Genomic DNA, 72,089 nt, shown 5'->3' with positions numbered 1-72,089 from the left:
ACCTAAAGAACTGGCAATTTTTCTTTGGGCATAATTGTCACCAAAAGTTTGTTTTTGTTTTCTAAATCGTAGGGGGAAAATTCTTGCAATGAACCAACCGATCAGACATATGAGCAGGCAGGAACTTCTCAAGTACAGTCTTTGCTTTATGACATAAATGTGGTAGGAAAGACCCCTATTTTGATTTACATCGTTCCGTTAACAACAAAAAGTAACCACATGTGAAATTCAGCCTGGCCGTTTTTAGTTTCAGATCCTGAAATTACTGTGGCTGAACACAGAAAAGACCTAACATTGACTTTGCCGGACAGGGCTCTCTACATTTTACTCATCTTCTTAAACCCTTAAAAAATTAAAACTTTTATACTGGTTCTTTCATTTTATAACGGCAGCGTAATACACAATGGAGAAGCAGAAACAAAGCCTTTCGCACTTTCAACCAAGGTTACCGGCAGCTCCGAAAACCCTGCACTCGGGCACTTAGCCTTCAGGAAGCACGGTTTTTTGAGTGGGCTACTGTGGCTGCGCAACGACGTCATCACCGGCGCGACGCGCGGGGGGCGGGGCAAGCCCTAGAAGCGTCCTCGCCCGCCCTCTAAGGGCCGTTGGTTTCGAGGCCTCGCGCCGGCGCTCGGGTCTCCCACCCGGAGCCTAAGCGCGCGCGTCGACTTCCTGTCGCTGGGAAGGCCACGCAGGGGCGGCGACTCCAGGGCCGGCGAGTGCGCGCGAGTGGCTGTCCGTCCGCCCGTCAGCTGGTCTGGACGTCGCCTCTCGGCCGCCATGGCTGAGAAGCAGGTGGACTTAGCTGGAGAGCCGGAACCTGATAGTACGGTGGCCTCCAAAGCGGGACCTGAGGCGGCCTCGCCTGCGACCTCGAAGTCCGGCGACTACGACGACACCTGCGTGTTCTGCCGCGTGGCGGCTGGGCAGGAAACCGACACTGAACTCTTGCACTGCGAGGTGGGCGGCGACAGGCCGGGGTGGGTGGGACCCCGACCGCCCTGCCCTTCCCTACCCGCTGGACCTAGAGTGTGACCGACTTCTCTTCGGGACCCGGAGACCTGTAGTGGTCCCTTTGCACCCTCGCGTCCTTAATGCGTTTGCAACACAAGTGCACTCTGCCCCCCTTGCTTTTATTATCGGGAGTGTCATCGTCTCTAGATAGTAATTTTAAATTCTGCACACTTGTGATATCGGTAGAGAGGAAAGAACTGGCAGAAAATAGAACGTGGGCGTGGTGAAGAAGCGTGAGTTCGGTTGAAAATAGCCTGAGACGGGGTTTCGGGACTGGGTCTGAAGTCGAATTGTCACTTAACAGTGACTTGTAAGTGGCCACACCACTGAAGAAAATGTCTCCTCCCCGATCAACTATGAGTTCCGCCCCTCTTCATGGCAAGACCTTGCCTGGTTCAGTCCTGTGCAGATCACGTGCAGGTAATCGTGGCTGCTCTGAGTTCTAGAGTACAACAGCCGTGCCATGCCTGGGCATAATTATTCCATAACCCCCCCCCCCTTTTCCGCTGGCTCGAACTTTTTTTTGTACCCCATCATCCCGAATAAAAAATTAATCTTTTAAAAGAGATTAATCATCTTGCATTTAAATTCTCATCACACACGAATTTGTTGTAAACACCTGAACAGATTGAGCTTACATAAGGAGTGATCTACTTACATAAGTACAGAGAAAATGATTTGATGTGGAATAATCAGAGTTACCAGCATTATGAAAAATTTGTTTGAGAAACCTTTCCAACAAAAGTCAGAGAAAATTCCTCACTTCACAGATCTCTATATAGTTTTCTTACTGTGGTTTTTAGAATTTATTTGAGTAAAAGATACACCATATATTCTTATCAGAGAGCATAGCAGTTCCGAAGGCGTGTCTTACTCTTTGTGTATGAGGCACAGGTTTACATATAATCCATAAATACCATGGCCGGCGTTAGTATCTCATGCTTTTGATATGAATTATTTTAAAGAGTTCTGAGAAACAGCTGGGCAGTTGTGGCTAAAACATATCTACAGAATGAGTTTGAGGACAGCCAAGGCTACAAGAGGAGATAAAGAGGGAGTCTTAGAAATGGAAAAAACAAGATACCCTAGGTTAAATTTCACCATGTGTGAGCCCATACTAAGCAAATATTTCAATGCTAATTTAACTCTACTTTTGTTAACCCAAAATTGTCTTGACACCTTAGCATGGTACTAAGAAATAACTCTTTCAATATGCTTCCTTGTTTTAGATATCAAGGTATAGTTAGTGGGAAGAAATTGTTGTAGAGATTTTTTTTTTTTTGAGAATTATTTGTTAGAAAAAACATTGGAAGAATAGGAGAAGCAGGTTCTAGAATAGTCTATAAGAATTATAACCAGAACAGCATGGTAGAACCTTACACATTATAACTGTTTCTGCTCCTTACTGTAAAATAAATTAGACTCTTTCAGAGAAATAATTTCATAGCTATATAGAGATCATTTGCATTCCTTTTTATAACTGTTCAGTGGCTTATTGGACAATTTTAAACATTGTCTTTGAGCTATGGACATTTGACTTCTTTTCAGTTTTTTGCTCCTGGAAGTCATACTTTAAAGATTAGCTGTGTCTGGAGATGCAGCTCAGTGGCAGAACTGGCCAAGCGTGTGAGACCCTGGGTTTGATCCCCAGCACTACAAAAGAGAAAAATAATTTAAAACGTATATATGTGGATATGGACACACAATTTCATATTTTTGGCATCATAACTTTGGAATTGGATCTCTTTCTCTTTTTTTAAAGTAATAGTTGGGTCAGTAGTAGTGATGGAAGATAGTAAATAGCACAGAACCAGTATTTTAAAAGCTTAGTGGAAATGCAAGTAACAGCTAACTGAAATATCAAGTTTCTTTGTCTTTAAATTTATAGCATAGTTTATTGCATTGGTCTGTGGTATAGGTGTACATGTGCATATATAGAGGCCAGAGATGAGTATTGGGTGTCTTTTCCTATTGCTCTTCACCTTATTGCTTGAGACAGAGTCTCAACCTAAAACTTGTGGCTTTGGTAGACTCACTTGGTTCAGCAGACCCCACCAAGAACCTCCCATCTCCACCAACGAGCTCTTTTTACCAACCTGACTTTTTATGTGGTGCTGGGATCTGAATGTGAGTTCTCAGCTTGTGTGGCTTGCGCTTTACTCACTGAACCTTCTCCTTAGCCCAAACTGTGACGGTTTTATCTTAACCATTTCTAAAATACTCTGTTGTTATCAGTGCTTATCTGCTACTCAGACTGAAATAAAATGGATCAAAATGTAGTTGTTGTGCCTTTATCTTAGATGACTAAGGTTAACAATATGGGTGTGAGGTTCTCTTGACATTGAATTCTGGTTCCTAAGATGGGGAATTGAAGGATAATAGTGTATCCAGGGATTTTTGCTGAGAAAAACTGTTTATTGATTTAACCTTTATTTTAATTTTTAGTGAAGAAAGCATACACTAGGGATGGGAAAATGTATAGTGAAATTTAAAACCAAGATTTCTTTTTTTCTTTTTGATTTTTCAAGACAGGGTTTCTTTGTGTAGCTCTGGCTGTTCTATGACTCTCTCTGTATACCAGATTGGCTTGATCTAAAGAGAGTTATATCAAAGAGTTATATCAAAGTTATATCAAAGAGATACACCAGCTTCTGCCTCCCAAGTGCTGGGATTAAAGGTGTGTACCATCACTGCCTAAAACTGAGATTTCTGGTAAATTTTAATGAATTTTACTTATAATTAATTGTTCCTTGAAATCTACCTAATATAATAAATTCCCCTTGACAGAAGCTTAAGCTTCTTTTTGTGAATTTAAATAAGGCACAGTCACAAAAATGTCCATTAGACATAAATTGTAACTGAAATACCATTTTCCTTTTGTAGATTATAGTATATAAGTCACAGCAGAGCAGAATGTTTGTTTTATTTTAATTTACCAACAAATATGTCTCTTCTTTAGAATGAAGACCTAGTTTGCTTCAAAGATATCAATCCAGCGGCACTTCATCATTATCTGGTGGTGCCAAAGAAGCATATTAGAAATTGCAAGGAACTGAACAGAGATCAAGTCGAAATGGGTAAGATGGAAACAGTGTTCTATGTGGCTTTATTTCATAAATTGTCTTTAAATATGGCAGTGCTGATAAAAAGGCTTATTAAATTATCAGGAAGAAAGTGAGAACTTTTGAAACATTCCCTTTTTTGAGATTAGAGGCATGTATGTGCCACCATCCAGATTTTGCTTTATGCTTTCTTAAATAATAGTTTTTTTGACTTTGAAATTGGAAGATGCTATGAAAAATTCTAAACAAGTTCTGATGTATTGTCTATATAAGCTTACACTTCCTGACAGTTTCAAATGCAGATAACTTAGTGCCAGAGTTTAGCTGCCTTTTTTTTTTTTTTTTTTTTTTTTTTTTTTGGTTTTTCGAGACAGGGTTTCTCTGTGGTTTTGGAGCCTGTCCTGGAACTAGCTCTGTAGACCAGGCTGGTCTCGAACTCACAGAGATCCACCTGCCTCTGCCTCCCAAGTGCTGGGATTAAAGGCGTGAGCCACCACCGCCCGGCAGTGCCAGAGATTAGTTATGAGATTTCGGTTTTGAACTTTTAGTTTCTGAAAAGGAGATTCCAATTTTATTTCTTCCAGAATTATTCTGTATTTCCTGCTCATTGCCTTCTTTGACTTTTTCTGATATCTTTTTCTAAAACTTTTTTTAGTTTATTTCAATCTTTTTAGTGGTCTTTCTAACTAACCATGGTCTGGTATTAGTTTTGGCAGTACTGTATGATAGCCAACAGTATAGCTGAAATAGGCCAGACTTTCTAGAGAGGTGAATAAGAAAACGTGTGACAAAACATCTTGGTGTAGTAGTATTGTTCATGGGCATGTAGATGACTGAATTACCAGTTAGAAACTTGTCTCTGAATTCTATAAAATTCTTTAGTTATCTGAAGTTCTTTCCATGTGGTTTATAACCACAAGGTAGCATTTATACTTACGGAGGTAATATCTAACCTATATTTACCTGATTGATTGATTGTATATTTATTACTAAAATTTCCATTGCATTCTTTGGCTATTTCTTAGAGATCATATAACCTCTATGAAGTTTTGTTTATCATTAAGGTAGTAGTAGCCTTTTGGAGAAGAGAGGCTTCTACAATTATTAGTAATAATTAGTAATTTTTAGCTAGTTATTATAGCTAGTGCATATAAAATATAAGTATTCAAGGTAATGGGGTGTGGAATTTCATTATATTAATTCCTCTCTCTGCTTGTATTTGAATATGTTCATATAAAAATCTTAAAAGTTGTTGAACTTAATTTTTATTATGTAATTTTTAAAGTGAGAAATGTACATGGAAGGAGGCAATAACAATGTCAAGGCTAGCTATTGCTATTGACACTTTTCTGTAGTGGGGAACGGCAGGCCGCTTCCCGCCACCCGGCTAGCTTTACACCTGAAATAAATACACGGAAACTGTATTCTTTTGAACACTGACTGGCCCATTCGTTACAGCCTCTTATTGGCTAGCTCTTACATATTGATCTAACCCATTTCTAATATTCTGTGTAGCACCATGAGCTGGCTTACCAGGAAAGATCTTAACCTGCGTCTGTCTGGAGTGGGAGAATCATGGCGACCGCCTGACTCAGCTTCTTTCTCCCAGCATTCTGTTCTGTCTACTCCGCCCACCTAAGGGTTGACCTATCAAATGGGCCAAGGCAGTTTCTTTATTAATTAACCAATGAAAGCAACAGATTAGAAAGAAATCACTCCCACATCACTTTTCGATCTCTTTTTACTTGCAGAGTGCATGTTTTTTTTTATTATTGAAAAAATTTCCGCCTTCTCCCCGCCTCCCATTTCCCTCCTTCTCCCCCCACTCCTCTTCCGCTCCCCCCACTCCTCTCCCCTTCCCCCCACTCCTCTCCCCCTCCCTCTCCTGTCCAAAGAGCAGTCAGGGTTCCCTGCCCTGTGGAAGTCCAAGGTTCTCCCCCCTCCATCCATGTCTAGGAAGGTGAGCAGCCAAACAGGCTAGGCTTCCACAAAGCCAGATCATGCAGTATGATCAAAACCCAGTGCCATTGTCCTTGGCTTCTCCTCAGCCCTCATTGTCCACCATGTTCAGAGAGTCCAGTTTTATCCCATGCTTTTTCAGTTCCAGTCCAGCTGGCCTTGGTGAGCTCCCAATAGATCAGCCCCACTGTCTCAGTGGGTGGGTGCACCCCTCGTGGTCCTGACTTCCCTGCTCATGTTCTCTATCTCCTTCCGCTCCTCATTTGGACCTTAAGAGCTCAGTCCATTGCTCCAAACTGGATCTCTGTCTCTATCTTGATCCATCGCCAGATGAAGGTTCTAAGGTGAAATGCAAGATATTCATCAGTATAGGATAGGGTCATTTCAGGTTCCCTCTCCTCAGCTGCCCAAGGAACTAACTGGGGACATCTCCCTGGACACCTGGGAGCCCCTGTAGAGTCAAGTCTCTTGCCAACCCTAAGATGGCTCCTTTAATTATGATATATACTTCCCTGTTCCCATATCCACCCTTCCTTTATCCCAACCATCCCATTCCCCCAAGCTCCCCCCATCCTCCCCTTCTCACTTTTCTCTCCCTATTTCCCCTTACCCCCATCCCACCCCACCCCCAAGTTCCCAATTTTTGCCCAGCAATCTTGTCTACTTCCAATATCCAGGAGGATGACTATATGTTTTTCTTTAGGTTCACCTTCTTATTTAGCTTCTCAAGGATCACAAATTATAGGCTCAGTGTCCTTTATTTATGACTAGAAACCAATTATGAGTGAGTACATCCCATGTTCATCTTTTTGGGTCTGGCTTACCTTACTCAGGATAATGTTTTCTATTTCCATCCATTTGCATGCAAAATTCAAGATGTCATTGCTTTTTTTATCACTGAGTAGTACTCTAATATGTATATATTCCATACTTTCTTCATCCATTCTTCCATTGAAGGGCATCTAGGTTGTTTCCAGGTTCTGGCTATTACAAATAATGCTGCTATGAACATAGTTGAACAAATGCTTTTGTAATATGATAGGGCATCTCTGGGTATATTCCCAAGAGTGGTATTGCTGGGTCCTGGGGTAGGTTGTTCCCAAATTTCCTGAGAAACCGCCACACTGATTTCCAAAGTGGTTGCCAGAGTACATGGTTTTTAAGGGCACATGTTCACCAAAGTAGATAATATTCTGAGCATTAAAGCTTGTAGCAGTTAATGTGTTTGAAATCTTATAAAATATGTAATCTGAAGGCAATGGAATTAAATTAGATATTTATCACAGCAGTAAATATTTTAAAATTAAACAGACATCTAAATAATTATTAAATATGTCAAAGAATATTTTTAATTTATTCATTCTTATTTCATGTACATTGTTGTTTTGCCTGTGTGTTTGTCTGTGCGAGGGTGTCGGATCCCCTGGAACTGGAGTTAGAGGCAGTTATGCATTGCCATGTGGGTTGGGAATTGAGCCTAGTTCTTGAATGAAGCCAGTGCTCATAACCTTTGAGTCATCTCTTCTGCTCTCAGAGAAGAATTTCTAAATAAAACAACACTTTTCTAAATAATTCCAAAATAAAGAAGATATTGAGTTTATAAATAAATAAAAACACAACATATTAAAGTTGGTAGGATATAGCTAAAGTACCTAAAGGGAACTTTGTAGCTTTGAATGCTAATATTAGAAATTTTTTAAGGAGCTGGAGAGGTAGCTCTGTAGCTAAGAGTGCTTTTGCTCTTCCAGAAGGTTCATTTTTACCTAGCACTCATGTTGGATTGCTCATGATAGCCTGTGACTCCAGCTCCAGGGGATCTGACATTCTCTGCTGGCTTTGTGGGCACTTTCCCATATGCACACAGGCATGCACACATAAATACAAATAAATCTTTTTTTTTTAAAAAAAAAGAGAAGAAAGTGAGTTTCAAATTCAGTAAATTAAGTGTTCAACAGAGAAAATGGGGCTGGAGAAATGGCTCAGAGGTTAAAAACACTTTCTGCTCTTCTAGAGGACCTGGGTTTGGTTCCCAACACCTACATGCCAGCTCACAACTGTCTGTAACTTCAGTTCTAGGGAATCGCACACTTATTCTGACCCCTGTGGACTTTCACATGCCACACAGACATACACTTGGACACACACATACACAATTAATTTTTAAAATTAATTAATTTTTAAAAATATACCAGAAAAAGACAAGCAAAGACAAAGTAAATACCCCAAAGAAAGTTAACTTTTAGTGAGCTTACTGTGTCCCATAGTATAGTATAGTTTCTTTTCTGTCTTACAGTTGAGAGCATGGTAGCTGTTGGAAAAGCCATTCTTGAGAGGAATAATTTCACTGACTTTACAGATGTGAGGTATGTATGCTTTGCGTAGAAACCAACATTAATTACTGATTTTTATGAAATTTGTTTTTCATGAAAAGGGAAGTAGCAGTGACTGAGTTTGTGCTTTAGATACAATATTCCTGGAAGTGAGAATATAGTTCATTGCTAAGATAATTGTAATAAACCTGTTGTGTATGCCTCAACATCTTCTGAAAACCTTCACTTGTACATTAGACAGACAAGTCTATATAAACAATAAGTACGTAAAATAGTTAGAAGTCCTCCCTTCTTGTTCCGTATTTTAATTTCTATAAAATTGGGTAAAGCGAATTAATGTATGTAAACTTACATGGCTTAAAAATACATTGTTGGGCTGGGCAGTGGTGGTGAATGCCTTTAATCCCTACTCATGGGTCATCGGCAGGTGAATATCTGAGTTCAAGTCCAGCCTGGTTTACAGAGCAAGTTCCAGAACAGACAGGGCTACATAGAGAAACTGTCGTGAAAAGCAAAACACCACCAAAATTCAAACCCAAACAAACCAAAAACATTTTTGGGAATAAGGAAATAGTTCTGTAAGCAACAGTGCTTGCAATACAGCCATAACGACCCTAGTTTGAGTCCCTAGAATTTAGTTAAAAACCCAGGCAGGGCTGTAGCCCCAGCGTGATTGGAGGCAGAGACAGGAGGATTTCTGGAGTTTGCTGGCTGCCAGTCTAGCTCCAGGCTCAGAAAAAGGTCTTGTCTCAAGATAAATGATGAACCAGGACAACCAATATCATTTTCTGGAGATGTATGAGTGTGCATACCAGCCACACCTGTACCTGTACACACACACACACACACACACACACGCACGCACGCGCGCACACAAACACACACACCATTATTAGGCTTCTAGCATAAAATTAACTTGAGTTCATTGCTTGCTGAACTGAACTCTAGCATTTAACAAAGTTTGAGCCAAAACCCATAACATTTAATTGATTTTTAAGAGTTTAAGTGCTTTCCTATTTAAAATAATCTTATAAATGTTTTATAAAGTAAGAAATTATCAGCAAATAATATAAGTTGTTTTAGTATTTAACAAACTTATCTGATGACAAAAGCTTTTTGATTTTTTTTTTTTTTTTTTTTTTTTTTTTTTTTTTTTTTTTTTTTTTTTTGTAATAATGAGTGGATCTTACCAGAGAAATGTTGGTCACTGTCTGAGTATTTTATTAGAAGTGAAAGCCTGCCATCTACTGGCAGTGTCTTAAAGTGATGTCTAGTACATTTGCTTTGAGATTTATTACAGGCATACATCTTTGCAGAACTAAGCTTATTATGATAAGTACTGAAGTGACTAGTAATAATACAATTCACACTCTCTAGAGGTTTTATCAGGCTTTCTTTGATAAATGGTATGCATTGTATATGAACTGCAACACATTGCAAATACTCAAGAACATAAAACAATAAATGAAAGGTAATTTGTTCACCTTTGGATATTTTTAATTTTGTGTGATTTACAAGTAATTTAAAAATTGAGAAGTGACTTGTCAATATCTCTTCTGTTACAGAATGGGTTTCCATATGCCACCATTCTGTTCCATTTCTCATCTGCACCTCCATGTCATAGCACCAGTCAAACAGTTCAGCTTCTTATCAAAATTGATTTACAGACCAGATTCTTACTGGTTTGTCACAGTAAGTAATCCTGTTGCACCAGTAGCATACCAACATATTTAAAGTGTTTGTACCTTTTTGTTTTTATTTTCATTTTGTTTTATTTTTCTTGATAGCACTAGACACAGAGTTCTGTTTGTCTCTAACACTCATTTTAACAAACTTATTTATTTATTTTGCATTGATGTATACACTTATTTATTTTGCATTGATGAATGTTGAACCAGGGTCATCTTATGCTAGTATGCAACATTTTATTCTGTTGATATATCTCAAACCTCTCCCCCTCTCAATTTTGAGGAAGAGTCTTGTGTATCATCCAGATGGGCCTTGAAATTGGGATCCTTCTACCACTGTCTTCTAAGGATTTGGGATTGCAGGCTCATGCTATAATTCCCATTCCAAATGAAAATTTTGATTCGAGGGAATGTTCTGGGCAATCTAATTTTATAAGATGATAAGTAGGACATATATAGAAAAGCAGAGCTTTAAGAATTCAGATCTGGATATAAATTCAGACTTTTCTTACTTGAAAGATCATATACAGTATCTTTTAAAAGCTCATGTTCTTATTCTGCAGTACTGGAAACTGAATGCAGTTCAGTATTTTCATATTTCCCCTGCTGGTACATACATACCCAGTCCTCCTCCTATCGCGTCCCTACCATAGTGGCCTGCTTATTGTCAGCCAAGCACCAACACTGACACATCATTGTTATCCAGAGTCCTTAGCTTACTTTAGGTTCCACTCTGACTGCAGTACTTTCTGTAAGTGTTGACAGATGCATGACTTGTATCCATCATTGTAGGCTCACACAGAACAGCATCACTTTTCTAAAAATCCTCTATGCTTATGTTATCTAATAGAGGCAGTGGTAACTACAAAGCACCATATATTCATGTCTATTCTTTTTATTATTATTACAGGCTGATTATTGGCTTGAAAAGCTAAGAAAATAAAAATGTGAACCATGTACAAGCTCCTCAACCTGACTTGGGATGAGCTACTTACTGATTTGTTCTCTTCGAAGTCTAACTGCAGTCTGAAGGTTTGCTGGATATACATGACACTACCACTGAGTAGCCTTATATTTTTTTTCTGAATGTCTATTTTCTGAGATCTGTAATATAGTTATGTGAGTACTTTGTCACTGATTTCTTTTTTATGTTGCTTAAGTAAGGTTTTATGCTTAAGAGACTATAACTAAAAGTTCATTTAATACAAATTTTGCTAATCAGGATGACTCCTATATTCTTTAGAGCTCAGGTTTCATTTATTAGTACTCTTAATAATAATTTATGATGAATAAACTGGCATAGAAAATTGAAACCTTTTTACAATGAAGTAGAAAAAGAAATTAGCAATTTTATGATAGTTTTATTGTCTTACACATAAATTTTCAAAATAAAGAATACCATACTACCAATATTCTCTCATTTAGATGATAGAAACATTTATATATGTGTCACTGGTTTCAGAAACACACACACATACACACACACTCATATAATATATTAGTTTACCCTTTACCTGAAGCCCAGGATAGTACCAGACTCTGTAATGTATCCTGTGCTTTTTCTATATATGCATACCTTAGACAGACAGAGTAAAAGATTAATAATAATACTAATAAAATAGAACAGTTATAACAAGACACAATTGAAATGCTGCCGATGTCCATGGTTGTGCTTTGTTGCCATATTAAGTTGATTACAACTACTATGGATATTGTAACAGTTAATCTGATAACTGGGGTAGTAAGTGGGTAATGCATACAGATTGTGGATGATTCATATCACAGATGGGATAGAGTGGAATGCTGTGAAATTTCATTGTTCTGTGTAGAATTGCATGCAATTTAAGATGTATGGATTGTTTATTTCTGGCACTTTGTTATTTGATATTTTGGGTCTGCCATAGATACTGACACTACTAAAAGTCAGGTTGCAGAAGGTGAAACTTTAGGTAAGAGGGAACTACTTCAGTGTAATTTTAAATAAATATAGTAACCAACAACAGGTTATCTAACAAAATTTATGTGTAATTTTACCTGTGAGGAGATAAGGAAAAATGCAAATTAGTAATGTATGAAAACTATTGTGATATGGTATGCTTTTGTAGCAAAGGAAAATGAAAGTGCCTAGTGGTTAGACCCAGTGTTATGAAAAAAGACTTGATTTGAAAGTAGAAAGAGACATCGATAGGGAGTTTATCTTGATAACATAGTGCTAATATTATTGGTATATCATTTAGTGGAGACTGTTAATTGGAAGTTATCCTTGGCATTATCTACAGACACAGTGGTGAGTGAAGGGAGATGGGGTGTTGAAAGATGATTCTGCATTGTGCCATTGTCTAATATTGTTATGTATGCAGCAGGACAGGAACATGAGGACTAGTGCATTATAGAAATCAGCTAAGATTTCTGTTTATTGTTTTGGCATGATGATAAGTGACGTTAGGAACACACTAGTTATTACAATGCTTGGTTACAGTATCTATAGTCAAGTGTTGTCTAGTTTGATTAAAATTAATTAATTCAGCAAATATTTTTTAATAAGTGCCAAACACTATCTGGATTCAGAACTAAAGAAATGATAGAGGTCAGTTGCCAATGCTATGGGGTTAGACAAAAATAATTTATTAGATTTTAGTGTGTTAAATGTGCTAAAGAGGCCATGGAAGGAGACCACTACTGAGAATAGGTAGTAAGTGGGTAACACCTAAATTCAAGACTCAGGCTGACAAATGGTGGAAAGCTAAGAACTGAGTTCTGTTTCCACTGTTAATTTATATAAACATTTGAATTTCAGCTTCTTCACTTGAGGTGGAGAAAGGGATTTGCATGCAGAGGCTAATATCAAAATTAGATTTATAGGTTTTATAGCACTGCCTTGTATAATAACTCTCTGATCATTTGCACAGTCTTTTCTATACCAGTAAAAATATGACAAACTTAAGGAAAGGTGCAACCTTTGAATGTTTTACTCCGAACTTGCAGTGATGTAATTTACCCCATGATGAGAGTACCTGGAAGATGGTCAGGGTATTGTTTAAATGCCCTTAGGGGTCTTTAAAAATGTAATTACCTGGTTGATTGTGTTTGTATAGGTTTATATCTTCTCAAGGGGGCAGAGTGGGTAAAGGTGCTTACTGTCTGACAGTAAACCTTGAGGACCTGTGTTTGATCTCTGAGTTTATGTAAAGGTGGAAATGAAAAGAAAGGAGCCTACAAAGTTGTCCTCTGGTACACATGACCTCTGTAGATCTTCCCACCCATTATAAATGCACATATACACCAAGATAACATAATTAAAAAATCATTAAAAGAACAGTTTTAATGTAATTTTTCTTTATTTATAAAGATGAATAATCAAATTACATTTAAAATCCGCTTAGTCTTTTTATTAGTGTTTGGTTACTCGTTACCTATCCACAACATCAATTCAAAGCAAAGCTAATTAATAGTGTGTCTTAGTCACTGTTCTATTGCTATGAATAGACACCATTGCCAAGGCAACTTTTATAAGAGAAAGCATTTAATTGGGGGCTTGCATACAGTTTCATAGGTTTGGTATGTTGTTAACATGGCACCAGGCAGGCAGCTCTGGAGTAGTAGCTGGGAGCTGTGTTGTGATCTGTATGCAGAGAGAGAGAGAGAGAGAGAGAGACAGACAGACAGACAGACTGACCTTTTGAAACATACTTCCTCCAACAAGGCACACCACAATGTTAAGACCACACTTAACCTTTCCAGTCCTTCTCTAACAGTTCCACGCCCTAGTGACTAAGCATGCAAATATATGTGCCTATGGGGTCCATTCTCATTCAGAACACCACATAAAATGTTTAAAATCGTATTGAGAACATTATGCATGTGATGCTAATGTGTAATTATAAAATTATTATGATAAAGTAACTAGAAAATAAAAATAAAAATGAAGTAATCTGTCAAATTTTGATTCTCTGCACTCTTATTGTTACTAAAATCCATAATTAAACTCAAAAGTGTTTAATAAACTGGCTTAATGGTATACAAAATTTCACCATTGGAGATGGAGACATACTTACTTTTTCTCTCATATAAAGAATCAAAAATCAAGAACTTTTTTGTTATTGTTCTGTTGCTATAAAGAGACATGATGACCAAAGGAACTGGTATAAAGGAAAACATTTAACTGGGGACTTGCTTACAGTTTTAGAGGGTTGGTCCATGATCATGGCAGGAAGCAGACTGGTGTGGTGCTGGTGTAGTAGCTCAGAGCTTTATGTCCTGATCTTCAGGCAGGAGGCAGAGAGAGGGACACTGAGGCTAGCTTGAGCTTTCTTAACCTCAAAGCCCACCCCCAGAGACACACCTCCAAGGCCACACCTTCTTCAACCAGGCCACACCTAATTTTTCTTAAACAGTATTACTAACTGGAGACCAAGCATTCAAACATGAGCCTATGGGGGCCATTCTCATTCAAACTACCATAATTGTCTTGGTTTTATTGTATAATTTTAGTTTATTTTGCAGTCAGATACTTTTTAAATATTTCAGTAAGTACTAGATGCAAGTATGCCAAAGCAGTGAAATGAAGCAGATACTTGATTTTTCATGTTTGTACTAGAACTGTAAATGCAAAAAAATCCCCATTTCAGTTTAACCTAATGGAAATGGCTTAGTTCATCTCTGATTAAGAATCAGCTCCTTGTTGTTTGGTTAGCTAATTAAATCTTCACAAATAAAAATGGAGCTTTGTTCATTATTCATGCATTAGTCAAAGCAATCCGTAAACTAGATACCATTCAGTTAGTATTGTACTTGGGGTGTTTCCTCTCATCAATCCATTCTTCTGTTTTCCCTGTCTTTACCATTGACAACCACAGTCTTTTAGTGCTCAAATCAGAAGTGTTGCACTCACTGTAGACTCTTTTACACTTCATATGTAACTTACTACCAGATCTGCTGGCAATATATTCATAATTTGGCCACTTCTTACCGATGCTGTACTGTTGGGATCATGACCAGTTGTTTCTTAACAGCTTCCTTCTGGTCTCCCAGACCTTATTCTGTTGACTCTGCAGTCTATCCACAGACTATTATCAAAGTTCTCTTATGCCTTCTGGCTCCTAAAGTCTCTGCCCTCAGATTTGTACATGTTTTGGCACGATGTGTGGGTATGATGGGGTGTGCACTGAAAGTTGGCTCATTGCTCCCAGTTTCAGTGTCTGCTTTTGCAAACACTTGTCCTTTCTTCTCTTGAAGATTCCTAGACTCTCATCACTGGCCTCTATGCCTCCACTTTCTTTCTTTGAGAGTTTTCATCAGAATTTTTACTAAATCAAGTGATTAAATTTAAATTATTACATTGGGATTAGTTCACTGGTAGAATAATAGTTTAGTCTTATGTGAGGTCTTCTGTTACACACACACACACACACACACACACACCAAATTGAGTATGTACTTTTCTTGTTCTTCGCATCTTCACTCCATCCTTAAGACTATTCCGTAGACTTTTTAGCTTTATTTTCAGAACGTACATGCTATGTACCAGTCACTTTTACTATTATAACAAAACCACTTCTTTGAAAATATTTATATATTATATATACTGTGTTCTGCCCGCACACTTGCCTGCAGGCTAGAAGAAGGCACCAGATCTCATTACAGATGGTTGTGAGCCACCATGTGGTTGCTGGGAATTGAATTCAGGACCTTTGGAAGAACAGGCAGTATTCTTAACCTTCGAGTCATCTCTCCAGCCCACTCCCCACTCTATTTTTTTGAAGATTTGTTTATTATGTATACGATGTTCTGCCTGTACGTATGCCTGCACCAGATTTCACTACAAATTGCTGTGGGCCACCATGTGGTTGCTGGGAATTGAATTCAGGACCTCTGGAAGAGCAGCCAGTGCTCTTAACCATAGACCCACCTCTCCAGTCCTCTTTGAAAATCTTTTCTTAAGTTCTTTTATTTATTTATTTATTAAAAATTTCTACCTCCTCCCATCCTCCCATTTCCCTCCCACTCCCTCCACTTCCCTTCTCCCTCCCTCTCCAGTCCTAAGAGAATCTTTTATCCCTTAAATTCCAAGTTCACACTAGCCGTTGTGAGGTCTTCTGATACCTTTCATTCTCAGTTGCAACAATATACTTTTGGCAGCTCCCATACACAGTATTTTATTTTCCTGGCATAGACTTTCTATACAGTGTAGCCAAGATATGATGGGGGTACTTCTTGTCATTGGATTTTGATATCTTTTTGCAGTTGATATCTCTTTATATCTTTCTATATCTGTTACTATATACTATCTTTCTAAATCTATTACATTAGTGTTTCATGTATATGTCTGGCCACAAATTCACTGTATCTCTCTGTGTACCTTATGATGCTGATAATGTTACCATAACACACTCAAGTTTTACTGAGGAGCTTAATATCACTGTATTAGTTATCTGTCTGTTGCTATGATAAACACCATGGACAAAGCAACTTACAGAAGGAAGTGTTTTATTTGGGGCTTATGGTTCCAGAGGGCTAAGGGTCCATCATCATCACAGTGGAGAAGCATGGCAGCCGACAGACATGGTGGCTGGAGCAAGCTGAGAGCTTACACTGTAAACTTCAGTCAGAAAGTAGAGTGAGCAAACTTGAAATGGTGTACATTTTTTAAGTTCTTAAAACAAGTTCCTAATGACATACTTCCTTTCAGCAGGTCTACACCTCATAATCCTTCCCCAAACATTGCCACTACTTGAGAACCAAACATTCAAATATTCCAGTGAATCCATCAAAATCAGGTAACTTTCAATCAAAAAATTAATATGATAGCCTGCATGTAGGCTGATCTTAGCTTTGTTTACTTGGTGGCATCTATATCCATCATAAATTAAGTGGGAAACTCTGAGTTTATAAATCCAAACACGCTAGATAGTTAAAAGAATTTAATAGCTAAATTGACAAGGCCATGGGCAAGTGTCATATAGCTCCTTCCCCTTGCTGACTTTTCTTTTTCTCAACATTTTTTAGAACAAGTTCTTTTCATTAGACTTGTTTTTAATGTTTTTTGAAACTTTAGTTGTATCCAGCGTTCATAGCTCACATGAAGTCATGTCATTGGAGAAGGCGCAGCTTAGCTCAACAAGACAGACATACTTATTTGTAAATTTGTAGTCCTTAATTGATGGTTATTGTTATATTTGAATCACAGCAAAAGTAGAGTTTAAGAATGATTGAGAGAGAAAGCTGACTCCATCCATTTTTCTTCTTTCTTTAACAAACAGAACTTTCTTTAGCAGTAGGGAATTAGGAGGGTTTGCAGTTAGGGCTTCAGATTAGTTCTGGGGAGTCTGGAGACCAAGGGATGGAATTTATTGACATGTGCCTTCATGGCTGTGTAAAATTTGGGACATATGAAGAGAAATTTCCTTCTTAATGGTTTTCTGTGGTGCCCAATCCCATTTCAGAATATGGGTGTTCTGCCCGAGACACATGCACACATGGTTTGGCATTGCATATGACCACTGCTGTTGCTGTTGGGACTTGTTAACTTTTTATTTCTTTGTTTTGTGTTCTATTAGTCTCATAGCTGAACTGGCATGTTATAATAACAATAGAAACTACTCTGTCTAATTTCTGACCCTTGCTGTCTAGAAATGGCTTCTGAGTTCTAGTAGGGAGCTGTGTCAGGGTCTTCACTATTTGTAGAATATCAGACTTAAAGAAGGATTCAAATTTCTAAGAGGATGGCTGTGCCTCCTTCCCAAATTCTGCATCTTACTGGTTTAGAACACAAAGTTTTTATCTAATAAATTATTTGGGGCTTGATACTACCACCTTTTTCTAATTCTGGGCTCAGCCACTGTCTCAGTTAGGGCTTCTATTGCTGCAAAGAGACACCATAACCACGGCAACTCTTATAAAGGAAAAACATTTAATTGGGGCTGGCTTATAGTTTGAGAGGTTTAGTCCTTTATTATCATGGTGTGACATGGTGGCATGCAGGCAGATGTGGTGCTGCAGAAGGAGCTGAGAGTCCTGCATCTTGTATCATAAGCAACAGGGGGTGACACTGAGACATTGGGTGTAGCTTGAGCATATATGATATGCTCATATGATAGATGATAGCTCATCTCCACAGTGACACACTTACTTCATTCAACAAAGCCATACCTACTTCAACAAAGCCACAGATAATAGTGCCACTGCTTATGAACTTATGGGGGCAATTACAAACTACCACATTCAAACTACCACAGCCACATAGCAGATTACCTGTAACTGTACAACTCTCAAAAGTTCTGAGAGAAGCAGTTACCAGCCACCAACCAGCTCAGGTAAAGGAACCTAATGCCTCCTGCTCGTCTGTGACTGATGAACTTTAAGCATCTCATGGTAATACTGGGCCAGAATAGTCTGCTTCCCACACTGGAAATCATGGCAAGTCTGGGAAGTTGTCATATGATATTGGGGAAACCCAGGTAACTTCTTAAGGCTCTTGGTTTCATTAATAAAAGAACTGAAGGACAGACAAAAATGGAAGCTTGAGGAGAAAAAAAAGCTCAAACAGAAGCTTGACTATTGAAGTTTCAAAAGAAAACTCCAGGGCAGGCAAGCTGCAAGTCTTGAAGTCACTCCGGAGAGACAAGAGGTCTGTCACATGGAGGCAGTCACACTGCTGGGAGAGGAGCTTTAGGAAAAGAGCAGAACAGCTCAAAACATTTGTTAAGAGAATTTAAATGCATACTTAGGCTCTGGCCACCACTTAAAAGAAAAAGAAACATAAAAGAATAGTTATATTCTGAGTCAGGACCCAGAAAGCCAGGTAGACCCAGAAGAATGTCCTGGCAGCTGGTTTGTAGGGACTGCACCAGAGTGGAAATTCAGGAAATGTGAAGTACTTCGATCTCCTTGACTGCAGATAAGCCCTCATCCTTGTTCAGTAAAGACTTTTCAGGTGTAGCCTACTGGGGTAGGAGCACCACAGTGATGTAATGGTGCTCTATACTCCATAAACTCAATAAACTCATTGGTTTCCAAAGTGAATTTTGGTGATACTCTGCCTTGACTTGTTCTTGAGACTTGGGGGAGACAGGGTAGATGTTGCTCACATGTACCCTGTGAAGGAATTTCAGCAACAATAACAAACAAATGCAAATCTTTTTTTTTTAAGAAAAGCAGGAATTCTCATTTAAAAAAGAAAATTTGCTCAATGCTATTTATTGGCCCCATGCAATAGGCTATGTTTTGAAGTGTGAATATTATTGTATCTAATCCTTGTAACAGTCATTTGTAGGTGGCAATATTCCAGTTTTTATAAGAAAACAGAGACTCGGAGATGTCACAAATTTTGCTAAGAGCATAGGAATGGTACTGGACCTGAGGTTTGAGTTATGAGAATCACCACACTCTGTGTATTGAGCTCTACTACTACTGCATCGTCTGTAACACGTGGTGCTAGGGAGAAGCAGGATACTTTTACACATTGTCTATTGTCAAGGTAAAATGCAAAACCCCCAGCGTGAAGGTCTCAACAGGACAAAGGGTCAGTACTTTTAAAAGTTAACGACACTTGTAGGATGAGTCACTGTCTTACAAACTGTTGATATTAGACCCATCTGAATGATTAGGACAACCCTCGCCAATGTTTTTAATCCACCATTGACCGTGGAGTGACTGTGTGCCTGTATAAAACATAATTAGTCTTAGTCTGAGAAAGGTTTGTGTTGTCTTCCATACTGAGTAAAGCAAAGTCCTTGAGAGCTCTTGACAAGTTTTGCAAAATCACAAGAAGTCCACTCAGTGTTAAAGCCTGGTGCAGGTGAGGCCTAGAATCCTGAATAGCTAGAGGGGTCTACACAGAACAGTAAAATTTAGGTCCAATTTTGAGATGAATGGCTGAGGAGGGAATCGGAAGTACACTCCAAGTGGAGCATCACTGGGAACTGCGGGATTACAGCAGTCACGCCCTTAAAACGACGTACTAAGGGGGCAGCGCAAGGTAGCGCGGCCTGTGGAGAAGGCATGTTCTAGCTCCGCACCCCCCCCCCCCCCACACACACACACTCCTTCCCGATCCCAAGACGCTGTCAGGCCGGTGCACTCCTGGCCCAGCTTCCGTTTCCGGTCCTCGATTCGGCTTCTGCGGAAACTTCGCTCCTGGGTGGAAAAAGGGGCAGGCCCGCAGAAGGCGCGCAGGCGCACGGCAGCCGCTGCAATGGCGGTGCCGGGCTCCTTGAATAGGTATCTGCTGCTCATGGCACAGGAGCACCTGGAGTTCCGCCTGCCGGTGAGCCGTCCTGGGGTACCCGACGCAGAGACCCGCCCTCCCTCGCTCGCCGGATTGGGGGTCTCTGGGCGGCCGCGCGCGCCCGGCTTGGGGCGGGGGGTGAGGTCGCTGGTGGGTTGAGATAGCTCAGGGGACCTTTCTCCAGGACCAAACCAAGTCATTCATTCCTCTGCACGTGAGCCTGGCGCCGCAGGTAAGCAGGAGAACCTGATCAGGCCCCCAGGACTCCTCGTCCGACCGAGGACACAGACGTCCCGTGAGGGCGCTCATGGGCGTGTGAGAAGTATCAGAATCTGAAGTTCAGGCATGGTGGAAAGCTTGAGGTGGTACTTGATGAAGTTGGGAAACAGCTTTTTGTTTATTCAAGAAATGTTTTCCAAAGCGCGTGTAATCGCGTGCTCCGGGAGGCGAGGATGTGCTGACTGACAGCCCTGCCTTCAAAGAGCCTACTGTTCATTTAGGCTAAGGGCCAGCAGACACCTAAGCACAATTGTAACGTTGTTAAGTGCAGTGATGGGATGCCCAGTAAGGATAGATGGGAGCTCTTAAAAAGGCAGTCTTGTCCACTGAGGGATGGGGGCTTTCATGGTGGCCTCCGTGAAGAGGTGACATTGAACGACAGGATTATTTAGCTGGGCCGAGGAAGTAGGTACACTAGAAGTATAAACTTGTTCATTTGCTGGTCACCAGTTACGTGGCAGAGCGTGGTAAGGAGAGAAGTAGGTTGATGGACCAGAAAAAGCAGACTTGAGAACTCTATAACTTGGCAGAGGGATTAAAGAGGTTAAAAGAGGCAGAATTAGATTGTTTTTAATAGAAAGCAAAATGAAGGATGGACTTGGGAGGAATAAGACTTGAGTTGAGACTGCTTAAGAATCTGTTGAAATGTTAATTGTTTAAGAAATTAACCTAGTTGTGAGCAATAAGGACAGGATAGAATTGCAGTGTGGGAGATGGGAACAAATCTAGACTTATGATAAATATTTGTGATTGTTTTGCATAAGAAAATTACGAAAAGGTGGGATTTTTTTCAAGTGTAAGTTCTGAAAGTGGTGAGACAATAGAATTGAAGAGAGGGCTCACTGGTTAGAACACTCACTGCTCATCCTGAGAACCCAAATTTGATTACCAGTACCCCTATCAGGAAACTTGCTTACAGGTATCTGTAACCCTACCTACGGGGAGAACCCACACTTCTAGATCATCAAGCCTTTCTTAGTTTTCTAAGTGTACACAGGTTTGTTTGTTTTGTTTTGTTTTTTGAGTGATGGGCCAAGTACAAATGCTTGGAAGCATTGACATTAAAGGAAAGCTGGAAGAGGAGACCACTCACCATACCAAACATTAGAGCCTCAGACACAAGGAGAGAGTGAAGGTTTAGAGAGCAGAAATGAATCGTGTTGAATGCATGTACTTTGGGATTAAAAAGGTTACTCTCTGAAAAGATAAAAGTGAGGAAAGGGGAATAAGGCAGACTTCATGAATATCAGAATATGATAGGGGAAAGGACAAGATTGGTTACTGTTTGAGGGGACTAGGGAATAGACCTGCGGAGAGAACAGAGCTTCAGTCACCACCATCTTATTGCCATGATATCTACATTTCTGTGCTGAGCTCGGCTTAGGGACATCCTACCCCAGGTAGCTGTGATAACGTACGTGGGAAGGAATGGAGAGTCCAAGGATGTGGTAGTAATTTGAAGATCTGAAAATCAAATTATAGTCTTACTCCCATGTTTCATAATGTCTCCTCTTCAAATTTGTGTTATTCATGTAAAGAAGCCTTTGGGGTATCTTGACTGATTTACCTATCATCTGTACTAGTTTGTGATTCATTCATATGTTTGACTTGAACTTACGTCTCTCTCTCTCTCTCTCTCTCTCTCTCTCTCTCTCTCTCTCACACACACACACACACACACACACTCACTCACCTCTTCAGAATATTTTTATTCTTTAAAATATTCATACAATTTGTTTTGATTGGATTCACCTCCAATTCCTCCTAAAACTCATAACTTTCTAGTGCAAGAAACAATTTGATGCATATCCAAAGGAAAACTAGAGGTAGAATTTGTTGTCAAATCTCCCATTCCTTGTGGTTTGGAATGGACAATTTGATGATGTGGCTGTCTTTCTCCTGACGGCTTTGGGCTGGGTGTTAAGACCTTCTGGCAGGGAGGAGAGGAGAATGTTGGCAGCCAGCAGCAGGGTCACTTAACTTCATAGTTACATAGAGCCAACGTAGAGGAATAGAATTCATTTGCTATTGAAGGAAACAAATTTTCAGTGTTAAGAGGCAAACTCTTTGTATAGTCATTCTGTGCTTGTCAGTCCAAAGAGATTCCTTCAAAGAATCTCTGTGTTATTTGATCAGATTTCCCCTTTGCATGTGTGTTACATTTAAAATCTCTACTGTGGGCAGGTGTGGTGGCATACTCCCGCAATCCTAGCATTTGGGAAATGGAGGCAGGTGAATCAGGAGGTCACAGCAGCCGTTGAGACTCTGTCTCAAAAAATAAACACACAAAAATAAAAGACTCACTGTATTAGTCCTTTCTAGTTTATTCCTATTGGGAAAGGAAGTTAATCATGTACTTATCCATACCGAATTCACAATTATGGTCCCTACCTAATTATTTCTTTTCCAAAACATCTTGAAATCATGTTTAATAATTGATTTTATTTTGCTTAGTTGTTTGTCTTATTTACTAATCTATAGCATCTGTAAATGTTTTGTCCCTCTCCAAACCAGGACAGGATAGTTTCTTTTTGCAGTTCATATATAAAAATTTCTCAGAAATTGCTTAATCAGGGTTAGGACCATACAAATCTCCTCAGAGCTACACATTCCAATTGCCTGATGTTGAAGCTTCAATGCCTCAAGTAGAGATCAGCCTACTCTTTTATTTCTAATATTAGACCTGTTTTTCTTAGCAGGCTGAGTTTAAAGTCACTTTTCTTGGTGGTGTGATGTAGCTGCCGGAAGTAACCACATGAAAGAGCTTTGTATTGACTCCTGACTTGAGAGAGTATAGTTGAGGCATGGTGGAGTGGCTTAGTGTGTGGCAGGATCGCGGGGAAGCAACCTGCTCACTTGACAGACCAGAGAAAATGAGCAGGTTGGAATCATCCTCAAATCCTGCCTCTTAGTGATGGACTCAGTCATCCCTGGCTCCACAAGCCAAGGGCTGAGATTTAAAACATTGGCGGACATTTCTTAAATACACAATAACAATATGTATTTTCTCTGTATTTTCGATACAGGAAATAAAGTCTTTGCTATCACTTTTTGGAGGCCAGTTCATTAACAGTCAGGAAACTTATGGAAAGGTAAGATGAATTTTTTTTTTCTTTCAAAGGGAATAGGTATTTATTTTGGAGCCTATTTAAGTGATCATGGTCTGGGAACACAGATTCAGGCTACCCCAAGTTCCGTGTTCCAGTATGGGAGCTTCATAGTTTCACAGAACAAAGGAAGCCCAAAATCAGTCCTTAAATCGAAGTCTTCTGTGATGGCAATTCCTTTGTTCAGAGTGACTCCTTCACTATGAAAAGAAGGATGAGGCGAGAGTATGGATATGATGTGTGAGAGAGCAGCGCTGTGCTTGGCCAGGTTCTGAGAAGGGGCTGTAAGGGTGGAGCTTACCAGTTTGTTTTGGGGACAGAGGACTAAGAAACCCCTGCTGATACATCTGAAGCTTTCCCCCTTAAATAAAATAATTAAAGTTAATAGCAATATAGATACCATGACTTTACATCACTGTTAATTTGCAGGATGCCCCAGACCACAGCTATCCAGAAAATGCATGGTGGCATACCCCTCAATTCTGTCGCCTGGGAAGTTAAGACAGGAAAGTGACAACTTTGATCCTAGCATGGGCGACTTAGTGGGACTTTTTCTTTGAGGGGGGTTGACATAGTTTGGTTTCTGTTGTGGTGATAAACACTAGGACCAAAATCAAGTCGTGGAGGAAAAGATTGATTTGGCTTTACACCTTGATTCTAGTCCATCATGGAGGGATAAAAGGGCAGGGACCTGGAGACAGGAACTGGAGCAGAGACCATGGAGGAATGCTGCCTACTGACTTGCTCAGCTTGCTTTCTTACACACTTCAGGACCACTTGCCGGGATGGCACAGCTCCCAGTGGGGTGGGTCCTTCCATATCCATCATTTCGCAAGAAAATGTCCCCGAGATTTAACCCCCTGCCAGTCTGATGGAGGCATCTAGGTATGTCAGGTAACAAAAAGCAAACCATATGGAGAACAAGGAAAGGGGGAAGGTAGGTGAGATTTAGTAATTAGGGAATAAATCAAGGTAATATACTTAGAAGTTAAAATAATGATATTATAAGGAGTGATTAGTAATAACAAAACTTCCAGTAATATATGTCATATATGTATTAGTTTTCTAGTCAAACTTCATAAAGGCAAATGAAAAGTCATCTTAAACCAGATGTTGCACACAGGCTTATAATTTCAGCGCTCTGAGGTGGAGGAGGAGGCTCTTGACACACTGAGTATAAGGCCCGTCTGGAATACATAAATATATAGGAAGTAGGTTTTTATCTTTAAAAGTAAATTTAAAGTGTACTGACATTTTCATTTATACAGTCATTTATAAGAGTTTTCTTACAATGTAATTTATTAACAGGTTATCTACAAGTAACTTATCATTTTATTATCAGAATGATTCTTATTTTGGTCAGAGTCAGATCAGGCCTTTTTACGTGACATGTAGGAATTTCTTCCATTGTCTTTCTGAATCAAAGCGTATTAGACCTTGGAGCCTTTTAATAATTTGCATGCTTTTTTTTCCTTTCAGTCTCCATTTTGGATTCTTAACATTCCCTCTGAAGATATTGCCAGAAACTTAATGAAACGGACAGTGTGTGCCAAGTAAGAGAAACCCCTCGTGTTGTGCTGCATGTCACATATGGGCTCACAACCACTCTGTTCTGGCTCGTGCCGGGGAAGGTGGTAGAGGCTGGGAGGATGGTTCTGGAGGGGGGATCATCTTAGCCTGAGTTACATAGATTTACTGAGTCCCCTTCTGGAGCTGAGGTGATGGACGCTTGCATGTGCAGTGGGAGGACCCTGGAATGAGATATCCTTACATAGAATGAATATGGATATGAAGTAATGCTGCACTTAGTGTCACCAAGTCTTACAAAATCTAAAACTGCTTTTCTCATTTTCGATTTTCAGTTGATCAGATTAGTAAATTTAAATTTTTAAAATGTGGGAACTGTCATGAAATATATTTGTTAGAGAAATGAGTTCTTTTCTTTTCTTTTTTTTTTTTTTTATTTGGTTTTTTGAGACGAGGTTCTCTGTGTAGCTCTGGTTGTCCTGGAACTCACTTTGTAAACCAGGCTGGCCTCAAACTCACAGAGATCCACTTCCCTCTGCATGGGTGCTGGGATTAAAGGTGTGTACCACCACTGCCCAGTTGAGAAATGAATTCTAATAAGCATATTTTTAAATAAATTGTTCATTGCTCATTCTTGTTTCTAGATATTTATCTTTAACCTCCCTTATTTCCCTTTTCTTTAAATTCTTTTGATTGACACTTAGTTGCATTTTTCCCTGAATATAATGGCAGATTATTGAAATATTTTTCCTTAGATTTTGTTTTTAATAATGGAATAAAAAGAATATAGCAATGTTTTGTAATGTTATGGTATAACAGTCACCTCCATATTTATCTACCTTTTTCTTGTTGAGAATTTCAGCTTGTTAAAGATCTTATTAAATATAAATGACTAGAAATGGAAACAACAACAAAAATAAAAATGACTATTTGTATGCCACTTTGTTTTATGGTTGTTTGAAGTTTTTGAATTCCAGAAGTAAGGGATATTACATTTAAAATAGCTACTTGAGTACTCAAAACAAACATGTTGAAAGCTCATTTCTTTTGATGCATGTTTGATAAGTAGTAAAATGAATAACTGTATAATACTGTAAAATATGTAACATTTTACTTTTAGTTGTTCTTCATTTCTGTGGTTGAGCTACTCCTAAAGAAACTGCTAAGTAAGAGTAGCATTACTTGCTTGCTCTAAATTCAATAGAAGAGGAATTCACTTTCAAAGATCGTATATGCAACCTACAGATAATTAAACTAGACATACAAGGTCATATTAAAAACATTAAAAACAAAATTTTCTGAGGCTTAAAATTAGATTAAAATTGTTTTAGTAAGGATTTTTAGAAGATTTATTTATGTATTTTTATTTTATATACATATCTGTTTGCCTGAATGTATACATGTGTGCAGATGCCCTCAGAGGCCAGAAGATAGACTTGGATCCCTGGAACTGTAGTTATTGGTGGTTGTAAGCTGCTTGATGTGGGTGCTGGGAACCAAATTGGGTTTCCTGCAAGGGCAGCAAGCTCTCTTAGTCACTGAGCAATCTCTCCAGCCCCTTTAAAATGGAATATTTTGTATATTCCACAAAATGAAACATATAGCAAACCCTAAGTACTCACTTTATTAGAGCTCAATGTTTTGAGTTACATAGTAAATTTTAACAAATGATAACTAAATAGTAATGAGAGTTTTTTTTTTCTGCTTACCATTCCCCTTTTTAATGGGGAAAGTGTTTAGAAAATTTTGATTTTTCTGCAGCTTTTCTGCCATGCGATTTTGTTGCAATGTTTATATTATCCAGTATAGTATATAATAAAAAAGGCATAGGGCATAGCTCAGTGGTTGACAGCATGCTTAACACACATAAGACCCTGTGGTCAGTCCCTAGCCCCCCCTCAAATATATGCATATATATTTATGTATGTGGATAAAGGCTGAAAAATTGGAAAACCCCTAACTTAATGTTGGATTTTCCATCTTTCATGTCAGGTTCAGCTTCTTTGTATGGTTTGGGGTTATACTGTTGTTTGTTTCCAGCATACGCATTTCTCATGAATAGATGAGAAAGCATGGCCAATGATGGTTTTATTGTAGCAAGCATAAAGAACTAGCAAAATAACTATTATGTATTGCTGTGTGAACTAAGTTCTTTACTGAGGTTAGTACCAACCATTTATTTCCTAGGTCTATATTTGAACTATGGGGTCATGGAAAATCTCCTGAGGAGCTGTATACTTCTCTTAAAAATTACCCTGTGGAGAAGATGGTGCGTAGTGAAATGTGATTTTACGTAGGCATGTGTGCCTGTTCTGTAGAATGCATACGCTTACAAAATTTATCTGCTTCTATTTTAGGTTCCATTTCTACATTCAGAGTCTACATATAAAATAAAGATTCATACATTTAATAAAACATTGACTCAAGAAGAAAAAGTCAAACGAATAGATGTAAGTGAAATTAGCTGAACTGAATCCCATGGGCTAAATATACTCTAGCTGTTGATATATGTGAATATGTAATGTCTGTTAAGGCTTCTATGTTGTTTCTGTGTATTTTGTGTAGTTGTGACATCAGACGCATACAGCATGTATTACTAGATAAGCACTGTTTTCTATGATTCTTTTTATAAATTCTTGTAGTACATTAGAATTTGCAGACCGAGACTGCTTGTTCATTCCCAACTGCCCAAACCTGGAATAATCATACAGAAAATATATTAATTGCAATACTGTTTGGCCAATAGCTTAAGCATATTTCTAGCTAGCTCTTACACCTTAAATTAACCCATTTGTATTTTTTTTATTTTACCATGAAGCTTGTGGTTTACTGGCAGGCTGGAGGGATGTCTTTTTCCTCCAGAGGCTGCATGGTGTCTCCCTGACTCTGCTTACTCTCTCTCTCTCTCTCTCTCTCTCTCTCTCTCTCTCTGCATTTTCCAGCTGACTTTACTCTGAAAGCAGCTTTTTTTTTAACCAATGACAATAAAACATATTCACAGTATACAGAAGGGAATCCCGCATTACCTCCCCTTTTCTGTCTAATAAAGGAGGAAGGTTTTAACTTTAACATGGCAAGATTACATACAGTAAAATAGTTATCAATCAAAAATTACAGTTACAGTACTTATATCTACTTTATCTTTTATCATAACTAAGGAAAACTTTAACTATCTAGTCTTCAACTCCATCAAAGACCCCAGAAGGATATAATATTACCTGAATTAACAGGAAGTATATTATAAGCAACTTCCAAAACTCTAGAATTGACAGAGACATCTTGCTGCCTGGACAGTCACCCAGAATTCTTCTGTACCATTGGGACATCCATCTTCAGCCTACGGGCCCATAGTATCTGGCAGATTTTTCCATGAAGCAGGAAATTTCAAAGAGAGTTCCACGTATATTGGCAGTTTGTTAGTCGCTTTCTTCTGTGTCCTGCAGAATGTCTGGCAGACTCTTTCATGAAGCAGGAACTCCAAAGAATCGTCTCACCTTTAGTTTAGGCAAGTTTAGCAGTCATTTTTCTGTGGGTTCTGCATGTCCAGGTCACACAGCATAACATCAAAGCAGTACAGATAAAAGCAGTTTCTTGCTGAAATGGCTAACCAACTCCATAAGGAGCCTCTTCGATGCCCATCTTCCTCTTGAAGTAAATGGTGCTGCCAGGAGGAGATGTGTCTCGTCATGAAAAGTCCTAAGTTTTTAAAATGTTTTAAATATATTCTATAAGTCTTTGAAAGATTTGAAGAATAGCTATTCTGAAATATATCTCTGTATATCTAGAAAACCTAACTAGCATGATTACAAGCTTAATTTTATAGATGACTATCTATTAACTTGTATTTTTTAATTATGCATTGCATTTTAAATGAGCTGCACAAATACAATATTTTAAGAGCAGAAATATATATAAATATATAAAACAAAATTGACCTTAAGTTTGTATCAATTAGACCAAGATACATATCAGTGCAAAATATTCATCTCTATAACAAATCCCTCTTTAAATATAAGCAAACATTTATAAACAATATTTGGGAATTTGGGCATAGTTCTTTCCTAACTGCTTCCTGCTTTTTGTTGGGGAAGAATTTTTGGTGGTTCACAGATACCTTTCAGGGCTTCTTGTTCCATCAAATCACATTAGTCTAGAAGGAATCCACAGGTTCTCATCTTCTGTGGAAACAAAAGCAGCACCTCTTTTCCAAAGCAACATACCCTTAGACCCAAATCTTGAAGTCTGGATACCTTTAAAACATATATATTGGTTTAGCTTAGCAGCCCCCAGAATCAAATGTCTCTCTATACTTAGCTTATTCACAGTCAAAAAATTCAAAGAAAACACAATATTATACATAATCTCTGTGTATATTCCATCTTTACATGGCTTATATTTCTTTCTCTATTTCTTTTTCTGCAAGTTTAATGGTTATTATCTTTACTCCTTTAGTTTATGACTGTACCTTTGTATATTATAACTGTCTTTACTCTTTTTCCTTTTTCCCCTAGCCTATGTACATTTTTCCAACACTGTGACCCATTTAGAGGTCTTTTTTTAAATTTTAATTCGTCTTAATTGTGTGTGTATGTATAATTATTTTTTTGACCATGAGCGCTTTTTTAAATGTTAAGTGCCATGGTTAGAACTAAGGCTGCTTTGCCTTTGGCTCCGCCTAGACCTATATGACAGAGGTCCTTTCATCTCCAGCTCTGCAAGCCATACTCACAGCCCCATTTTGAGGCACACAGTGGGTCTATGCTGCCATTAAGCATTTTGTAGCACTCTGCTCATAAACTCTATTCAAATGCTTAGTCTCCTGAAAGAGTCGGAATCTGCCTTCTCTTATGCTGAGTTGGTAAACCTTTTCTTTTTTCTTCCTCTTTTTTAAATTGATTTTATTGAGCTATACATTTTTCTCTGCTGCCCTCCCTGCCTTTCCCCTCCCCTTTAACCCACTTCCATGGTCACCATGCTCCCAATTTACTCAGGAGATCATGTCTTTTTCTACTTTCCATGTAGATTAAGTCTGTGTAAGTCTCTCTTAGGGTTCTCATTGTTATTTAGGTTCTCTGGGATTGTAGGCTATTTTATTTTGCTTTATGTATAAAAGCCACTTATGAGTCATGGTACCTCTGCTCGCTGCCAGCAAACAGCGCATCTGAAAAAAGTCGTACTTGCCTCTGTTCTTTTGTGTCCAGAATTCCTTTCCAAGCTTTCTCAGGTTTTATGTGGACGTAGTTGACAGCATTGGTGCCATTCTGTTTGGCCGTTCTCTTAAAAGGCTATTGACAGCAAGAATTACTTTCCTTTCTTTTTTCTTTCTTTCTTTCTTTTTTTTTTTTAGGCCCTTGAATTTCTGCCATTTGAAGGAAAAGTGAACTTAAAGAAACCACAGCATGTATTCTCTGTTTTGGAGGACTATGGTTTGGACCCAAACCGCATCCCTGAGAATCCACATAATATTTATTTTGGTAGATGGGTAAGCAAGTTCCTTCCACCTATCTTACTTCTTTCTTTGAAAGCTAAATGTAGGGTGGGGATGGCGATCAGTGGTAGAGCCCTGGTCAAAGCAGATACCATACCTAACTTTGTATTTGATTTTTTTTTATATGTAAAAATTGGAAGCAACTGGAATTAGAACTGCTTAATTTTTAAAATTGCTGAAAAGCATGTGATTATAATTGGTGTTTTTCAGAGATTCCTGTGAAACATAGGGAGCTTGTTAGAGACACGACCTAGGAAGTGGAGGTTACACCTGATGGTGGAAACAAGATTTCCCAGAATGTCGGGGGTACTGTTTTAGTGAGACAGAGAGGGTAGAGTGCTGGGCCGGTGCAGTGTCTCTCATGAAAGCCTCAAATCTGTATCTTCCATTCTGAGGGGAGATGGAGTTATAGAAGTGTCTGCTTACTGTCCTGAGGCTGGATAGGTGAATGGCAGCTGAGAGCCATGTTATATGTTATGGATGCTTGTCATTTCAGAGAAAGAGAAAAGGAAGGTGAGAAAACTCAAGACCACACCCTAGAATAATTATATTTAAATTTGATTCCTACTTGGTTTGAAAGCACAAAGTAGGTGGAAAGGCATTAGAGAAGTAAAAAGATTGACTGTAAGGGTCTCAGTCCTGTGATTTTTGATGGATTAAGTTTAGAACAGTAATAAGTGGGAAAAAGTTCTCATTAGCAAGGTGCTATCATTTTTATTGTGAATAATTATCTTGAGTCTGTTCTTGTATAGCTAGACTAACTTTAAAAAATCTCTGATCTAGATTGCAGATGGGCAAAGAGAGCTAATTGAGTCATATAGTGTCAAAAAGAGACATTTTATTGGAAATACAAGTATGGATGCTGGCTTATCGTTCATCATGGCCAACCATGCAAAAGTGAAAGAAAATGATGTTGTCTTTGATCCATTTGTTGGAACAGGTATATAAGTCTATTTGTTACACTAATGCATAGATTTTGCTTATTTATAGCAGTGAAGGTTATAGTATGCTTTGGATGAGAGATTGACTTGACAAACTTTTCTTGTGTGATAGCTCATATTTAACACTTTGTCATTTGATGGATGTGACTAGAATATTGTGGGTTTTATTCCAAGTAAGCCACTGGGGGGAGCATCAGGCTTATTTTTTCACAGATATCTTGCAGCATTTCATATCTTGTAGAGATGTATGGAATCATAGTATTTCTTTAATTAGGAAAACTCTTATGGAAAGAATGAAAAAAACAAAGCAGAAAATACTCATGTATTTGGATAGAGGAAAGACATATCTTTGATTCTGTTTGTGGGAGTTTTTGAGTAAGTGTGAAACTAAAGGTGACTAAGTTGCCATGGTCTCGAGTCTGCTTGCTGACACCATAACCCACGTTCTTCTGAACTTCCCTGGGATGCTCTCCTTATTAAGTCTATGGAAAGCCTGAAATTCCAAGTTGACTTCATCTGATTCTGATGTTTTCCTTTTCTCAGATTGCTTTCTTGTTTGATGTAGCCCTTAGGCAGGCAATACTCTTATTTAAATTTTATCTGACAAAACCCATTGCTGTTTAGTTAGTGTCACCACAGCTGTCTTGGGAGCAGAGGAGATGCAAGGTCAGTGCCTGTTGAGTCTGTGGGTCAGTACTATATTGTTCTCTAATACTGATGACATCCAGCAGTGAAGACACTTTGAAATCTTCCTGAAGAAATTGCCATGCAAGGAGAGGCTATGTGACATGGTCAGGGTTACCCAGTATATCGCTTTTGCGATCAGACTCCATTAGTTCATGTATTTGTTGCTTCTGCAGAACTGTCTGTGTCTCTCTCTGTATAAAGTTTACTGGCCACTACTTGCACCTAAATTAACTTCAGGAGTTTGGCCAAATGTGATTAGGAAGAAGTGGCATCTGTTCTAGAGTTCCTAGGGGTGGAAGACATTTTTGTAATTTGTTTTGAGCTAATTCACCAGTGCACTTTCTGGCATGTTTCCGCGGACCTCTCTCAGCGTGCTGGTTTGTTCTTCTCTACCTTCATTTCCCTAAACACATTCTCACATTTTGAGCTTGCTATTGGAACCAATATCAAGTTTACTTACAAATTATAAGAACAAAGAATATCCACATATCCAATCCCACCTTAAGCGCTTATTAATATTTGGCTTCTTTTACCTTATCATTTTATTTTATTTATATTTTTTTCTTGAATCATGTGAAGGTTACATTTACTTTGGTTTTTTAAAATATTATTTATTTATTTATGTTTGGTCTTACATGTATGTCTGTTGATGGTGTTGGATCCACTTAGAACTGGAGTTACAGACAGTTGTGAGCTGTCATGTGTATGCTGGGAACTGAATTGGGTCCTCTGGGAGGTCAGCCAGTGCTCTTAACCCCTGAGCCATCTCTTCAGCCCCTGAGCATTGCATGTTTTACCTTCCTCTCTCAAACACATCAGTATACATTCTTATGAATAAGAATTTTAGGGCTGGAGAGATGGCTCAGTGGTTAAGAGCATTGCCTGCTCTTCCAAAGGTCCTGAGTTCAATTCCCTGCAACCACATGGTGGCTCACAACCATCTGTAATGAGGTCTGGTGCCCTCTTCTGGCCTGCAGACATACACACAGACAGAATATTGTGGGCATAATAAATAAATAAATAAATAAATAAATAAAAAGATAAAATAAAACCCAAACAAAAAAAAGAATAAGAATTTTATATATATTTGCATTTATCTATTTATATTCTGCAGTTGGGTGTTGTGTTTTACTGTTAAAGTCGTTTTGATTTGGAACATTATTAACACTTTTAAGATTAAAATAGTTTTCATTTGAGTGGTTTGAATTTCCTTGGAATGGGTTATTCATTCCCACTAGAGATGTTATGTCCTTGAGGCTTGCATACCCTGCTTCTCTGCCTCATTATTTATTTATTTATTTATTTTGGTTTTTTGAGACAGGGTTTTTCTGTAGCTTTGGTTCCTGTTCTGGAACTAGCTCTTGTAGACCAGGCTGGCCTCGAACTCCCAGAGATCCGCCTGCCTCTGCCTCCCGAGTGCTGGGATTAAAGGCGTGCGCCACCACCGCCCGGCTCTGCTTTATTATTAGTACTAATTTTTTTCAGCATGGTACCAATTGAATTTGATTTTCCATATGTGATGGTTAGTTACTGTTATATTTTATATTCTTGCAGAGTTGATCTAAAGCATTTGTGGGAGGTACATTAAGAGCTTGTAAATATACTGCTCCTTATCCAGGTGTCTCTTCATCTTGTCAAGTCAGATTTAGCATCCAGTGGCAAGATTCTTGTTTCAATCAGTCTTTTCCTTGATGATTTTTCCACTTTAGCACTTATCACTTATTCTCTTTCTGTTGCTTTCACTTATTATCAACAGGAACTACTAAGTCTGTCCCTTTGTGTCAGGTGATGTAGAAGTTCTGATACCCTTCATTATTAGCTATTAGCCATTGGGCCAATTCGCTGTGAGCCTGGCTCTGCCTACCCCTTTCACACTGAGTCTGTCTTTGTGACCTGTCACTTTTTTTTCCCCCTTAGAGAACTTTTAAAATTTCTGGCTCATTTTATTTTTTTTTCATACCAAAGCCCTGGTATCAGTCATTTCTCCTAGTAACCCTTGTTTCTTTTAGTGGGGAGATGGTATCAAAAACCAAGATTAGGTTCTAAAACTTCTCCGAGGGTAAGCAAAGAAATACACATGTGTATAAACGTACTATACATGCTAGTGCAAATGGAAATACACATGCATATACACACATATAAGCCTACACATAGACTTATTAGAAATCATAGGTTTACACATGTAGCAGATATTTCTGCTGATGACCACAGATTCGTTTCCTCCCTGTTCCAGTCCTGTTGATGTTTACCTTTCTCTTCAGGGAGAATCCCAGTTCTTATGTTCAGCATGTTTGCTCTTTTGCTCATTTCTGTAATTTTCTAAAATATTCAGGATTCTTTGTCGATGCCACTGGGGGGAAAGAATCCTATTTGTTTGCTGTTGCTCTGATAAAACACCACGGCCAAGGCAAGTCATGGTGGAAGAGTTTGTTTGGACTCAATGGTTCTATAGGAATCCATCCTGATGGGAAAGTGTGGCAGCAGGTGGCAGGAACAAGGATGCTGAGAGTTCACATCTTTTACCATAAGTACCAAGCAGAAAGAACAAATTGGAAATAGACAAGACTTTCTACTCCCAAAGCCCGTGCGCAGTGACATCTTCCTCAAGCAAACTGTACCTCCTAAACATTCCCAAACAGCACCACCAACTAGGACCAAGTATTCAAATAATCTGAGTTTGTAGGGGATTTCTCATCCAAACTACCATACTTACCATAAACAACTTAAGATATATTTTCACTTCTGTCCATGCTTAAGGAGCTATAAAGTCAAATTCTGTGCTTGCTTTTTTCTCCTTTTGAAAGTCACTTGGCTTCATTAGATCTCTGCCTTCTGCTCCTGCTGTTACTTCTTTTTATTGTGTTGACATTTACACAAGCAGAATTCACTCTCATCTACACAATAATGTGCTCTCCTTTTTGTTTCTTTTTTTGGTGAACAACCTTGTTTGCTAATTGATTCTATTTTCTTTTCCTAGTGATATGCCTATGTAGGTACAATTTCTTATTCATAGTTTTTATTATATAAAATGTTTGATACTCCACATGTTGTCTCTTGGTTTTTTTTGTTTGTTGATGTTGTTTTCCATTTAACAGTATTTCGTAGAAATCTTTTTCTGTTTAGATATTGTCCCCATTCTTTTGTTGTATGTGGTACTAGAGAAAATACAAACACTCTGTCACTGAGCTACATTCTCTTCTGTAGTATTAATCCATATGTGTATTCTATAGTTTGTTCAAATGATCTCCTATACATTCCTGGGTACTGGTAGTTTCCAATATTTTATACTTGAAAATAATGCTTACAATGAGCAATCATATGACTATATTACACACACACACACACACACACACACACACACACACACCCCTACCTTTGTAATTTTGAGGCTAGAGCTCTGGTGTAAATTTTGAGAAGTAGGAGTGCTAAGTTAAATGGAATATGTAATTTTGCTAGATGCTACTAAATAAATTCTCTACTATTCAGCTTTGGATTTCTGCAGCCATGTAAGAGAGTTCTTGTTCTGCAAGTTTACTACTAAAAAATATATTCTGTAGTGGGAGCTGCCGCTTTTTTAAAGGGAAAGAGACCACGCCCCAATGGGCTGGTATCTCGGCGGCTATTGGCTGGAGGAGCGGAAGGACCTCCCGCAACACTATTCTTAAGCTTTTGTAGTTTTCCTGATTTCTTAGGTGGAAATGTATAAAAAATAAATTGTCTTGGCATTTTTTAAGGGCCATTATGCAGGTATTTTGAGTAGAGGTTTATGTCTTTTGCCTCCTGCCTTATGTAAAGATACTTTATAGAGATATTAGCACTTCTTCTTCCAGTATTTCTGTAATAAATCACAATACTTCTTTCCATATTGTTGTCATTTACTTTGACAGCATTTGCTTTCTTCCATTGTAAGTTTTCCCTCTTCTCAAGCTATAAAGGATTCAACTATGCTTTCTTCTAGTCCCTTTGAAGCTGTTTATATTTTTGTTTGTTTGTTTTAGAACTCTGATCTATTTGGGGTTTATTCTTTTGGATGTGATGAATGGTCATGATTTGTCTTTCTCTAGAAGCTTAGCTCTTAACTTTTATTTTGTTTTTAAGGTTTAAAAATTTTATTTCTTATTGTGGTTTCTCTCTCCTTTTAACATATTCCCTTTAGCCTAGCAATCCTACTTCCCGAAATTTACACGAGCGCTCTAGTTTGTAAATTACAAGCATACATGCACACACATATATATATGATTGCTCATTGTAAGCATTATTTTCAAGTATAAAATATTGGAAACTACCAGTACCCAGGTATGTATGAGAAAGAGATCATTTGAACAAAGTATAGAATACATGTATGGATTAAAAGTACAGAAGAGAATAAAAATGGCTCTGTGTGTGTGTGTCTGTGTGTGTGTGTAAACATAAGTGTGCATGCATGTGCATGTGATGGGTGCAGTCATGGCACTGTAGGTATGCGAAAGTCAGTTGGTTCTCCTTCCACCTTTCTGTGGGTTCCAGGGATTCAGTTCAGGTAATCAAGCTTCTGCCACCAGCACTTTATCCACTAAGCCATCTTCTTGGTTCACTTTTAAACCTTAAAACAAACAAACAAACCAGCCCTTTTTATGAAGTAAAAACAGGTTTTTGGAATTATGTAATATTTGTGCACACTTAGGTTCAACCTTAGAGTTTAAAAAGAACATTGTCATAGTAGGGGAGGAAAGGGATTGTGCTCTTGATGCAGTTGAGCCTAGGAGTATTGTCAAATTCCACTTCACAGCAGTTGAGGTGCTGGCTACCTTATTCATGGTGAGGGGTAAGGATACCTGGCTCCCTGCTTTGGATGGCTCCCTGCTGTGCATGGTTCCCTGCTGTGCATGGCTTCCTGCTTTGGACGGGCCATCTCACTACTCACATAGAAGAGGAAGATCAAATGACAGGTGAATCTTTAGAAGCTATACCACTAAAATATATTCTCACAATCTGTGTTTATGGTTTAAATTTGGCTTTAGGATATAAGTTGGTTTTTGACACTTCTAACTTTAAACTGGTTATAACCCCTAATTTTGAATAGAAACCCTCAAGGGTCATTGGTCTCCTCATGGAACTGATTCACAGACAGCTTGTGTCTTGGATAAAACTAGATGAGTAGCCCTGTGCCTTCTCCAAGCCCATGGGTTTTCCATCCTCTTTGATGATGGTTTTACCTTTGATTTCCATATATTAGGGTCTCTTTTGTTGTTGTTGTTTTTAATTCAAGTGTGTCTCTTTTAATGGTCCAGACCGAAATGTGTGCAGTTTCCCAAATGAATTAACATTGAACTAGCCATGGCTGAGGTTTTTCTCAAGGCTGCAGAGCAGGTTGATATCTTTTCTTGCTGAAACATCTTTCCCTTTTCTTTTAGACAGTTTGCTGCTGCTTGGAGGTATATTCTGACCTGCAAAAATGCACTTTCCTTTCTGTTTTGGCAAATATATTCTCACTTAAGTCACCTTTAAAATATTACATTTTTTCATTTTCTGAGTAGAGAGGAAACTTCCCATTGGGTCCACTCTCGGTGGTCAAAAAGTACACTATTATGGTTAGCATGAAAATATACAACACCTATGTTGGTGTGAACTATTATGAACTGGATACACAGTTTTACTAATTTGCTTAGTAAAACAATTTGCTTCTATTTTATCTAGCTGGTATGCTAATAAACTTTCTGTTACTGTAATGAAATATATGATAGAATTTACAAAGAAAAGAGTTTATTTTTTGCTTTTTACTTTTAGGTAGGCAGACCATTGCTTGTAGACTCTTGTTTGATGTCAAGACAGTGTTAAGGGACACAGAGTAGAATTAGCTGCTAATCTCATAGCCAAGGAGCAAAAGGAAGGTCTGGGTTTTATAATCCTCTTCATTAGAGTAACCCTGTTGGCTAAAGGCCCTTCTTCTAAGCCAGAGTACCGATAGAAACACCATGAGGACCAACACTTAAGCATACTCATCTGTGAAGGGCATTTGACAGCTAAATCTATACCAGCAATTTAGTGCAATATAAACTAATATATTTTTTTAACTTCAATTGATGCTGACCTAGAAGAGATACTAGAGTATAAAGAAAATCATATATAGTGTGAGTTTACTTTCCCAACAAGGTGACTTCGGACAAAATTCTTGTGTAGATTGCAGTTCTGTCATTGTAAATTGGCCATAGTAATATGTTATAAAGATTGAGGGAGGTAATGTATGCATATCATGTTAGAATGTTATTTGAAAACTTGTAGACCTTCAGTGGACTATGCTACTATCATTATTTAATTTTTACTTTCTTACAGACTTGGATACTTTTTGGTGAACATGTTAGATATAGCTAATACTAAATGATGATGGAGAGTTTGCCTATGAATTCATTTTCTAGTCCCCTCTTGGGTTGATTTCCAAAATATTTGTAAACTGCTGCTATTGCAGCAGCAAAGGGATTGCAGCTTAAATTTGCAATATGTATAATTTTTTTATAATTAAAATGATCGAGATGAGTTGTGTTCACTATTTTATGTGGCCTAGAGCTCTGAAGCCATAGCTTTGACTCTTCTCAAGTACTAAGAGTCTACCCAAGGGAGATCGTAGGTGTAAGGAAAATCCTACCGTTAGTAGTTCTCAGTAGATCATTACAGTAGTTCATAGTTCTCTGTAGTTTCTTTCCCTAAATCCTGTGGCTGGTCTAGTTGTGCTGCTGCCTTTGGCGGTACTCTAGTGCTCGGGCTGCTGGTTCATTTAGAGAATTCAGAGCCCTTTTTCAGAGGGATAAAACAGATAGAGTGAAAAGTAATGGCAACAGAATTACCAACCTCTTTTTCTTTTTCCCACCCCTTTAGCAAAACCAAAGACTAGTTTCACATTTCCTCAGTTTCAAAGCTTTCCCCCTAGCCCTCCAGAGATGAAACTCCTAAATTAAGTTTTATAGTATGGAATAAATTCCACTCATTGTATTCTTAAAACAGTTACTGTGTAAGTAACAAGAAACTGAAACGTTCAGTGTTAGTCTAACTCCCGTTTGTGGTATTCATATTTCTTTTGGATAGCAAAAATGGGCGAGTCATTTTCCTGCCTTCTCAACATGGCACCCTCTGTTTTTACTGCCCTATTTGCCCGAGAAAATTCCATGGAAGGTATAACAAAATACGAAAACTGCTGTAACTGAAAGAGCAATAGATGACTGATAGTGATTACCCAGTGATCAATTCAGAGAAACCAGTTGATTATGATTTTATTTTTAAAAAGTTAAAAGCTTAAAAAGCCACCAGGTATCAGGTGAGTCTAACAGCTTATTCGTCTCCTTTCAGCAGTGTACTGTAAATTGAGTCTTCTCAAAAGTCCCTCTAAGCAATGGATAAGGTTCTGGTTAAGGAAGCACAGGGAAGCTTTTCTGTTCCCTTGACAACTAGTTCTTCTAGGTGAGTATCTGCCTTGATGGGCAGAATTGTAGCAATGCCTTGTGATTTGGGTGGAGTGACCTTGTGAGGCTCACACGCCATCACACAATACTTAGTACTTTTCGGACTACGGACCATCCCGTCTCTAGACCAAGAACTATGAGGTCTCTTTTACACTGCATCTCACAAATGCTTCAGGGGTTAGCGTGAGAAGACCTGGGGTTTGGTTTCTACTGCACTTTGAGGCCAGCATTTTTCAAGGGAAACAGTAGGAAACTAGTTAGTGCGTTTTCAGAATACTCTTCCCTGACTAGTTTTAAATTGCTGTAGATATGTGATTTGTAAATCTTGACCCCATGAAGGCATTGAACATCTTATATTTTAGAGGTTACATTTTAAAAGGGTGGGAAGGAAAACCCTAGAGTTTGCCCTTTGTCCAAGGTTGTGCGCACCTTATAGTCTAAATGTGAATTTCTCATTTCTACTCTGCTGTCATCTTTCTGTATTGTAATTGGGGACTGATCAAGCACAAAAAGCATTTTTAATTTGAATACATAAAAATGTGGAGTTTAATAAAAAATAATTACTATATTTTATTTAAGTATGAAATTTTCTTAAAAATTTAAAAATATTTGTTTTTATTTTAAGGCATTTCATTTTTAATTGTTAGAGCTTTTCCTTTATATTTGGACTGGTCACATCTGTCATATTCCTTAGTCTGTTCAGTTTATATTGGAACATTACTTTTACTTTAGCCATAGCACTGTTTAATGGAAAAATGATATTAACTGGATAAGTTACTCAGAAATTCATATTTATAGTGTATACTAAGAGATAATTACATGACAGGCCATGTTTTAGCTTCTAAAAGTTAGTATTGCATATGTGAAATATGTTCACTTTAGTTTTCTGAAATTCAAACCCAGTTTTTAGTTTATTTTAAATCTTTGTGTTTACAGACTTGCATGTTCACATTGAAAAGGGAGCAAAATGTTTTTTTAATAATCTAAGGTAATCTGAAAATGTCAAAATATACATTATTTTGAACAAAAAAGTAAAGTTCCTTAGGTAGTATGAAATAACAATGCCATTATATACATTGATTCTCTGCTTTGTAGCCAATTTAGTGAGTTCAGTTTTGGGTTTATTTGTTCAGTTCTTAGCTTTGCTAAATTGACTAGCTTGGTGTTATTCCAGGGTACTCTACCTGCAGCTATTTCCTAAGCTCTGGATCAGAATAAATCAGGACAGGAGCAGTGTGGGACTCTGGCTGATAGTCACAGTTGTGTGCTTTTCCAGGTGGGCTCCTGATCGCGTCTGCTCACTTTGGCGCATATGTGTGTGGGACGGACATCGACTACAACACGGTTCATGGCTTGGGTGAGTAGAAATTACGGTGTTGACGTCTTTGTTGTTAAGCCAAATGGTCCTTTAAAATAATAAAGTAGTTTTATGTGACATTCTAGTGTTTAAAGCACAACATTTTAGGGTAATTTTACCACAAAGCTTCCTTGAGTGTCTCCATTTTATGACATTATTACTCAGGGGGTACAAGGTAAACTAGAAGAATATTAAGATGAATAGAAAAAAATCTCACCATCCCCAGTCAGGAACTTGTCATCCTAATAAGAGAAGTTTTGTTTTTTCTTTTTTGTTTTTTAAATGGCAAACTGAGTTGGGCCGTGGTGGCACACGCCTTTAATCCCAGTACTCAGGAGGCACAGGCAGACAGATTTCTGTGAGTTTGAGACCAGCCTGATCTACAGAGTGAGTTCCAGAACAGACTCCGAAACTACAGAAAAGCCCTGTCTGAACCCAGGTTCAGTTCCGAGCATGCACATGGCAGCTCACACCTGTCTGTCACTCCAGTTCCAGGGCTTCTGACAGCCTCACATACTTGCACGCAAAATGAACGTAAAAATAAATTTTAAAAAAGAAAGAAAACATAGGTAGTCTCTATTTAAGATTATCATCATTGTTTTACTTGGTAATCATGCTGTGAGTATAGGTTGGATTAATATTTAGTTTTTGAATAACATTTAAAAATTTAATTTTTTGTGATCCGGACATGCTTGAAAAACTTGAGGTGTCTACAAATGTAAAAGTTCTGCCTTTAAATGAGGGTAACCTGAAACATGATCCACTTTGATTTTGTGGCAGTTACGGAAAAAACCTAAAAATTGGGAAGCTTCACTAATGGTCTGTGATTAGATGGCATTAAATCAGAGTGAAAAAAGTATATTTCTCATAATGGGGTAGTATTAAGATTACCAAATAAATTCATGCTTTTGAAATTGTTTGCCTCTATGCTAGTATTCCTCTATTGTATCTTGAATGAGTTCTTAAACAATTTCCTTCATTCAGTGTAGGTTAAAGGTGACGTTTTATTATACTTTCTGTTGCTCAAGCTGTTGTGTGCAGAATTAATGGCTTGTTACACTATGTCTTGAATCTTAAGGAGCTTAATAATACTAAGGAAAGACAAAGTTATAGTTTTGAATATTTTTCATAAATGGGCGATTTAGAACAAGATACTCTTTTTGCTCCCGGTTTCTGATCTCTTAGGTATACCGTATGGTCATCTCATGTTTGTTCCAGTCGGGCAGCTAGAAGCCTTTCCTGTCAGTCTTATAGGGTCCCTTTAGCTGTATTTTCCTTTTGCCCACATGCCTGGAAACCTGCTGTCTGCTTTGGTCTCACTTTCTCATCGTCTGTGACCTTGAGCACCTGTGCCCACCATTTAGCCCAGAACGCCCACAGAGGTCACAGAGGCACCCTGTTCTGTTGACTGTCATAAGCCTTCCTTCTTTCTGGGACAGTGTTCTCACTGGGTACTGCTTTTACCCTTCTGACAGTTTTATTTCCGTCTCTTTAAGACCTGGGGTTTTCTTTCATTTCTCTTCACATACTATTTTTTTCTCTTGGCATCCATTTTTTGTTTGTTTGTTTGTTTGACTGTACAAAGAGTTTTGTTTTTTTTGTTGTTTTTTTTTTTTTTTGTCGCTGTCCTAGAACTCTCTCTGTAGACCAGACTGGTCTTGAATTCAGATTCAGAGATCCACCTGCCTCTGGCTCAGGAGTGCTGGGATTCAAGGTGTGTGTCACCACTACCTGGCCAGCATCCATTTTTTAATCCCTATTTCAATGTTGTTTGGAGTTTTTCATCTTCTTGATTTTCTTTTTAAGTTTTGTTTTACTGTAAAGTTGATCATAATATAAAAGTGTATAATTGCTGGGCATGGTGGTACATGGCTACAGGAGGCAGAGGCAGGAGGGTTTCTGTGAGTTCCATCCCTGCCTCAAGAATAAGAGTAATACTAGAGCAAGCTCTTGGGTAGCTGACACCTAGGCTGAAATTTATTCATTCTCACCTATTCCACTTGTTTAAATACTGATGGCTCCAAGTGTGTATTCCAGCGTTCAGCTACCCAGTGATTCTCTTTTTTAGCTAGTGCCATTTTGTGGTTGTGTGTATGTGTAATGGGTATGGTGTGGTATTTGTATGGGGGGTGGTTATATATCTCAGATTTGACTATTAAGCTGTTTTTTTCTTTGGGTTTCTCTAATCTTATCACTGACATGATCATCATCTTTCCTTTAGGTCTCTTATGTGCTAAGCTTTTGAGCTTCTTCATTTTTTCTGTGTACACTGATTTTTCATCATTAATTTTTTCATTTGTCTGCCTTCTTCATGGTCAAAGCTGCTGTGTTTCACAAGTTAGCCTTCTTCATTTCTGTTTCATTTTTCTGATCAAACACTTTCAACATGAACTCTCTTCTGGTAGGATAGGTCCATGTTCTACTCACTTATGCAGCTTACTGGTGAATACTTCATACTTGGAAAGTATTGGTTGTTTTAATAAGGTGCATTTTACTGTTCAAAATAATAAGGTGAAATATTTGCTTAATTGTGTGCATACAATTAAGATTACAAACGAACACACATTTTATGTGGGTAAATGTGGGTTTGCATGGGCATAAAATTATTTTCGGCTAAACTAAAGAAAAGAATGATGCTTTGTTTGATGGAATAATTTTCTACTTTCATTTTCTTTCTCTTTAGGAAAAGCTAGTAGAAAAAACCAGAAATGGCGAGGACCAGATGAAAACATCAGGGCAAATCTTCGTCAGTATGGCTTAGAGAAGTTTTATCTTGATGTCTTGGTTTCAGATGCCTCTAAGCCTTCCTGGAGGAAGGGAACGTATTTTGATGCAATCATCACAGATCGTGAGTTTATTTTCTACAAAGTAGGAAGGGGGTTAGTTTTCTGAAATTGGTACATTTTAAGTATAAAATATATCAACATATGAGAAACGCCCACTTGTACTAGGGTTCTTCCCACTCTTCTTCAAAACCAATACAAAAATTATGACGAGAAGGCAGGTTGTTAATTTTAGTACTTAAGGGTTTGTGGTTTCATTTTAGCAAATACATTTATTTCCAGTCTGTACATAATTTGCCATTCATTTTCCCTCCCATTTATTTTTTAATCATGTATTTTTACTGGCCATCAGTGTGTCAACTAGAGCTAGTGTTGTTTGTGGTTTCTGTGTCAATCTCTTGGCTTTCAGCAATCTTCCATTTAGGTAAGCCTCTCTCTATAGTACCTATTTTCACCAGCATCTTCTTTCTGGACATAGAGAGTGGGGTTGTGCAAACTTCTGGGCTCCTGCACCAACTAGCTCTAGAACACTACATGAAAACTTAGGTTCTGTGCTCGTGAATCGTCCGCATTTGGGGCACCCTGTCAAAACAGATGTGCCTTTTTCACAGGGTTGCTAATAATCTTTGTAATAATTTTTGTAATTAAAATCTTGGTAGTAATTGGTAAATAATGCAAAGTTAAGACCTTTTGTCTCAGCCATTTTTTGTTCTTTGCGTTAGAGGATTTCAAATCTAACAAGAAATTTCTTACAGCATTAAGATACCATTGTGAATATACATTATGACAATTTGGAATCTTTTATTATTTACTGTTTTTTTCTCCCAGTATGGTATTTTTCTTCCTATACTTTATTGTCGATTTTCTGAGAAAAAAGATAGTATCTTAGCCACAGTATATCTATCTGTCTGTCTGTCTGTCTATCTATCTATCTATCTATCTATCTATCTATCTATCTATCTATCTTGTTTTTTTGATACAGGGATTCTCTGTGTAACAGCCTTAGCTGTCCTGGAACTAGCTGTGTAGACCAGGCTGGCCTCAAACTCACAGAGATCTCCCTGCCTCTGCCTCCCAAGTGCTGGGATTAAAGGCATGTGTCACCACCGCCTGGCTTAATGGTTTTATCTTTCTTTTTTGATTAGCAATCAACTTTACTAAGTTGACACAATAATCAACAGTTTGTTAGCCAGTTTTGTCAGTTAAACCACAAATACTATGAACTACTTTTTCCCTTGAATTCAGGATTTACTTCAGAGTCAGACATTGCATTTAATAAATTTTGGGCCTTTGTTACTTAACAGTATGTCCACAACCTTATTGTGTCTTTATATTGTGGAGATTTTTGAAGACAAAGTTGTCCCTTCCTGAGCATTTTTTGTTAAATATTTACGGGTGGAATGATGCATGGGTAATGATTCTTTCCATTCGTGGTTATCACATTTGATCGCCTGTGATGTGTACCTGTCCCTCATTGGTGATGGGCTGACTTGACTGTCCTGCTGTTTTTTCCTGCCTAGCTCCATATGGTATCAGAGAATCTACAAGAAGGTCAGGTTCACAGAAGGAAATACCAAAGGGAATAGAAAAGTGGTAAGTGAAATTTAAATGTAACGAGTTATCACCTTGAAAAACTTATTGATTTTTTTCTTTTATAATTACTGTGAGCAATTTTAAACTTTTTACCGATTTTGTAATATTTGTTTTCTGTTAGTCCAGAAAGCCACGTTCCTGTCTCCTTGAGTTATCATCTGAGTGATATGTTTTTGGACCTGTTAAACTTTGCAGCTGAGACCCTCGTACTGGGTGGAAGACTAGTCTATTGGTTACCAGTATATACGCCGGAGTATGTAGTCTTTATTTTTAATGTTATTTTCTATTGTACTTGCATGTTTTAATCATCTTTGTTTTTTTATCTCTAACTTTGCTCCTATTTTTATATTTACTGTTTATCAGTAGCCTTGGTTTGTTTATATACTAGTCCAAAATAGTCCCCTTCCTCTTATTAGTTGGGTGTTTTTGAACTTTTTAATGTAAGGTATTGGCCAAACCACCACCTTTGGGACAGAGGTATGCTTTTCATACTGTTTTTATATGTTGATTGAGCATAACTACTTTTTTACATTTTTTCAAAACTAATTGTTAGAAAACTCACAAAAATGTACCAGATAATCTGGGCATGATAGTATGTTTGTTATCTTGGAAGGCATAGCTGGGAGGTCAGAATTCAAAGTCAACATGGCTACCTCTTGATTTTGAGGTTAGTCTAGGCTATATAATATTTAAAAAAAAATAGTTGAAAGAAATATATGTACCCACAAAATTTAAAATATTTGCATTTTGGCTCTTTGCCTGAAAAGTTTGTCAACCCTTTAGCTCAGTGTCTGGTATATCATAGATGTTTAGTAGCTGCTGCCTAGTCACAGAACACAAGTCATTTTCAGAAATGTCCCTGAGTAACTCCTATGCCTGTTATTTCTAGTACTGACTTTCTTACCTGCCTCTTATGACTTCCTTAAATGCAATAAATATTTTCAACAACCTAAAACCAAGATAAAACATATGCATATATTTAAAGCTGTTTTATGTTGAACATGATTGGCTTTGTTCCTCAATAACTGGCAACTGTTGAATAGAGCTGTGTGCATCGATGAAGAGAAGGAGTCTGAGTAAGATGTGGTATTAAAGGGGCCTAGAGGGAGGTTCAGTCGGTAAAAGTGTGCCATCGGGCCTGGTGATTGGAGTTCAGTCATTGGGACCTACATAGTAGAAGGAGAGAATTGATTCCCATGAGTCATCCTCTGTCTGTCTGTCTGTCTGTCTGTCTGTCTGTCTCTGTCTCTCTGTCTCTCTCACACACACATACACACACACATACTTTTTAAAAAAGGATAAGTTCTTAAGTTTAAAAGACAGTATTAAGATTATGGTTTAGTTATTTCTTTAATTTGCCAAAGAAATCTTTTGAAAGGTATTAAGTATTTTAATACTTGTCTTTTCAATATATATTTGTTCAAAAACAGTTGAGGACGCTGGTAGCAGTGGTGGGTTAGGTACCTTAGGATTTGGAAGGTGTATAGCTTTTGCTTATTTTATAAACATTTATTTGAAGTGACTTTGGCCTAGCTTTGGTTATGCATTTGTTTATCAGTTGATAAGTACATGTATCAGATTACTTAATGTTGGCTTTACGTTTTCTTAGAGGTTTAGAGCCCTTGTTGCTCTTACAGAACATCCAGGGTCAAGTCCCAGCACTGCAGAGGTGGCTCATAACTGTACCTGCAATTCCAAGGGATTGGAAGACTGCTTTGGCCTTTGTAGTCACTAGGCACACACATGCTACACACACACACACACACACACACACACACACACTCACTCATAATAATCTAAAAAATGTTATTTAGCCTCTTTATTTTAGAAAACAAGGAAAATTGTTTTCAAGAAGTACTATGAGTTACCTAAATTTTCAAAGCTGCCCAGTTAATTGAATTTCTTATTCCCAGTGGTGTATCCTGCTGTCTGGTCTATGCAGCTATAGATAAGGATTTATTACAATTTTCAGGAGAGCATTTGCTCACTTATATGTGAAATGGTTGTTACATTAACAGTGTTTTCTAAAATGTGCTTACCCTTCCCCGGAAAGCGCACGGTTTCTGCTAGCAGTCTCGCGGCCACTCCAGCCGCCTTTTTGTTTTCCTTTTCTTCTGCTAAATGCTACCTGAAAATCTTGTACTTACTTGCTATCTCTCAGCTCTTTCTCTTCTACCTGTGGCAGGAAGAAGTGACTTTCGTTTTAATTCTAGTTGCAGTCCTTTAATTAAAAAAAATTCTGAAAGACTTCTCAAATGTACAGAAAACGTTACAATATAGTACAAAAAGCACTGATTTTCTGTCCCATGCACACATGCTTCAGATACTAGCATAGATGGCCGTTCTTCTATTCTGTATACACCCATTATTATTAATCTCTTTTTGTGTGTTTGTTTTGCTTTGTTTTTGAGGCAGGATCTCCTGTTGCCCAAGATGGCATTGAACTCCTAGTCTTCTTTCTCTGCCACCTGAATGCTGGGATTATAGGTGCTGGGATTACGCACTCCTATATATGGCTATATTACTGAACCCATATGAAAAGTTAGGAGTGAATGCTCTCTTCCCACCCTGTCTGCCACCAACTCTGCTGTAACTGGAAATCACATTGGTAATGGCAGTGCTGTCTGTTCCTGGGAGCCTTTCAGATTCTACTGGTCTGGGTTCTTCCAGGAAACTGTGCTATCTTACCTTTGCAGTGTCTTTTGGTCTAGGTGTCTCTCAGCCTTTCCTTATCTTTATTGTCATGGAAGTTTTATAGTGTCCATGACCAATATTTTTGGGGTTGACCCTTGTTTCTGTTGCTTTTCTATTGCTGTGAAGAGACACAATGACCAAGGCAATTCATAAAAGAAAGCATTTAATTTGGAGGCTCATAGTTGCTGAGGGTTAGAGTCCATGATTATTAAGGTGGAAGGCATGGCAAAGAGCAGGCAGGCATGGTGCTAGAGCAGTAGCTGAGAGCTTAACATATGCTCCTCTAGGGGGAGAGAGAGAGAGAATAGCAATTAATTCTAACTGGTTTCAATGCTGTGGGCTTTGAAACCAGAGAGTACCCTTAGTAACATGCTTCATCTAGCAAGGCCACACCTCCTAGCTCTTCCCAAACAGTTCTATCAACTGTGAACCAAGCATATGTGAAGCTATGGGGACCATTCTCATTGAAACTGTCCCAGCCCTCACCAGGCCTTGTGATGTTTCCTCTGTGACTCGACTGAACGAAAATGTTTTCTTTGTGGGAGCATCGTAAAACTGATCTTAGTAGCTGGGACCTTTATAAATCATCTGAATTTTGATCATCTGGCCATTTCATTTTGTCTGGTGTCTCTATTCTGAGTCATTATTTCCTCTCATACGGAAGATTTCTAGAAATGACACCATCTTCTCTATCAAAGTCCTGCTCACATTGACAACTTTTATTTGCTTCTCACGTTGTATTACAAACAGCACTGCTTTACTGTTGTGGTGGAAAGTGATAAACTATTCGTCATTCTTTATGCATTTGTGAGTCTGCATTGTACAGAGTCTTCCCTTCATTTGCTCATTTAGATTTAGTGGTATGGAATCATCCATTACTCTGTTCCTCTCATTAGACTCTTGCATCTAGGCATTATACTAGACTCTTACTATCCAGTTCTCATATGCAATTAATATAAATGGCAAAATCCTGTGTGTGGGGTCTTTGGGTCCACAGTCATAGGGAAGCATCCCGGAATTCCTGGTAGTGGGATTTTGTTCAGTTGCCTTAGGGCTTCCAGGAGTGCCTTTTTCTCCTCATGCCAGATGCCTGTGTTCACAGTCGTTAGCCATAGTTTTATGTTACAGGCATAGACTGCTGTAGGATTTTCTCAATCACTCATTACATATTACCTATACCTTGTGTAGCTATAAAACACCCTAGAATATCATTGCACATCTGACCCCTGCACCCTGTCCCAATTATTTCCCATCCTTGCTCCTATGGGGTGTACTTTCCTGCCTTTCAGATGACTCTTTAAATCTGTAAAACACTTGCGTTAGTACTGTATAACGAGACCTTTTTACACAGTGTGGGCAGGATCCCTGAGGGCTCACTGCAGTCCATTCCTTCCAAGCACATGCCACCTAGCGTCAATAAACCTGGCCCCTCCATGGGCCACATTTGACTCTCCATCCCCAGGGGGAAATTCCCCGTTCTTAGGACACACTTACTCCTTTTCGTTCACACTACGCCATCTTCATTCCCATTCACTGATGCTTATTGCACCTAGTGCTTCTGGGGTCCAACAGGAAACAGTAGGTACCTGCCCTGTCATCTCTCTAAGCCCAAATAATCTGCAGTTCAGCATGGGACGCTCCCGTTGCACTGTCTTCTATAGGCTTTCTTCTCTGCCGTGTTAGGGAAGTGGCTGTGGTGTTTCCCATTCCATAGAATCTCTTTTCTGAGTAGCAGTTGTCATAGTGGGAAGCCCTGGTATTTTCATGCTTTAAATCCCATTGGTAAATTGCTGTTCAGGCTTTAGGGACTTAGAGAAATTATTATCGCTTTTGGTCTTCTGTTAAGTTCTCCTCTTGGAAATTCCAGCTCTACACAATTCCTGCCACATTTGCCTTTGACCTAGACAGAACCCATCATCTGCTCTGTTTTTCCTAATCCATCTTGATTGATGGAGAACTTACGACAGCCTAAGTCACTAAGACCCCTTAGAGTCTCCTACATCATAAAGATGAGACACACTGGGGGCTCAGCAAAGCCACACAGTCCCGGTATCTCTGCTGGATTGACTAACCTCCTAACTTCTAGTGCATACAGGCCTGCCTTGTTTGGGGAGGTGAGCACAACAAGTATTTCTCTCACTCCCAGTTCTCTTCCATGTTCATCTTATTGCCTGTCACTATTTGATTCTACTCACACGTCCCAAATGTTCTGACCCAGGAGACACTATTTAGAATTGGTATGGCATGTACTCTTCAGAGTCGGACCCTTTCCACTCAGCTGGAAGAAGTGGTGAGGCTCTGCCTGCCTCCATTTTATCTTTATTCAGTTTGCCAATCAAATCAGGGCAACCATGAAGGATGCCAGCCATCTGCACATTTCCCGTTATAATTCCTCCTTTCCTGGAAGACAGCCGAGCCATGGTTAAATGTCTTAGCAGCTATAGGAAGGACAGTGCAGCTTCTCCCACACTGAGCTTTAGATGGGCTCTTTTCCTCTTCGGTGCTAAGTGTTGCGTTTCTTCTCCTAAAACCCTGATATGACACCCTCAGAACAAAAACTAATCTTGGTGAGGGAGCGTTAACAAGATCTGGTCTGAGGTGTCCTGTGGGTTGTTGTGTGAACTTTTCATCCTGAGGACACGAATAGATATCTCTTTGTTCTAAACATAATTCCAACAACAGAGCATAGAAACAGTCCATGAAATGTCTTGCTTGGTAAAAAACAATGATTTTAATTAGGTTTATTTACAGAAACTTAGGCAACGTATATACCACTACACCACTGAAGTAAAACAGTCTCCCATAGCAGCTGTTAATTGTCTTTATACCCTTGGGGGTGGGACCTCCTAAGCCCTCTCCTCTAGTAACCATTGCCTGTGAGTCTTGGGGAGATGTGGGGCCCAGTGAGCCCCTCTCTCTGTGACAGAAGGGTAATTGGCCCAGTCTTGGCGCAGCTGCTGATAGGTCTTCACCTGTCACTAGCAGTGGCACATGGTGCCCGCAGGACAGTGTTTTAATAACACGAGGCACAGCTGCTGTGACCTCTACAGGGTCACGGGCATGTTGTATGCCGAGGACAGCTTTTACCGCACTTCACCTAAAGAAATCTGAAGATTTAAGCTGTTTCTCAAGATCTTAAAAAGTAGCTACTGTATATTTCTTCAGTGACTTTTCTATTCTAGTAAATTATACAAGGAAGAATGACCAAATACTTAGAACTGCAGGAATGTTGACAAAGAGTTGGATATGAAGGCACATGATTGTAATCTTAATACTCAGGCGTCTGAAGCAGGAGAATCTCAAGTTCAAATCCAGCCTGAGCTATATAGTGAATTTCAAGTCATGCGCGGCTACCTAGGTGTTAAAAATCTATCAATTCTTTCTTTTTTGTTTTGTTCTGTTTTTTTAAATTGTAAACAATATATTGATTGCCATGTTCCCTTCCCCAACTCTTAGATCTTCCCTGCTCCCCCCACCCCTGCAATTCCACACTCTGTTCTTTGTCTCTTTAGAGAACAAGCAGGCAAACACGCTATCATTTAAAAAAGGAAAGACATAGTATCCGTATAAAAGGCCAGTAGGAAGAAAGTACTCAAACAAAGCTGAAAAGCTGGTATGTTTACACAACAGAATATTGTTCAGCTGTTAGGCAAAATTATGAAATTTGCAAGTAAGTAGATGGAGCTATAGAACGTCATCCTGAGATAGTCCAGACCCCAGATCACATCATAGAACGTTGTTATCTAATTTCATTGTGCCAGTTAACTCCTAAAGTGGCTAGAAGCTTCTATTGTGAAGGACAAAATCCATCTGTTCCTGTTAGTGATGAAAGTGATGGCAGGGTCAGTAAGATGATTCAGTGTATTCAGGTGCTTGTTACACAAGTTAGGTGACTTGTGGTTTGATTCCCAGAGCCCATGTGGTTGAAGACTCCTGAAAGTTGTTCTCTGAATTCCACAGGTGTGTTGTGGTGATTGCATGCCCACACTCACTAAATAAAGTATGACATACATATATCAAAACTTTATATTATGCCACATAACTATATGTTATTATTGTCAGTTAAAGTATGGGAGCTGGAGATACGGCTTAGCAGTTAAGAGTGCTTACTGTTCTTCCAGAGTACCTGAGGTCAGTTCCCACAGCCACCAGTGGGCTGTGTTCATCACTGGTGTGTAACCCCAGTTCTGGCCCTTCTGTGGCATTCTCGGAAACCCACATGTAGGTCATGTGTACTCTCACAGACACATAGGAAATAATTGATGGACAAGAAACCTAACATGTCTCAAATTAAGATTTGGGGAAAACATTCTAATGTAGTCTGTAAGATTCTGGTGGTTAATATCAATTAGGAGAACAAGGAAACAGGAAAGAATGATTCCTTAAACAGTTCAGAATACTCAGTAAGCTCACAGTTTGTTTCTCATGTGTAGGTGAGATTGATGACATTTAGGAAGAAATTAAAACATGAAAAAGCTAGGGGCTTATGGATACAACTATTTTTGCTTTTAAAAAATTTGGAATGTAATTTGTATTCATGCAATTCTCGCTCTACACTTTTCTTTCCTGTGGTTTATGTATTTCCACAAAGTTGTGCAGCCATCTCCACTATAAACCCTCCCCCCGCCCCCACACACACTGTAAACATTTTCATTGTTGAAGAAACCCAGTGTGGAGCCACCCCTCCTGTCTTTGACAACCACTGATCTAAATCTGTTTGGATTTGCCTGTTTGGGCTGATTTTAGTTTTAACTAGATAACAAATTATAGGGTAATAGTAATAAAAACTTAATCAGGAATTATTATAATTGTATAGGCAAAATACAGACTTAACAGTTTTCAAACAGTCTGCTGATACAAAATACACTATTTATATACACGAAAGATGGTTTTAAGCTACTATTTTAATTTTTTTCAATATGTTATTTTGAAGTACTTTGTTCCATTGATTTGGTCATTAATATACAATTAGTTCTCCATATCTGTTGTTTCTAAATCTGGATTTAGCCAATCTTAGATGCAAAATGGAGTTTGGGCTACTATAGTAGTTTTACGTGTACTGAATAGACTTTATTCTTGGCCATTTCCAAAGCTCTGCAGTGTAGCAAGTCGCATTTCTGTCATATTGGGTATTCTGAGTAATCTAGAGGTGATTACATAGTACTTGTTGGGGGAGACTGCTTGTTGGTTTCCTGGCCACCCGGCAGCTGAGACCTGAAATAATCACACAGAAACTGTATTAATTAAACCACTGCTTGGCCTGTTAGCTCTAACTTCTTATCGGCTAGCTCTTATATTTTAATTTAACCCATTTCTAGTAATCTGTGTATCGTCACATGGCTGTGGCTTACTGGGTAAAGTTCCGTCTGGCTCCTGCAGGGCTGCATGGCTTCTCTCTGACTCTGCCTCCATTCTCCCAGCATTCAGTTTAGTTTTCCCCGCCTACCTAAGTTCTGTCCTATCAACAGGCCATGGCAGTTTCTTTATTCACCAATGGTATTCACAGAATAAACAGGGGAATCCCACATCAAATACTGGAGATTATTAGTGCTATTGCAGATATCTACTGGTTTGAATGAATCCTAGGATTATAGTATGGAGAGGAAGGTGTCCTACAACCAGTCTAAGATACAGAGAGGGACTGTAAGATGCTAGCGATCAGTAATGTTCCTTTATGGTTAAACAAACAAACACTATTTTATATGGTTTTAAAACAAATGCTGTGGTTTGTGCCTACCAGGCTCTTCTCAAAAAATAAAGTTAGCTACTGATACCTTGTTTGAGCAATATTAGAGTTATTCATGTCATTAATATAACTTAAAATTGCTTATTAAATTTGGATTTGACTTATTTTTTGTTTTATAGTTATAGAAGAGGCGTAAGTATGAGGAATTTATATTTGTTTATATTTAAGTGACATTTAAAAAACATGATTCAGTGTCAATAGATGGTCTTTAAATTTCTTTAAAAAGTTAACATTTCTACATAGAAGTTCTGGACTATGAGACCAATTTGAGCTACATAGTGAAAAATAGGATCTTCTCTTCTAAAACCAAAAGTGTACATTCAAGTATGACAGATACTGTTTTAGACATCCATTAATTTTGCTGTATATAAGTTTAATTTCAAAGTTAAAGATTCTGTTTTCATCTTAAAATTTAGTCTCAGTCATGATGTGAAACTTATTTCTTCATATCATAAATATTTTTCGGTGGAGAATCTAAATTTATATGGAATAGTTTTATTAAAAAGCACGTTATTTCTGACTATAGAGTAAGTATTAAAGACTTATTAGATGAAGTAAAACTGAAATTGTCATGAGTGCCCTAAGGAAGAGCAAAGAATGACTTCAAGAGAATTCCTTCCCCTGATAATGGAGTGAAGTACAGCATGAACGTGCTTGGTGAGTGAGTGTTGAATGTTTTGAGCGTGTGATTGAGGCAGTGAGGGGGAGAAAGTTGAAGGTCAGAGAGACATGGAAGAATCCCCAAGAGCGGTGGGCAGGGTGATGTTGACACATGAGAACAGCTGGCTGAGTTCAAGGTGCATAGTCAGTACCTGTCTCAGTTTTAGTTGGAGGTTTAAAGTTATACATGTAACAGATGTGCAGAGACTACAGAAAACATAAAGGTTTTAAAGGGAAAGTAAAACCTGCAGTCAGTGTTCTGCAGGCACCCACACAATTCCTGCCGCTCTTCTCCACTCTGCTCCAGCAGTGTTCCCATCGCTAGCTGCTTCTGCTGGACTCTTGCCTAGTGTGCTTGCTGGCCTGCTTTCTAGATGCCAGTCGTCTCTGTTCATGTAGCACATGGCCCTCTAGCAACACTTGATCCACTCAGTGTCTTGTCCAGTGTTATTCCTAGTGAATGTGACCCTGGGATTAGTACAGTCTGTAGTGTTTATTTGTTGTTAGTTATTTGAATTATTTGATAAAGAACTTTAGACTTACTTACATATTTAATGGAGGTCTCAAGATATCACTAGCGTTTTTTAGGAATGTTTTCATTTTTCAGTGTAAAGTATATGTATGCTATTGTAGACTTTATAAAAATCCTCAGAGGAGTCATCCCTCTTGACTGTGAAGGGTGTGTTATAGAATGTACTTCTGTCTAATCTGCTTTTGTGACCCCATTAGGGTATATCACCATCTTGTAGTTCTGTGGTTTGACATTCTTCATCAAAACATATGGGTAGATTCTCCCTTCGTCCCTCCCTTCTCCCTCCATCTGTTTTCCTTTCACTGTCTCTCGCTGTCTGTCCTTTTGTCCTTCCCTTCAAGGGTTAAAATATTGAACTTCAGTTTTTGGTACCAGTACTTATAAAGTATTTGTAAATTACAAATGACTTATGGATTGTGTGGGCACCGCACCCGGCTTCTGTGGTGCCTGTGTGACTGCTACCATGAGATTTTCCTAACTGTCAGCTTTCTGTCTTCAGGTACACTGAAGAGATGGTACCCTGGCACCCTTGCCTGGAACTTATTAGCAATTGTGAGCAGAAGCTTTCCAGTCACACAGCAAGGCGCTTGATCACAATGGAAAAGGTGAAGGAATTTGAGGTATGTTGCCTACATTGATTTTTTTGAAACTTGATCTTTCCAGATAGTTTTCCTGGAGTAGGATTTGAAATGTTACTCTTGATTTTGATGGTGTAGGTGAGTTGAGAAAGAAGCAAGTTGAGGAAATTTGTGGCATTTGGTTGTTGTAGGAGTGGGATGGAGGGGTTTTTTAGAAGAGCAGAAGACACTCATTGATGCCATGGGCTTTCTTAGGTGTCCTGTTGCAAAAGCAGAACTCCATGACTACAGACTTGAATGTTTATGTTTATCTATTAAGAATGTGTTCATGCACACACATGCCATGGCTCACGTGTAGAAGTCAGGACACCTGAGGAGTTGGTGCGCTCCTTCTACCATTTTGTTTCCAGGGATTGAACTCAGGTCATCAGGCTCGGTGGCAGTCAGCTTTACCTGATGAGCCATCTCGCTGGCTGAGTTGTAAATTTTAATTGAGACAATGATTCTTTATTTAAGGAAGCAAGGAAAATATCCTCATTTGTTAGAGTACAGTGCCAGCAATCATTCATTCATTCTCATAGTCTCTCTCTCTCTCTCTCTCTCTCTCTCTCTCTCTCTCTCTCTTTCTCTCTCTCTCTCACACACACACACGCAAACACACACTATATTTAAGTTTTAATAACATTTATTACTTTCTATCTAGAGATCTAGATTAGAAGTGATGTAACTAGTACCTTATTTAATGCCACTTCAGTACCAGGAAAAAATGTCCTTTGTGCTGTTCTTCCCCGAACTGACTGGCTCTCCCAAATGTATTGGCTGCTTGGACAAGCCTTGTTCTTCTAGGGCAAGCAGAACAGTTGTGCCTGAATATTTTCTAATGCCCATCTCCACTCTGCATTTGATTGATTATTATCTAATTTATACCTTATGTGTCTTTCACAATAGTAATTGATACACTGCCTTTTGTGTCTGTCACTTTGCATCTTTCATCCCTTTCCCATTAGTTATCTGCCTTTAATTTAGATTCTTATTAGCACATAATTGGTTTACGCTGACAGATCCCAATCTTCCTCCTTATCTTGTTCATATCTATTAAGTAGATTCTCCTAAAATATGGCATTTATGTTACTTTATGCAAAATGTTTTAGTTAATAATTTTTACTACTAGATAATGTTTATAAAGTTTTCAGCATGGTATAAATTATCCTCCGTAATTATCCTCCAACATCAAGACTTTTTAGGAAACTAAGCTATTCATCTAGATAAGTAGTTGATGGTTAACTACTAGATGTGTGGGTATTTTTATGCTTGGGTGTATAGATATGTGTGGTTTGATGAGAATGTGAGGTAATAATTAAAAAAAACAGAACAGCCACCTGTTTATGTTCCAGCCTCATCTCCGCGATTACTATTTAGACACTAGATACTTATGGGATGGACACGGTTTTCCAGTGTGGTCCTAAAGTTTATCAGTGTACTTACATTTAAGAAGGGATATCACTACGAAACCATTGATACTACACATTTTGTACTGGATAATCTTCCTAATTAGAGTTCCTTGTGGAAATCAAGTCCTGTCCCAAGTATGACAATGTACCATTAGTTGTTTAGAACGTTGCAGTTCAGAAGCTCCCAAGAGTGGTTTCTATATTTATTGGCACAGTGACAACCTTAAAAAATGTCCATTTTGAATCCAGTAGAAGCCCTGTGTCTTTTTTTGTTTGTTTGTTTCAGAAGACTCTCATTAAGTTTTAATAATTACAAACACAAATTAATGCACATGAATAGCGAACATAATCCTAGGCATAAGCTCTAATAAAGTTTCAACATCTGAACTTGACTTTTTGTGAAACTTGCTTTAAGGAGCACGGCACTTCTTTCCTGATCATTCACTCCCTGCTGCCTTCATTGCTATAGCTGTCTAGGAGCTACTCCCACAGAATGCTGGAACACATGGGAAACTTTCTGGAGCCGGAAGTTCTTCCATCCAAATGAAGCCCTGTATCTTACTGTCCGTTGCAGTTGACTGATCAGTACTGGCCACTCTGACTCAAAGCCACCTGTCTGATGGTGGTAATGTGTTAAATACTTTCAGTTGTAGGCTTACTTCCATGTACCAGCTAAACTTTGTGTTTCCCCTGAGTTGCTTGTGCTGTTCTCAGGGCTGTTTATTCCAGGTAGAAGTGCCACAGTCTGACGACCTGAGTTTGATTCCTAGAACCCAGATGGAAGGCGAGGGCCAACTTTCACAAGATGTTCTCTGATTTGTGACACATGCAGCCACTCCCCAATGAAATAAGTAAATCAGTGTAGCTTTTACTATGCATAAAAGACTTAAGTTAGGAACAGAAAAAGGATCACAGTTCAAGTTTCTGGACTCGGTTTGCTTTGTAAGACACTTAAGTTCTTGGTTTACTTGATGCAAGAGAGAACTAGGGCTCTATAGGTTTAATTCCATAAAGGCTGATAAATTGCTGTATAAACATTTATAAGCGAATTGGTATTTTAAATTACAGAAATATCTCACGTTTGTGGAAGTGGGAAGTGCCAAGGTTGTTTTCTAGGAGGTAGAACTGCTCTCCTGGCATCTTAGTGTCTCCCTTATTGCAGTGCCTCACACAGCCTTTGTTGGTCAGCCTGCCCATGTTGTCTCTTCCTTTTCACAAAGATACTGGTTACAGTGGATTAAGGCTTACAATTACGACATCTTTTACCCTTAATTACTGCCTCAAAGGCCTTGTCTTGGAAAATAGTTAGATTTTGAAGTAGGGCTTATTTAAGCGTTGGGGGTTATGTTAGTCCCTAATGCTAACCATAATCAGCTTAATAGGCTGGTTGTTGGTAGAGACACTCTCCGTTCCGTCAGTGGCATCTCATGTATTTGTATGTTTTTCTCTTGATATGTTAAAGGAAGTGAGGTGTTGGAGCATTTAATAGTGGCTTTACAGCTTCTATGGATTATAGCATTTAACATAATCATTTGAGTTGGTAATGAATGATGCTAGTAGCTGTTGTGTTATGTGCCAGGACAAAAGAAATAGTTAAACAAGACGGAAATAGTAGTTGTGGATGTTATAGCTTTAATTCTTGTTAACAAAAAGCAAAATATGTAACTTGAGCTTTCTTTATGACTTGCATACATCAATAACAGTTCTCCATAAATTGTGTCCCACGGAATTGCCCAGCTATGAAGAAGACTCTTGGCCATTTCTGTTTTTACAGAAACTGGAACAAACAATAAACTAGGATCTTATGTGAACTAATTTCATATATGCTTTCTCCCGAGTATAGTTTAAGAAAGTCTGTTTTTCTTCCAAATTTATACTTCTGTACGCAAATTTATTTCAAAGTCAAAGGAAAGTGGGCTTCTGAGAATTCTTACTGTATATTAAAATGATAAATAAGCTCATCTCCCTTGGTGTTTTCAACCTGTAAAAACAGGACTGCTCCTGACTTGGCTTCCCGCTTTCCATTAGTTCTTGTTTGAAGCAGGTGTGTGCCTGTGTGCCTGTGTGCACTGAGACAGTGTCTCACTGTATAGCACTGACTGTCCTGGAATTTATCTGTAGATGAGACAAGCCTCCAATTCAGAGGTGTGCCTGCCTCTGTCCCAGTGCTGCCCCACCACACATGCTGAAACTGATTTTTTTTAATAAGGAAAGCCTCCTCCTACTGGTCACATTAGTACAGGCTCCATTAGCAAGTCTTAAGTAGTGTGGGATTAACTGTTGATGTATTGTTAACGTGACTCTCTGCCATGTTTGTTTTTAATTCATTGCTTCACTTCTGCCTTCTCTTTCCTGCCGAGGAATGTCTGCAGTTACATCAGCACTGCAGCCCTTCATAACACAGGCGAACCCAGAATTGTCAAACAGTCACGTCTGACAAATTGTTCTCAGGCTTGTTCAGTGCTGTTGATCTTGGCAGTGAATGAATATTAATTTTAGATTTTACACTGAATGTAGTTTTGCTTTTGACTTGACAGTTGTTTGGTCTAACCAGTTTAAAGTTAGGCTTACTTGTTATGTTGTTGAAAGTATTCTCCCACCATTTAAAATGTAGAAAAAAGTCATAAAAATTGGTCCAATGAATATGAATATTTATATCTTTACATCGTTGGCTATAGTTTTAGACTTGTTTATTTTGTGTGAATTGTGAAGAAGCTCTTGATAACCATGTCAATATTATGAAGATACCTGATAAGAAGAACCTCATTTTTGTTGTCATTATCCTTCACTGATATATTCTAGAAACTAAATGAATTGTTATTATCCTTAATTGATATATTCTACAGACTAAATGAATTAAGTCCCTGTTTTCTTGGTTCTTCTCTGTAAACACTTTTGAGTTTATGTCACCATTTCAGAGATAAAGAGCCTTCCTATAGCACACTGATGACTAAGTGAACAGCAGACTTGAAAACAAGTCTTTATCCTTGTCTTTATCTTTGAAATTTGACCCTTTTCCTACATCACATAATCTTCTACCTGGACTTATTTCTACCTTTGTAGTGTGTTGATATTAAAGGTCTGTGCATGCTGTTTAGGGACAAGATGCTTTCCTATCACACACATGACCTAGGGGTTCATTGTAACTACCACAAAAATAGATAAGCAACAAATATTCTTAAGCATTGAATTCCTAGCCTCTTTTAAACAAACTCCTAATTTCTCTGTTGTTTTTAGCCAGTGTACTTAGGATGCCATGACAGGATGTAATAAGTTTTGCTAAGGTCACTTTTCCTCTTCTCATTGACACACGGTTAATGGTGCTGTGTATAGTTGTGATAATTCTATGAAACATTTATTTGTATATAAAATTCACTGAATAAAAATACTAATCTCCAAAACATAAAGGAATTCTAATCTCCAGAAATCTCTAGATTAGAACAGAGTGTATACAAGGGACTATGGGTTCAGTGCAAGCCACCTAAAATCAGTATGCTCTCAGTGGCTTCTGCCAGTACCTACTAGAACCAGATGAAATACTACCTAGAGTAGCTACTTCACAGGTTTTTCTTGACCTTTTTTCTTTAAGAGATTTATTTTTATTCATGTATATGTAAGTATCTGAGAATGCATGCGTGCATGCATGCATACATCTCTGTGTGAGTATATGTGTGTCTGTGTTTGTATGCCATGTATGTGCAAGTGTCCATGGGTACCAGAAGAGGGCATCAGATTCCTTAGAACTGGGGTTACAGGCAGTTGTGAGCCACCCAATGTGGGTGCTAGAAACGAAGCTCTAGTCCTCAGCAAGAATAATATGTTCCTTTAACCACGGAACCACGTCTCTCCAGAACCTCGAGATTAAGAAGAAAGAAAACAAAGGCATGCAGCCTTTCTAGTCTCCTCTACAATAGATACTTGATTAAAGATAAGTACATCATCATCATCATGTAGTAGAGCATATGTACCTTATATGTGTTTTGACTTACTTGTAGATGCTAATTCACTCATTGTTCAATAAAATTGAGTAGAATTACATTATATAAGAACATGATAATTGAATATAAACTCAGTTTACGCCGAATTGTCCAATATTCATTACTGTCATAATATGATATATGAGAGAGTAAAAGATAAACTTTCAAATATTTTGCATGGGAAGTCAGAATATTTCTATACATTTTGTTTTGGCATGAAGCACTTGAAGTCTTGAGAAGGCAACATGGTTGTAGTGATGTTTTGTGGCATGCTGTTTGAATTCAGTTCCAAGAAAATTTGTTTTTGTTATTAATCTTACCTTTTCTTGGGTTTGAATCTTAGAGGGTCACCATTTTTTCTTTCATTCTTCTTCAATTAAATGATTTTGCTAAACAAACTGACAAGCCCTGAGAAATTGAGTCACCAACTCCAGCAAGAGTAACCAGTTCAGATGTATGGCTCTTGCAACACATATTAATAGATATGAATCTTACTGTGTAGAGGCAAGCAGCTCACTAAAGTCCGAGCAGACATGGATTCTGCAATTTCTAGAGCAGCAATAGTAAAACAGATTTAAAAAAATACAATGTAGTAGAATCATTAAGTGTGGCTGACTTATGATTCAAGGAACTAGTGCATGTGTTGTTGAAGGAAATGGGACTCGGTATAGAGTCCTGGGCGCTTCCTTGGTAACTCTTGTATGACGGACAGAATTTCTGCTTTGTAGCTTTTTTCTTTATTCTCATGGATATTCAGCTTAAAGTTGGCTTTCTAGGTGTTTCCCAGTTCAGATGTGGATTTGCATCCCCTTTCCACCCTATGACTCCTAGAATTCAGCGCTGAGATTTTATGTGCATTTTCCCAGCAGACAAATGTACAGTTGGATGAATACTTAGGAAGTGCATATCTATATAGTCACTATGAGATCAAGGTCACAGAGCAGTGCAGTCCTCCAAATATACCCCTATTTGTGACCATTTAGAAAAATGTGTTGTTGTAAACATGCCCTTCCTTCTGGTAAAACCATGTTCTGACCTATACAGGAGCCATTGTCTTGCTTGCCTTTGAATTTGCCCATAAGCAAAACAGTTTTACCTGGTTTTGGTCTTTATTTATACACAGATATGTCTTTATTAGTTTTTCTTTTAATTGATTGTGGAAATATTAAAAAGTCACTCAGGATCAATATTGTTTCAAAACTAAAGTTGAAAGCGTTTATTTATGCAGGTAGATGCTTTTGTATGTTATTTATCCTTTGTTCTTTAAGAAGATAAAGATTCTTGTTAGTTCTAATTGAATTTAAAATGCAATATTTAATTGATGTTGAGCTTTTATCTTACATGTTGGCTATTTTAATATTCAACATTCAGATTTGCATTTATAATGACGTAAACTTTAATACATACATGTGGAAAGCACTCGTACTGTTGTGTCATCATGCTAAGCATGAATGTTCACAGGGTTCATGTCACACTTAGGATGAAATTATGTGCTGAGTGTTCAGTGCCCAAAGTTCATTAATTAATGATCAGTCATTTTGAGACTCTAGATAAAATTTTAATGTAATATCATAGACTTTGGATTGCTTAATATCTTGAAATTACTTTTATAAGGAACTGAATAAATGTGAATATGTAACTTAGGGATAAAGATTTCACCTTTTCTATGTTCCCATTAAGAATAACACTACAGATTTAATGGTATTAGATACCAGACTTTTGACCTGCTTGTCCTTGGTTTGGAAATGGCCTAGTGCTGTTTATAGTTGTATAACTTTAGCACAAGTGGTTTCTATGGCTACTGTCCAGTACCAGATGTAGAACAGTGGAAAGCTTTGATAAGGAGAGCAGGATTTTTAAACAAAAGCCGGACATGGGTAATTACCCTGAAGCTGAACCGAGGTCCATTATATTCAGTACTGTCATTCACATTTCATTCCACTGTTTGCTGATTACGAGAAACAAGCCAACCTGCTGCTTTTCTCTCCCATCTCTCTGCCTTCTTCCTCACACTTCTTCAAGAATGTGTTCAGTGCTTAACTCTTTCTCGCCAGCCATAGTCCTTGTTGACAACAGGAGATGAACACTCCTACTTAGGTGGCATTTACTATGGTGACGCCACTGCTGGTTTTCCTTTATCATGGAATAAATTTTATAAGTCGTTTGTATTCAAGTATTTGCCATGTATAAACTCCTGTTGCTTTGGTAATGGCAGTGATTTAATACTAGTGATGTAGAAGAAATCATTTTCTCACTATCAGGAGCTGTCACTTACTAAGAGACAACTTAAAACTGACCTACAATTACAATAGAAACTGTTTGGTTTTCTGTTAAATGACTTTAGCATCCTGCGAGCTTATCCTTCAGGTAGAGAACTCCCGAAAGCCTAGAGAACAAGCAGTGTATAAGTTAATTGTTGCCCTTTGATATCTAACTGATGATTTGGAGAGTCTATAAAGTTAGCTCAGCAGTGAGCTGCACTGTGAAGCAGGATGCTGTCTTTGCTCAATGTGGGTCCTCAAGTGGTGAGAGAGAAGAGGTTTAGAGTTAAGTCAGCAGGAGCCACAGAAGATAGGTGTCCAGTGTCAGGAGGAAGTTGAGGACATTTGTACCTGGTGACTGAGTGTTTGCTGAGAGAATAGACATAATATCAGCATTTGAGCACAGGTGAATTCTGCAGTAGGTACCGTGCGAAAAGAGGAACTGTGTCACTGAATATATTTTACGTTCATTAACCTTTCCTATTTTTGTGTATTTTCTTTTCTTAACTTGAGTATATGCTCACAGAGGGAAGCTATTTTATTTCACATCAGCCTTCATTGTGGGACCATTTTATCAAGTATTGAGGTTGAGTAGACCTTGTAGCGAACTTGTTCATTAGGAGAAAGTCACCAAAATGGTTCCAACTTAAGGTTTTGGGGTTTGTAGTGGTGTGTGAGAGGTGCTGCATGGAAGAAAGCATTCATCTGAGGAGATGATATTTGAGGCAAGAGGTAACCACTTGGTAGGTAGCTGTCATTTTAAGTAAGCTGGAGAGCAATGAGAAGGGATGTGGGATATGCAAGGACTCCTTATACTTCACCTTCAATGGAGTGCGGGGCATTGAGGGAGAAACAGCAGGAGACGACCTGAAGAACCAGATATGCCCATGTGCAGAGCCTTACATACCAGGTTCAGGTTTATCCTATCTGGTGGCAAGCCTGCGAAGGATATTGGTTGTAGCGTGGCAGAAGTGTATGCTTCGTGAAGGGTGCCCTAACTTCAGTTCATAGGTAAGTCTGAGTTGTGGGGTGATAAGTTGTGATTCTCTGAGGAGGCTTCAGACAAAGATGAATGATAAGCCGGAAGAGGTAGAACATGACTGCAGAGGGTGTGAATGAGTAAGAGAAGGCAGACATGGTGTGATTGGTGACTGGATAGTTAGTATGGAGAAGAAGATGGACATGGTGTGATTGGGGACTGGATAGTTGGTGTGGAGAAGAAGACGGACATGGTGTGATTGGTGACTGGATAGTTGTTGTGGAGAAGGAGGAAGACATGATGTGATTTGTAACTAGATAGTTGGTGTGGAGAAGAATACAGACATGGTGTGATTGGTGACTGGATAGTTGGTGTGGAGGCAATGGAGTTAAGGAAGACTTCTGAGAAATCTGTTGGGATGATTGAGTAGCTGAGTTTTCTGTGTATATATCCATCCCCCTCCCCCGCTTCTTTTTTCTAAGGACCATACAGGGTAAGGTGTCACTGCCCTCATGTATTGTAAGTCTCCCAATTCCTTTGCTTCTTTCTGCACATTCTCCCTCCACTTCATTTCCTGTACTGTGGCCAGAATATTTTCTAGAAAGAGAATGATAACAAAAGTATAGTTTTTAAATTGTATTGATAACTCTGAAAAGTTTAGAATAAAATTACAGGTTCTTATCTAACATCTGGACCACCCTGTTGTGTTCCTGGCATCATCTCTAGGTGCAATTGGTGCCACTTCATATTTTGGACAATAAGCCTTAACCTTCAGTCTCCTTTCAGCTTCCAAAATGGGCTCGCTTTTCTGTTTTCAGTGTCTTTTCATTGAATCGTGTGTGTTGAGTGTTTCCTCCTGTGTGTGATAGGGTTTACTTTTCTTCTGCAGCTCCCAGATAAGGACAGTCTGAGCTGTAAATAGGTGCACTCTTCTTCCTTAGAGAAGCCAACCCTGTCCTTCCTTTTCACCTCTTCATGTTCACACAGTTGCTGTTCCTCCCACTGTTTAATACCACTGTGTACATGTGTGTCTGGAGGTGCGACATTTTATGTCTGTCTCCCATCAGGCTCTGTGACCTCACAGAACTCAATTCTTTTCCTCACCATATGCATAGAACAAATAGTAACTGTTTAGTGATTATTTGGGCTGCCTCATCTAAAATAAAGCAATCATACTGAACAGTATTTAAACCATTTTAAGGAAGAATAAGAGCAGGTAATTAGAGCTAGCTAAAAGTTTCCTGTTTAAATAATAATAAACCAAAATTTACCATTACTTTTTTAAAAGTCACTGGGTCACCATTTTAATCCTGTATGCTTTACTTTCCATGTAAAATAAACCAAAAAGCAGCTGAACTAGAAAACGTAACCCCTCCCTTATTTAAGGAGGAGGTGACACAAGAGAATGGCAAACTTCTGAGGGAGACGGAGATTGTTAAATAGTTTTACCTGAATGGGCTTCTCAATGAAGAATCTGTAGTTCCTTTTCAGCCTAAACAGTGTGCTGTAGTTTTTGAGATGCGCTATTAAAATATACTTTTTGTATAATCCAGAGTGTCTTTAGTTCTACTGAAAATGACAATTTCGAGTGTTACTACAGGCCATGTAGTTGTTTCTTCTCTTGATAATTTATGCTCCCTTAAATTCATACACAAAATTATGAGTGACTGAATACTTTCCTTTTAATTTCCTTTAAATTCCCTTTAATGCTGTCTTCTTATATGGAGTTAAATTGTACAGAATTTTAAATAGAATTATGTAGGTGTAAGATGCATGGTTATAATTCAGAGATTATTCTGGAGACAAAGACAGGAAGATGGAGATTTCAAGGACAGTCTGCACTATAAATAGGTGCGCTCTGCCTCCAAACTGAAAACAGTACAACCTACACGATTAACTAGAAGTGAACTTTTCCTTTCGTATTCTACAGAATGACTTGCTAGTTTGCACACAGATGAATCATGCAAGCTTAGACTCTCTGAGGTGCATGTGTGTTTTCCTATTTCTGCATCATTCTTGTGGGTTAGATGATGTGTAAAATGATAATGCTGTCTAAGTAATGAGGTCACCCTGGGCATATGAGGGTTGTATGGTTGTAGGTGTTCTGAACAGTCAAGACTTGAAAACAGCAAATGAAATAGCATGTTTCTGATGGTCAGGTGTAGAGTCTTTTCAGCTGGAAACGGGTTTCAGTCCACATCAGGAAATCCCATGAAGAAGGACTGTCCGCATCAGCCAGCAGAGGGTAGTGTACACATAAAAGTGAACCACTACCTCATGAGGCTACTCTGGCAACTGTGTTAGACTCCCGAGATGGCTTATGTTTGGAATCAGCGGAACTGATAGGACAGCGGTTAAAGCGTGTGCTACCATAACGTTGCTCTTTCAGGAGGAATGACCTCTAAATGTCAAACCTCATTTTAAAGGACCCACTCATCTGCCATGTGGAAAATTGACTCAGTCGTCTATGTGTTCCTGTAACTTCTAGCTTTTAAGGAGGACAGAAGGATAATGAAGAAAGCATGAGCTTTTGATGTCTGACTCGGGCCGCAGTCAGGCGGTACTGCGTTCCAGCTGTATGGCTTGTGGCAGATTGTTAAAGCTCTTTCAATCTCCGTTTCTCCCTCTCCAACACGTAGATGAAAAGAATGCAGAAAATTAGATAATTACCTTAGACAAGACTCAGTTGATAACAAATCCATAGTAGTTCTTTTTTGAAGGAACCTGTCTATTTCTTCTAATGTTTACATTTGCTGACTGTCTGAATGGGGAGAGGTCAGAGAGCTGTTGTTGGTTTCTGTGTTTTCCTGCTGACACTATCACTGGCTAAGAAGCAGCAGCCGGCAAGAGTGCAGTCAGATGCACTATTTGTTCATTCTGTGCGACTGGTCCCCTCATTACGGCCCTACTGCTGTGGACTGGGCAGAGCCGTCCTTCCATCTTCATCACACAGTCTTCTTTTCTTTCTATTTTGATTTCATATGCATGCAGTATTTCATATTTATGAAAAGTTTACAGGATTGAAGTTCTGTGATGTATAAATGACACTGTGATTGATAGTTGTAGACAGGTTTGGAACTCTTAGAAAAAACAAAAGTCAAACTCCAGACATGCTTGGGTGAAGGAGGAAGATCAAAGACTGTTGCTTGAGGATCCACTTTCTTTTTCAAAGAAACACATCTCGTTGGCCTTCAAGATACTGAGTTTAAAAAACAAAACACAACAACAACAACAAAGGACAACGAAACAAAAAGCCTACGGCTATCCCTTGGCAGGAAGAGCAGTGAAAGGCCATGGAAACTGCGGAGCTGAAGACCATCATCTCAGGTGTGAGCCCTGGTAAAGGAAGCGAGCGACAGATGGACAAGGAGTCTTTGAAAGAGGAAACAAAAATTGATTGTGCTATTTGTTTCGAGTTGTGGTGATGTCATTTTATGTGGCATTTCTGTGTATGTGATGATGGATGGTCCATGAGGAACATTTGTCAGTTAGGGTGTGTCCACATAGGTGGAAATTTTAGCCACAGTCCCAAAACTGTCTGGCTTACCTCAAAGCAAGTCTTAACTGCTCCAAGATCCTTGCCTGCTCAGGGGATTGGGGGCTTTGGGGCTCCAGGAGTTCCTGTAACGTTGTTTCACAGTTGGGGGATAGTTGATCTTAAAAGGGAACATTTGAGCCAAGACTCATGCACTTAGCCAACACAGATTCCTCTGGTTCCTGGTATATGAAGAGAATGAGACTGTCCCCTGTCCCCTGAGCTCTTGTATTTTGATGGTTAATGATCCTAGGCCAGCTTTCATATGTCTTTGCTGTCTTGTGTCTATGGCACTGAGGAAAATGTAGTCTTTTAGGGTTTTTTTTTTTTTTCTTATGAGCCTATACTGAGCAAAATACTGGTGTGATATTTTCATCCATGCCTATGCATCATTTTGGTCACTTTCTCTGTCCTGGATCACCAGTTTGTCTTACTGGTCTCCTTTAGTTCAGTGATAATATATTTGATAATATATCTGCCTCACTTTCTCTTTGGTCTGTAAAGGAAGCCTGTTTTCCACCGTGTGTGTGGCTTTTGTTCTCCCTTCTTGATGAGGTCATATTAGAAGCCTGAGCCAAAGAGGTTTTCCGCGTTTCTGGTCTTCCTAGTCCTCCTCGCTGGGGAGGGTATTCTGTGGAGTTACATGGTCTGCTTTCAGAGGTCATACGTGGCAATAGGAGCCGTAAGGAGAATAGCGGACAGAAAGGCAGAGCTGGAGGAACGTGATGCTGGTGTTCCGATTTCTGTGCGAGAGAGCAAAGCAAGATGCCCTTCAACAAAGTGATATGTAAATTTAGACTAAACCCCCAAATGTCTATGTGTAATTGAATATGAATGTAAAGAAATGCATAGGACACTGTACTTTATTTTTAGGTTTGCTTCACAACTTGTGAAATTGAGAAGCTAATGTTTCAGTTTCCAGCAGTCTTCTCTCACCTAAACTGGAATGCTGGGTCATCCTGACCCAGATTGACTTTTTCAGTGCCCAGTGACTATCCATCTGAGTACCAGTCCTTGTTTGGCTGTGACATTTGTACTATGGAGCCCCTCTTCACCCTGTGTCTGCATCTCCTGTGTTGGAATCCTTCGTTGCACTCATGGATGTGGATGTAGTGTGCAGCCTTATGTGATCTTATGACATCGCAGTACTGCCACGGTTCCTTGATACACCCCTTTGTCCTTGAGTAGAAGCTTCTTTGGTATTTTCCGTAGCCCCAATGATTTCAGTGTGTGTTAAACCAGGAATGACAAGCAATTGTAGTCTGACCATGTTCTTTGGAATTTTCTCTCTGCCCTGAGCAATGAAAGTGTCTCCTTCATTCAGTGTTCTGAGTTTCCAGTGAGGCTGAAGTGACGCTGCCTTGAATTTCCAAGTGCAATGCAGATGTGGGACGGCTGTTCATGCAGTGAAGCCAAGCAAATGCACCTGGAGTGGGTGACTGCCACGGTTCAAGGGCAACTGAAGGAACTGACATGTCTTTATCTTTGTGTTTCTCTCCTGCCAGGACCGGGACCAGTATTCACACTTGCTGAGTGACCATTTTCTACCATACCAAGGTCATAATTCCTTTCGTGAGAAATATTTTAGTGGCGTGACAAAAAGAATTGCCAAGGAAGAAAAATCCAGCCAAGAGTGAAAATCATGACGTTGACAATCAAGAAAGAATAAGCGTTTTATAGAAACGACCTGTGCTGTTTAAAATTTTTATATAAATAACTGCTATAAATCAAAATCGAATAATTTCAAAATGATCTTTGCTTTAGAGACTATTTTGATGTGTCTTTTGAACCTGGTTAAGTTCAGGGACTGATACATATAGATGGAGTCAGTGTTTATATTTTTACAGAGAAAATATTGTTAACTTTTAAGCCATATTTGCCAGGCATATAGTAAGCAATTAATAGTACTTTAGACTATTTTCATTTTGTAAATTTGCTTGGCTTGAATTTTAGTTGTGACTGTTTTCATTGCCATCAATAAACTTCACTGAGAATTTCTAAGAGTTGTGTCGCACTCAGTATTGCTCATCTCATCTCATGGAGAGCTTTGTGGAAAATGAGTCCATACAGGTCAACAGGGGCCATGCTACTGGGAGGGAGGCTAAGGCCTGAGAACTGTGGAGATTCCAGCCTCACACCTCCAAGGGCCTGTGCGTCTGCACCGTGCCCGCACTGTGGGTTTGCTCTTGTATTCCTGAAACTTGACTGTTGGTCAAGTCAACTAACAACCCCCAAATTTCGGTTTAGAAACTAGCTGATGGTTAAAAGCGGGAGCAACAACAGCTCAAGGCCCCCATGGACCCCTAATGGTATTAGGCTTAATCAGTACTCTTTGAAACAGAAGCTCTGTTTTTCTTGAAGGGAAACTTTGCTGAGTCTACATTGTGTCCATCCTGGAAATATCTTCCTTGAAAACCACTGTACCCATTAATTCTAGATGCTAATAGCTTTCTGCTTTTGGTGGTCAAATGTACCTCAGCAGGGCGGCAGTAAATGGATACTTTCACTCTAACCAGAGCCTATTTTTATTTGTGTTATTATTGTTATTATTCTCTGACTGTGACTGCTGAGTTTTATGAACTCAGTATTAACTTACACGACTTAGGAGCTGCCGAAGACCAAGACTAAGGGTGGAGGTCGGCGTTCCGCCGCCTCCTGCTTCTCTTAGAGTGCAGCCCTGGATGTCAGTGTGTCTGAAACCTTTCCTGATTGGTTTGTTTGGGTTTCTGGATGTTATCTGTGGTACTCTGGGGAAAAACTAAAAGTATTCAAGGATGATTTATTGGCAGTATTTCTGTTATACGCCGTCTTGTTTTTAAGTTTTTGAGGTTATATGGGGGATGGGTATGAAACTTTATAGCTGACTCAAGTGCAATATGAGATTTCGAGTTTAACCTCTTTTTGTGAATTGTCTCAAAGCTTAATCCACATAAGGTCTAGAAATTCACAACATTAATTTTAGTCTCTTTGTCCTTAAAAATTAATCATAATAATTAAATCAAATCATTTTATTACTATTAATTGAAGTCTTCTGAACATCAATTCTTCCAGCCACGAGGTTTATTTTCATATTATTAGTAAGTTCAGCTTCTTACTCCCGAAGTGTCACATGTAGTTTAAACATATATATTGCTTTAAAGTTGAAGTTCATAACTGCTGGAGAAACTTGATTACTTCCAATCAATTTTGATTTTAGGATGTAGGTCTTAAGTGCTCTCACTTTTGTAAAATTTTATCTTATTTATTACTATTATTATCATTATTAATTAGTGTGTGTGTGTGTGTGTGTGTGTGTGTGTGCAAAGGTAAGAGGACCACTCCAGAACTCCATGATTTCTGGAGATTAAATTTAGGTTGTTAGGATTGAACCCAAAGGGCTTTTACCCACTGAGCCATCTTGTTGGCCCTCAAGTTTTCTTACTCTAAAAACAAAGCCTTTATTTTCTGCGTGAGTTTATTTTCTGCATGAGTTTGGTAGGTGACCTATTCCTCATGCGTTTACCAGCAGGAATATCTCCTAGCTAGATGCCAGTGTTCACAAAGACCTATAGTTTGAATTTGTAGTATATTCTGCAAAAGAACTGTAGGTGGTCTGTGGACTGGCCTACTTAATGTTTATAATATGACAAAGTATGTAATTTTGTTTCTGGCATATATTAAATAGCCATAAAATCCAGATGGTTACCTCAGTAGTGCCTCATCAGAAGCACCTCCTTCCTGTCCATTTTGTTGAGTAATTTCTTTTTCCTGTGATAGCTGCGGGGAAATAGTGGAGTAGGTGGTCTTGGGTTTGTTTAGCCAAAGTGGCTAGAAGATTTTTTTTTTAAGTTGAAAATCTGGTAAAATTTTCTTGACCTCTTCCTGCCCAGCAGGAGCCTGTTTTGAGCCAATTTCCAACCAAATTCCTCATGACTAACTCTTCAAATACATGGACTGAGCAGTAACCAGTTAGAGACTCTAAGCTCGGGGAGGTAACTCAAGGTTGTCACTACTTCCCTTTTGAGAAAACTCCCTCAAGTCCTGAGATTCCCTGCGTGTGAAAGAAAAAATGGTGATTGCAACTAAAAACTATGTTGAATTTGATGCAGAAAAGTAGAATGTGTTAATGCCACTGACTGTTGTACTGGGTGTGTTATTTGATTGGATTGAAGATTTGAGCTTTAAGACGGAATATTTTTTTAAGGTACTATTTTCTATCCTCAG

General features: G+C 38.6%; 2 protein-coding genes across 4 annotated transcripts; both read left to right on the top strand.

Moving 5' to 3' along the window:
• Positions 1–611: 611 nt before the first annotated feature.
• Hint3 (histidine triad nucleotide binding protein 3) lies at positions 612–14,307 on the top strand. Its single transcript, XM_057762892.1, has 5 exons — positions 612–960; positions 3,974–4,091; positions 8,329–8,398; positions 9,931–10,057; positions 10,964–14,307. The coding sequence occupies exons 1-5, from the start codon at positions 781–783 to the stop codon at positions 10,994–10,996; spliced, it is 528 nt and encodes a 175-aa protein (XP_057618875.1). The 5' UTR covers positions 612–780; the 3' UTR covers positions 10,997–14,307.
• Positions 14,308–20,185: 5,878 nt separating this feature from the next.
• On the top strand, positions 20,186–70,062 carry Trmt11 (tRNA methyltransferase 11 homolog). 3 transcript variants are annotated; one of them, XM_057761655.1, is made up of 14 exons: positions 20,186–20,317; positions 23,584–23,649; positions 25,144–25,217; positions 27,379–27,460; positions 27,549–27,641; positions 30,539–30,673; positions 31,463–31,619; positions 41,017–41,097; positions 43,781–43,945; positions 45,401–45,473; positions 45,595–45,726; positions 55,605–55,725; positions 67,524–67,678; positions 69,392–70,062. In XM_057761655.1, the coding sequence occupies exons 1-14, from the start codon at positions 20,246–20,248 to the stop codon at positions 69,417–69,419; spliced, it is 1,434 nt and encodes a 477-aa protein (XP_057617638.1). In that variant the 5' UTR covers positions 20,186–20,245; the 3' UTR covers positions 69,420–70,062. The 3 variants fall into 3 exon arrangements, with proteins under 3 accessions (XP_057617638.1, XP_057617639.1, XP_057617640.1); XM_057761657.1 differs by lacking the exon at positions 20,186–20,317 and adding an exon at positions 20,388–20,510 and having other exon boundaries at positions 69,392–70,061; XM_057761656.1 differs by lacking the exon at positions 67,524–67,678 and having other exon boundaries at positions 69,392–70,056.
• Positions 70,063–72,089: the final 2,027 nt, after the last annotated feature.

Source organism: Chionomys nivalis, chromosome 2 (assembly GCF_950005125.1).
Source record: "Chionomys nivalis chromosome 2, mChiNiv1.1, whole genome shotgun sequence".
NCBI classification, from domain to species: Eukaryota; Metazoa; Chordata; class Mammalia; order Rodentia; family Cricetidae; genus Chionomys; species Chionomys nivalis.
This window is presented reverse-complemented; position numbering and strand designations above follow the sequence as displayed.

Bases quoted from the DNA above. Each gene is read 5' to 3' on its own strand.
- Hint3 (XM_057762892.1), top strand. From the start codon at position 781: ATGGCTGAGAAGCAGGTGGACTTAGCTGGAGAGCCGGAACCTGATAGT. The intron at 961-3,973 runs GTGGGCGGCGAC...TCTCTTCTTTAG, and splicing joins CTGAACTCTTGCACTGCGAG to AATGAAGACCTAGTTTGCTT. The intron at 10,058-10,963 runs GTAAGTAATCCT...TTATTATTACAG, and splicing joins ATTCTTACTGGTTTGTCACA to GCTGATTATTGGCTTGAAAA.
- Trmt11 (XM_057761655.1), top strand. From the start codon at position 20,246: ATGGCGGTGCCGGGCTCCTTGAATAGGTATCTGCTGCTCATGGCACAG. The intron at 31,620-41,016 runs GTATATAAGTCT...GTGCTTTTCCAG, and splicing joins TGATCCATTTGTTGGAACAG to GTGGGCTCCTGATCGCGTCT. The intron at 45,727-55,604 runs GTATGTAGTCTT...TTCTGTCTTCAG, and splicing joins TTACCAGTATATACGCCGGA to GTACACTGAAGAGATGGTAC.